Raw genomic sequence first — 71,878 nt, forward strand, 5'->3', positions numbered from 1 at the left:
TAGTTACTAATACAGAACCAACAGCCAGTGACATTACCTGAATCATAGCCTATAATAGACCTCCCTCACAAGACAGTTAATGTGATAACTTAATTAGGCATACTGCATTTTCATAATGCTGCTCAGAGCAAATCCCATAATTTAATTTGTTGCATCAAATTAAAGGCTGGTAAAGGGGAAAAAAAGCTCAGATGGACACATCAGTAATATGTAACTCTAAATGTGTCGCTGCTCTTATGTCTTTAATTGTAAGTGAGCAACTGCAGATTTAAGCAGACATTTCTACATGCCCCAAGAAAGGTTAGGGTTAAATGGCACTCGTGCAAATTAAATGTCCAGGTGATGTAAATTAAAATCACTATTTTTAAAAAATGTTTTCCTTTTATATTTAATTTCTTAATAAGCAGGACATAATCGTTTATGCTTTATGATGTGACAATGCTCATTGATGTCATTAAAAATAAGATTTTCGAGAGAAACGCTGAGATTTGGGTTAAAATTATTACTCTACCTTAGTAGACATTTGTTGTCATGGTTACATTATTACACACATGGTTAAGATGAGCAAAGGCTACGGTCATACTTTTAGAAAATATATAAAAGTTCCCTGTTGGTTTCAAGTAGGAAACAAAGAGCTGTATCTTGTGTTCAATGCTAAATCTATTAAGTCGCGTGTTAAGTTGATCCTTCTATCACCCTGGCCCCGAAATATTTGTCAAAGCATCTTTCACAAATATCGGAGGTCATGAGGACCTGAAGGCCATTCCACTCTTTCAAATTCCCACTTCATTGGGAGAAGTGCACTCCAAGCACAACACACAAATGTACGACCGAAGAAAAACTACTGATCATAGATGTAAGGTTCATTAAAATCAGATTGCCAAATTTGTCATTTTTTTGTCAGAGATCATCAGTAGTGTACGGCATGTTTTAACTTCTAAGTTAAAATTCTTTAAATTGTGCAGTGTACATAAATATAAGATTTTGAAATTTATAATAAAACGTTTTTCTTATTTTTATTTTTAAATATTTATAGCGCTGGATGCTAATATAATACTTCAGCTCACGCTTAAGCAAGAAACTAAAAAGCTGTTTATGTCAAGACTGGGTCAAGGTTAAATATTATAAATGCCAAATCAAGTCAACTGACCAAGTCTCGATGTGAAATTGGACAAAAATCCAGGCCTCAAATGTCAGAGATAAAGCTGTTATATCTGAGTCCACTATACTGACCTCCAGAACTTCACTTTCATAAATACTGCAATATTTCCTGCAATGGCACTGCATGCAAACTGTACATGGCAGGATTATCCTGAATCAACATGAAAAATTATTGATGTACGATGTCATCATCTTTTATTTTGTTTTGTTGTTAAACAATAATCTAGATGTCACTTAACTGAAAAAGGGGAATAAAGCCAGTGGTGAAGTACACTGGTAACTGATAACAGTTTTATCCTGCTAATGCAGAGTTGTCACATTAGTACCTCTCTTAAGATTTCAGTTGCTTGTTTTCTTTTTGTTGTTGTTGTTTTTTCTTGAAGATTCCCTTACTTTATTTCTACATGGTTTCTCTGAACACTGGCTGCATTTCCAGCATAAAACAACAGTATGTTAAATATGCTGCTGGACTATGTACTCGGAGCACTGAAGTGCAAAGCACATAGCTCACAAGCTGTGCTCAGACTTTAAAGGAACACAACTTTGTTACTAGTTAATTTTATGTTAAGCTAATTTGGGGCTAAAAGTATAAAAAACAATTCCATACCAGGTAAATGGTTTTAATAATAATAAAATAAAATAAAACTCACATTGATGCCAAAAAATGTCTAGACAGCAGCATAGACTGTATATAAAAGACAAAATTAGGCATCTTGGTTTTTGGATTTGCATTTTTGAATCAGTGATGACATCCTTGTTAAAACTGGATCACAAACTCATCATATATATATACAGAGTGTGCCACATGACACATTATAGGGAAGAGGTGCAGCCAGCTGTTGATACAGTTCAAGTTTCTTTTTCATCGTCATGATAATAATTGATATTAATATTAATTAATGTCATCCATGCAAAGGGAGTCAAATTTTAAAATATGTATTTTTCTAAAGCAGCAAGATCCTCATTGCTCTTTATGCTAAACTGGCTACTTACATCATTAACATATTTAAAGGTTGTGTGCAACAATAATCTTTTCTCAGATATAGGCCTTCCAATAGCTTTTTTCTTTCTTTTTTTTAAGTCTTGCAGCTTGGCCAGAGGAGGGCGTTGAGCCACTGCATAGTGAAGATGTCTAAGAAGTTTTATTCTCCACAGACACTTTCAATGGGAAAGCAAATCACATTAGCTCCATGTCTGACAGCTCTTTCTTTATCAGCACCACAAAGTGAATAACTCACTGTGTGGAGGAGTAGTCATTTCAAAAGTTATCAGGAGCAAGCCTTGTAAGTAAGGTGCATGCATAGAGTGTGTGAATGCATCACAAAGACACAGACACCTGCCACACAGAATTCCAGGAAGAAATTACTTCAAATCAGTACCAATAACCAAAACCAAAAATGTGTTAAGGTCCATTATACTTAAATGGGCAGAGATGTGATTCAATTAATTGAGAAATTAGTGTATAGGCAATGGTAAAAAGAAATCAATTACCCTCTAATCTATTTATACAAACAAGTTTAAAATGCAATTCTCTGGTGGGCAGATGGGCTAATGGGGGAAGGGAGGTCTAAGCAAATCACCTGCATTTCACCTTTACACACACACACTCACATTAAAGTGTGATTCAAGCAAAGAGGTCACCAAATAAACCTGGCACACAGAGCAAAAGATTGTGCACTTCAGCTTCTATTTGGCACAAGTAAAAAAAATAGCCAAAACATAACCAAAGCACAAACAAAATAACCCTTTTACATAGATAATGCAACAACTGAAACAGACTGGTTGTCTACAGTTAAACTCACCTCCTGTCTGGTGGTAGAACAAAAATGTAAAGAAAAAACACATTTAGCGGCTTTCAGTTTAGAACAACATAAAACCGATAAGGTCCTCTGAATAAACAGCAAGCATTTGTAACTGTGTTCCTTATTGCTAAAATATGTTTTTGTTAGTGCTTCACAAAAGTAAAAGTTCATGTCCAGGAACACAAATATGTATTAAAGCTCTTCGCAATTTAGTGAATCATAGTCTTACAGGAGCTACAGTTCACTCCTTCATTCTCTTAGATAAAGCTATTAGAATCCCTGCTATGCTGTTGCTCTCATTTCATCTCACCAGAAACTGGTATGCAGTTAAAAAATAATGTGTTCACAGAGATAATTTTTCACTTTGTAAATTAAAGGAGACTATCTTTCACCATGCTGCCCTAAAAAATGTGCATCTCCAGAATGCTGAGTTTGACCATGTTTTAAAAATAGCGTTTTGTTCATAACTTGAGTACATGTTGGCAGACTTTATTAATCCTGAGATGTGTCAGTGCAAGTCAAGCTAGAGTGTTTTCTCTTCCTGCAACACTGTTAACACCTCACTCCTCACTCCTATTTGATGGAATATGAGGGAAATTGCTTCATAGTCTCTTGAGCATCCCACCAAGGAGAAACTGGGTCAGGAGTAAATGACCCTGAGTCTTAACGGAGGGAACCTGGATCCAAGAGAAAATTGGAAATACTGTTAATTTCATCCAGTGCGTGACCTCTGCCATTGTGGGACTTTATCGCCATTAATTCGTCAAGGGTTTGAGTTGGAAGTAATTATTCTTGCCGAGCTCAGTTCTTTTCTGGCCTACAGCAGACGGGTGGGAAATCGTTATTTTGAGTAACATAATTTCATTTTCTCTGTAAACTGCAAACTCTGCTCATCTGACAGGTCAATAAGCCTAAATAGATACATGATTACTGCTGATAAGCTGCAACAGCGTCTCCGCTTCACCTGTGAGGGATTTGTGAAACAGATTTTATAATTGTCAGTACGACATGAGCGGGGACATGGTTTTGCAAGGCATGCAGGTGTGCTGAAACCCATTCTGTAATGGGAAACGCAATAGTAAGGACTGCAGCAATTCAGATAACTAAAAGACATAGTCATCGCAAATGTGATCATAAAGATATTTATTTAGATTTAGTCTTTATTATTTGTCTGATTAAAAATGCCGATCTATCGTGTTTGATGGAAGTTGCTTCATTCATTGCATCTCACACTGTATGTTTTGTGCAATTTCATGAGCAAAATTTTGATCAATTTAAATTTTTTAAGAGATATCAACTGCATTATGTGAGTGTGTCGCTGGCAACAGAGATCCTGTTTATAGCTAATTGTATCAAGAGAAAAACCACAACATAACCCATAACTGATTCCATAATTGGATAACAGAATTATTCAAATGAGAATTTAGAGGAATCAACTCATATCAAAGAACCTGACCATTTAAAAATATTCACTTGTCATTTGTCCATAAATTTGACCCCCCCCCCCCCCCCCCCCCCAAAAAAAAAAAAAAAAATCTTCATCCCTCTGTGCTGGTCAGATGAGGCTTATCTTTGAAAGCCATTTATTATAATCCCAGTGATTGAAGCCATACTCTCTGAAAGGCTTAAGACAAACTAAAAGGCAAAAGTGTCAGCTCCTCAGTGCAGCGCATTTCCTCCACCTAAATTAATCATCCTGTGGCGGGTGACAGCTACTCTGTTTTGCTGTCATGAGAGTGCCACCTGCTGATCTGGACCATGTTCAGCATCCACTGGATGTCTCTACTGTAATGGCCCCATATGTCAAAATGAAAACAAAGAGAAATCTTTATACGTAACAGCAGCTTCAGCTGGCTTTGCAGTTATTTATTATGTGGATTCCCTCAATCTACTCGCTATTTATCGTAAAGCTTTTTAATAGCTAAGAGAAGAGAGAAGGTAAGAGAAGGTAAAAAAAATGTGCAACTGCAAGAGTGTTAAAGCAACATGATTAACAACATGATTTTAAAAAGGAAATTATGCATGACTGTAGGACTTACAGCAGACAGGAATAAACTCAGGAATAAACACTTTGGCTGAAAGTGTCCTGCTTCAGCAGACAAGTTTAAAAACTTGGCTTTTGAGGAGAGTTATCTGTTACACCACCCACCCCGTGAAAGGGGAAAAAATATAAATCTTGTAATTGGAATTAAGTAAAATAACAAACACTGTTAAAGGCAGGTTTATATGCACTCTTGTGTCTTTAACTTCACGTCCAACATGGTCTTTTGCCAAAGTGTATAGCTCAATAAACATTTTCATATCCCCTACTGCAGAGCATGAAAAGGCAGTAAATGTCAACCGAGAGCTAATTGGGAGATCATATAATTGTAGCTGGGTATAATGTCTGTGCATGCTTTGTATAACTCTGCTGGTAATATAAAACAGTTATTGTCTTCTGTTTTCATAAGAGGGAGTAGCTATGGTTACATGGCAGCACATAACAATTTTTTTTTTCTTTTTGATATGATTTCTTTAAAATCATATCACTGATTATCATTCTTTCATTTTATTTAATCAACAATTTAATGTAACACCACACACACCATTTGGAAATATCGCAACATCTAGTCACACTCACAGCCTAGTGCACCATTCATTATGGAATAAATACACAAGCAAGTTTCAGGATCTTACTTAGTCTGAGCCATTAAATGTAAGCATCTGGAAAAGTCTTTTCCATGACAAACAACACGGCATTACTTATCAGTAAATTAGCATCACTGTGGACCCACTTTTGGATGGTTTCGCAGCCAGTTTGCTGCTTTGGGATTAGACCTAAAAGTTTGAAAAAATGATTCTTCACCCTCAATAAACATGAAGCAATAATTTTGAATAAAACGTAGCAGAAAAATAAAAAGTCAAAGTTTTAATTATTCAAATTATTAAGGAAAATGTGCTTTGTATAAACTGAATAGATATTAATTAAGTATATATAATTTGATTGGTTACCCCTGAATGTAACATTTTATATTTTACCAATGTATAACAAAATTACACCTCTACATGTCACAAAGTTGTCAAGTGAATATGTACAAGCTGCTCATTTGGTATCGGCGTTTATTTAGAAAGGCACAGGAGCTGCAAACATCTGTTGATTTTAAAGAAAATGAATGTGATTTTTGCCAGAACTTAAACAGTTCTGTCTTTGTTTATACTACAGCTCCCACCGGGCTCTTTCAAATTTGCCTGATTTCATAATTATGCTGAAAGAAAAACAAATAACACTGGAATAAAACATGTAAATATAACACTCTCAAACTGAAGCTTTAATATCCACCTGTGCTTGCAGAATTAATGTGGCAAATTTACTTATTCTACTCGCATCAAAGGGAAAATCACAGTAAGTGATGAAGCAGATAGGCCCATTTATTAAACTGGCAGTCAGTCAGGATTGTTCCTCCGAGGCTTGCATCAATGTGAGGTTTGGTTTATGATCTATTAGCTTGCCAGTGAAAAAGAAAAGGTCATACTTGAATTCTGCTTTTATGTGTTTTTGATATTTCTCCTCTGGTTACTGTTTCCAGTGCAACAAGGGGTATTATAGTATTCTGTGCTTTGACATCCCTGTTGAAAGTTGAAACCACGCTTTCCCTGCTACTCTGTTTAGTTTTATTATAGTTGTTTGCTATCATAACAGAATTAGCCTCTTTATATATTTTTGACCATTCTACCTCCGGCTGTTTCTCACTCAGCTGTATTGAATGCAGGACAGTAATTGTCAGCAGTAACTGCCTGAAGTATTGTCAGACTCACTTGTGCACTCACTCCCTGATTGGTAAACATATTTCCTGCTACACCAAAAGAATTATTAAGTGATGCTACAACACTTTAGCTCATCATGAAGCCAAGAACCAATTTAGATCTGTGTAGGAGGCGGCGAGCTGGAAGCAGCGTGTAACTGCTCGTATGGAAATAACTGTATGGATTTCTAGACATGGTACAGAGCGGTGCTGCAACACACGAGGCCTTACAAATTATATCCATTATGTTGGATAATTGATCTCTGAACAATATGCAACATTACATTTATGTTATGTTATGTACCTTATGGGTATGTTGTTGAGATTACATGTACGTTGCCTGCATGTGGTTGTTTGTACTGTAAATACATTTCCTGAACAGTTTTTTAGTGCAGAGGCACTTTGGGCTCACTGGAACATGTTCAAACACTGAAGCTCACAATTCCTTTAAATATATGTACCTTACAAAGAAGATAAAGTATAAGTATATGTGGCTATTTTTAATGTCTTTAATATTTTGAACAGCCAGAATAACATCATAAATGAACATACACATTCCTGTCTTCATACATGAGCAAAGCAAAGACATCCTGCTGGCCTGGCATTATCCATTTGTACTTTTTAAGATTTAAGCTCTGCCGCCAGAAGTCGAGAACTGTTGTTACGCAATCAAGTTTGGATTAAAATGCAACTCCTTGAGTCGCTCTTCTCTTCCCTAAATATCACCCTGTGATATTTAATCTGTGAACACAGGGTCGATGGAAATGGTGTCTGTTAAAGTCAGTTGATGAAAATCTTTATTATTGGCATAGACACAAACATTACTGTGATTCAGAGTTAGGTTTTCACACTTTTGGAAGCAGTTTGGCTCAGTCATTTTCCCGAAGACATCTAAACACAAGCACACAGGGTGCTTGTTACTTATCTGTTATTTTTTGTGGCCAAGTCACACATGAAACTCTTTTTAAAATATCTGATTAAAAATACAGTTTTAAGAACGACACTTGATTCATTTTTCTTTCTTCTACTCCAAACTGCACTTGGCCTTCCTCTATTTTGGATCCAGTAACTGACAAACCAGTCCAGGCCTTTTGGACTCCTGTGATCAAGTCCCTGTGAGAATGTGCCAAGCTGGGTATGAAGGAAGGGGAGTTTTGGCAGATATGTGGAGGATGTGTTAATTTTAACAGCACTGATTACCTAATTTAGTACTTAATTGTTATTTAACTGTTATTTCCTGAAGTGAGGAGAGGTACAGACTAGAAAGACAGGAGTTGCAGCTCCTCCTTCTGTTTGAGGCCATGGAGATTAATAAGCCACAGTGGCTACACTGCCAGGAGCCCCTAATATTATGATTATAGCCTGGTGCAGGATTTGGATTGTCATTTTTAAGATTGCAGATTCTAATTATTTTTCTATCTGTTTGTACTTTGCTTTTCTTCAGTTTGGCCAATTTATTCTGCGCTATGCATGTTGTGAAGGAAAGATAAAAAGAAACTGAAATGTCGAACTGTTTTGTTGCTCTTTTATTTCCACTTCCACTCCTAAACCATCCCTCACAATCATTACTTCAATATCTTTAAAAAAGTTGATTTATTCTTGTTTTGTTACTGACTTTAAACTGTTCCTCTTTTGTTGAGACATTGCTGGTCAGTTAAAAGTAGATGATGCAACACAGTGTCATAATTAAATGTTTGGACCCTAAAGAACAAACCCAGACACCTACGGCAGGTTTAAGAGGTTATTTACAGGAATTATTGCACAGACAAACAGCAGGACTTGTAAACAGGCAATTGTGCAGTGAAGTGTCTCTTTACAAGCGTGAGGCAGGGAGTTTTGCTGGAGAGGAAATGGGTTAGTTTCAGCAAGACATGAGTGTTTTTAGGACGATCTTGAACGTGGATCTTTGGTCTGAGTTAATTATATCTTACATTAAGCAGCAGGAGGGACACTGGTGAGCTGGAAGAAGGAGAGTGGGTATGCAGGTGTTTTTTTTACCCAGAGGAAGTAACCGTGAGCAGACAGAAGGCACGGTTAAACAAAGCACAGCACTAACACAAGGTAAGCACAGAAAGCACCAGTGACCACCACAGAGTCCAAAACTATCTGAGCAGGATTGGCAGCACATGGCGTTCTCTAACTACTCCTCAGGTGTGACAGCCCGGGACAAAAAGTTAGCCCACAACTCCACCTGAAAGAAAAGAGATAGTGAGAGACAAGAAAACACCCTCCAAACTGATCAGGACACACAGTTAATGAGTACAGAGTAGTGCTGCAATACAGGAGGCCTTACAAATAAAACTAGGCTAAATCTCACTGTAATTATTTAAATGTATAGATGAAACTTACTATATAAACTGCCTAAGGTACCACGATTATCAACATCTATATAGCTTTTGGAAATATTTTTTATAACACCCAAATCCTTACAAAATATATCGACTATGTTGGATAGCTGACCTCAGAACAATATGTGATATTACATTTATATTTCATGTACAGTTATGCACCTTATGGGTATGTTGTTGAGATTATATGTACGTTACCTGCATGCAGTTGTTTGTACTGTGAATACATTTCCTGAACAGTTTTTAGCGCAGAGGCACTTTGGGCTCACTGGAACATAATATTTCTTTGAAAACAAATATGTATCTTGCAAAGAAGAAAAGGTGTAAATATATGTGCTTATTATTAATGTCTTTAATATGTATAACAGCCAGAATAACATTATAAATGAACATTCGTGTTTGTGTCTTCATACACGAAGCCACATCACAAGTTAGCCAACTTCACCTGAGAGAAAAGAGATAGTGAGAGGAAAGAGGGAGAGAGGAAAACACCTCGCAGACTGACCATGACACACAGTTAATAAGAAAAAAAAAACAACTTTCTCTACGTTGGACTGTTCATTAGGTCAAAGTCAGCAATGCTGAAAGGCCAATTTAATGTTGGCCATAGGGTTGAGGGTTGGAGGCAGCAGGTCCACACATACTTATAAAACTACTAAGTGGAGGTTTTTGCAGAATTTTGTCTGTGACCATTATTCACACACTGACACATTTTAACAGCACAGCAGCTCCTCTAAACTGTACTTAAAAGCTAAATCGATATCCTCAAAAGAGACTTCCTCATTGTGTGTCTCTATATGACAGCCAGGTCTGCATTAACGTAATATAATCCTGTACCGCCCCCAATATAAGGAATGATCTTACTTTATGTTGTCCCTGTATAACAACTGTATAACTCCTATCACCAGCTAACTTATGCAAAAGTCAAAGTAAGAAAATAAGAAATCTGATGCATATAGGAGTATCTGGCCATTATTATGAAAATGGCCTTTAATAGCCTTTAATTTCACACACTTAAAGGAGTTCCTGTAGTGATAGCAAGATCTCGGGAGGTTAACTGAACAAGAAAAACATGATGCTCTCTACAGAATAAATAAATGCAAGATTATTTTTAAAACATTAGAGCACATTCTCTTTCACTGATTGTTAAAAATCACATTTACAGTATAGGTGTAACATCCATTCTCCAGCAGAGTTTGTTTTGACATAAATGGGGCAAGCCAGTGTCCGATGTATTCTTATTTAGGTGTTGGCAAGTGTGAAAATGTAAAAGCACAATACAGTGCAGGCTGGAGAGATGATCCTCGGGCTCCTCTCATGCACCTAATAGCAGCTGAGTGACTTAAAGGGAGGCTGTAATTTCAGGGATTTATCACATGATGGATGAGAGCTGATGTGTTAAGAGACCTATGAGGGTCCTAGACAGCAGTCATAAATCTTGGTTCATGCATGAAACCCCAAACATATTTGCATCTCTCATTTCACCACATGAAATTAGCTGTAAAATGTGATGGAACAGAGCAGAGACCATTCCACGGCTCACTAGAGGACGGATAGCCATTTTCAACCCAATTTATGCTATCTAATTTGAGTACCGGCTTGGTGAAGTGAAGTGGTAATATTGAAGCATTACTCATACGGAAATGCACTGTCACATCACTTTGATGCCGTGTTCCTCTGCTTGTACATGGACATGATAAGTAGGCTAAATTACATACCTGGAGGTGCAGATGATGACACATTATTTAAATATGTCTTATGTGCTGTTGTGTACACCTGCACTGATATGTGTTATGTGTTGCACTTAGTTAATTGGTATCTGGGGAAAAGCATGTGGGCTATAATTAGTAAAGTGGATGGTAACATGTGTTCTTCTGAATATAGGTAGCAACCATAATGGAGATTTTTTTCCCCCTGTCTATCTCATGCTGATTGCCTAACTGACATTTAATATTACTTAGCAACTGCAGCACAGATGCTTTCTATACGTACTGACATGCCATCTGTTCATAAGTTATCGTGAAATAAGATTTGTTGGGACATGATGCAAAGCTCTAAAACATCTGTGTTTTCAGGACTCTTAAATCCTTTGTAGATAATATGATAGTGGCTTTTGATAAAGACCCTATTTCTGTTGAAAAGATATTGGGAAAATTGTTGTTTTGTTAATTGCTACCAAAAACAAGCAATTATTCTCCAGATCTCAGTGAGTCAGACAGTGATTCGTTACTGAAGCATTAAAAACCGCTTTGCATTTTAAAAACTTAGCTTAAAAGTGTTCTACACAGAAAAAGTGATAATAAAAAAGCTGAGCAGAGGAACAATGACAAGTGGGTAGCATTTCAGAGCCGTCCATTATTAAAAAATGAAACTAGACAGGAAGCAGGATCAATATGTGCTTGATTAACACGCTGATACAAAATGAAAAACAGACCCTGAACTTTTCAGAACCTCTGAAGGAGGAATATAAAACATCCACCTTTTTCAGAACTATAGAAAAAAAAAACCTTCAGTTCTAAAGAATTTGTTTTCTAAAGAAGAGGTGATGTAACACAGTGGGGAACATGAATTTGTCACAGTTCTTTGAAATGCTTTCCTGTGATTAAATTCAACATGAGTCCATAGTTTTTTTCAAAGATATTAATCAAATAAATGAAGCTGTCAGATCTTATTTGCAACATATGATTTATCCCAGTGTAGGAAGATTGTGTTGTGTGTAACTGTCAGGGTTTTGCCTGCTTTCACAATTTTACTGAACTGAGCTCAAGAAGCAGGAATAACAAAGGATGTCTGGGGGCAAATATTCAGGCTGGGATAACACTCAGAAGAAAAGAAAAGTATTTTTGGAACTGTTTTGTAGAGTTCTTGTTACTTAGGGCTCCACTGCAGGCTTGTTTCCAATGGCACGCTGGTGGTGGGTCAGGCAGGTATTCAGGTAAGTATTTGGCATGATTTCCAATGGGTTACTAAAGGCAGACAGAAACTCAAAAAACAGGCGAGTAAATGAAGCAGTGCAAGAGGTCTGGGCTTAACTGCCACTGTCAGATGCTGCGTCTGTGACCCAGCATTTTGAGTTTATTGTGTGTTTTTTGGAGCTCTTATATTATATTGAATATATGCTTATTTATGGTGTTGCCATTATTAGTTGTGATTTAGTTGAGTTTTATTCTAGTTCAAGTTCTCTGTCTCCTTCTGTGAGTCTGTTCTTGTCTTCTGTGTTAGTTGTCATGTCTACATCTCGTCATGTTTACTGTTTATTTTGAAAGTCTTGTTTCCATGTTTTGTGTGTTTTGCTTTACGTCCCCTGTGTTGTCATGATGTTTATTTGTGTCAGCTGTTTCCTCATGTGTTTCCACTTCCCCTGATCACCTCCTGTGAATATTTAGTCTGTCTGTTTTCATTCAGTAGTTGTCAGGTCGCCTCTGTATTTTCCTTCCACGCTACGTCAGGTTAATTGATTTTCACAATTCTGTTCAGGTCATGTTCATGTTTCATGTTTTCACTTCATAGTTCCCTGCATGTACCTGTTCAGAATTATGTTAGTGTATGGTTAGCCACAGACATTACAGTTATCCTAGTTAGTTTACTCTCTCATGTTCACTTTGCTTTATTTTTACATTCTTGTTATCAGCCCTAAAAAAGGCTTGTTCTTGGTTTAAAGCTCAGGACTTCTCCCGTGGTTTGCATTTGGGTCCATTCGATTAATACACTGGCGTACCCTGCCAGGACAGCCACATGGGTAAAAGAGCAGGTTTGGGAACTGTCAGTGACTCTTGATGGAGAACAGGTGTCCCTGCAGGAGACTTTTCACCACTGGATGAGAGTGGTAACTAACATCCACGCCTACATTCACACAGAAGGGGGAGAAAAAGAGAAAGGAGGACACGGGGAACCATGGCAATAACAAAATTGCTTAAGTAAAGTAGAATTTTTTTAATAATACAATATGACAAACGATAAAATTTACACAAAACAGAGAAGTTTAGTTAAACAGAAATACCCCAATAAGTAATACAAATAAAGAAAGTAACAACAGAAAGCCATGTGAAATCTGAAGATGTCTATAGCATAAAATAGCTCAATAAATTGAACAAAGGACAATAATCTTGTCTTGTTTTCAGTTATGATTTCAATATTTTGCATATCATTGCATTTTTTCTACTTTTTTTGGAAATTGGCTTATAAATATTTTTATGTGTGAATACAAAAATGTGACTGCTAACGGAACAACAGGTTTATGCCGCATAGTTTACATATTTTAGGTACAACATGCCGTCAGCTACACCCTGAGTCAGTTTAGAAATATAATTCTCTTTCTGCTTCCTTTGCAGCATCCAAAGTGTCATATCTTCTGTTGCACAGCTGCTCTCAGACGGCTGTGGAATTTGACAGTTGTGACAATTTGACAGTTGCAAGCTTGTGAAACTTAAATTGATAAAATGATAAAAAACAAAATAAGGACCAAAAAAAATGCTGTGCAGTATTCATCTCACAGTTTGAATTAAGGGAAATGCCCATACAGATTGAATGGTCGCCATATCATAACAACCTCGTGTAGCCAGCGTGACCTGAACATTTCACATCTTTGCTTTATGCCCCAACCAACAGCGTTCCCATTCTCCTGCCTATAACCATCACCTATCTTTGGCTAGTACTGACTTTTTGTTTTAAATAACATGCCAACAGGACGCGGTGTGTTCATCTGTCTTTGCTGAAGCCAAAAGTGTAAACTCCTTCAGTAAATAAACACCTGGCTGGTAAGCTGTTGGATAATTAATGTCACACCTGCTTTCATTTTTCATGCTGTTGTTTTATTGTGTAGATGTTAATTACCATGGCATTCATGAGGATTCACCTCACAGCACCGCACTGTTCTGTGTATCTCAGGAGGAAACTTTTTAATTACCTGGCAAAATATTTTTATTTGTTTTTACATTTTTTAAACAGGATTCACTGTGTAAAGTGAGATCTTTGGTTTGGGATTGTTTTGTTTTGTTCGTGTTATTTTTAATGGTTATTATGTAACTGACGGCATTATGTGGGCTCGGAAGTGATCCAGTTTCCATGTTTGGATAGTTTGTCTGTGTCTGAGGAGATGAGTCACAGAAATTATGCAAGCGTGGTTAATTGTTTTGTTGTTTATTTTTTATTTGTGGGTTTTTAAGCTCCAGGCATCCTTTACAATACATTTTTCACTGGTTCAAGTTCATTAAAAATCACTTGATAGACCATTTCGTCATTCACCATATGTATATTTGAATGTATTAAGTTTGATTCATAGATTTTGTCCTGTAAAAGGTTTTCCCAGGTGCTCCCATTTATTTTGGTATTAACAAAAGTGAAAGTGGACAGTATATCCTTATTCTTCAACAAAAATCGTTGCTGCGACCAGCAGCAACACAAAAGTGTCCCAGCTTAAACCTCTTTTAGTTCTATCTTCCTTTTTTCCGTTGAGTTATTGGCTCCGTCACTAGTCAGTTAACATAAAATTAATGTAGGACTATTAGTGGAAATCAACCAGGAAATCTAGTGACATCATATTCTGAAATCGGACAAGATGGTGCTACATACGCACTTAAAAACTGTACTTTAAAACACTTATTTTGAACATCCAGCTTTGCAGACAATGTTAGAGCTGTGACATTTAAAGTGTGTAACTATTAGCAGAATAACGTACTTGAAAATAAATATAAAACAAATGGAAAACTCGTGTCAGTATCCTTTTTTCAGTCCTGTGAGATGTGTGGCATTTTTGGATGACTATTTCTGCTACATTTGTGTCCATTTGCATATTATTGCTGCAGACTGTTCTCGCATGCCAGTTTTTTGCAGTTTTTTGACACACTTAATATAACAGGAATCAAAGGACAGGACTATCTTAGGCCATTAGCACCCTCAAGTACCCTGCCCAGGGAGTTCAAGAAGGCTGGGTGCTCTGAACTGTCAATCAGCGCAGGCGACAGTCAGGACCTGTTCCCCAACACGAATGTGCACTGAACAAGCCCTCTCGTCCACCAGGAGAAACCCGAGCATACAGGCAGCAAGCTGAGGGGGATTCCAGAGACCAAGCCGTGCATTGAGGTGAGCCTGACTATTTCCAGCCAGTACCTGTCAAACTCCCACACTAACTCTGGCTCCTTCCCCACCAGAGAGGTGACATTCCATGTCCCAGTTGCTAGGCCCCTGTAACCCTATCCTGGGCAGGGTGAACTGTCCCCTTGATCTTATATTCATAGGGGTCTTTTGAAGCACTCTTTGTCTGTTCCCTCACCCAGGACCTATTTGCCATGGGAGAACCTATCAGGAGGCAAAAGCCCCTGGACAACATAGCCTCTGCGATCCCTGGGACACACAAGCTCCACCACCACGACCATTAAATAACCAGGAAGTGAAACTGCTGAGAATAACAATCACTTTTGCAAGCGTGTCCTGGGCAAACATAAGCAACATTAACATATGTTTTTCAGTGTAACAAAACAGTAAAACTTGTTGGTGTGTGTAGCTGGGAACTTGGACTTTGCCTCCTACTGTGGAGACCACATGGTGCTGCAGAAGTCTCAGAGAGAGCTGTGCTGTAGGGATATCGAAGGTGCACAGGTTACCGTCTCTTTGTCAGGATTATAAAAACAGCAAGCCTCACTGGTCATTGTGACAAAGGTTAAGAACAGCACGTTGTTGTCAAAGACGGGATTTATCCTGACATCTGTACTGAATTCAAACTAAGTGAACCTGGCAGCAGCAGATATAGCGGGTACCTCACTTTTTTTAGGGCTTCTGTTATGTAAATGTGGTCGCCGACCTAGTAACAGTAACAGCATGTTGTGCCTCAGATTCAGTCTCTGAATTTGTCTTGATCATGTTTCATAAATGCTACAATGTTACACATAGCTAAAAGTTTTTTGGGGTTTTTTTTGTGTACTGGTACGGTCTATTTTCTATAGTTCACGTGTCATGACTCTTTTTAAACGCATTTTAAGAGTGACCCTTGACCCCATTGCTGCCAATGGTCCATACAGTGTGACAGCTAAAGTTCAAAACAGTAGAGCTACTTTTACAGATGTGCTGTTTGGAGACATCTGGCTGTGTGGAAGGCAGAGCAACATGTGCTTTAAGGTGAGTCAGGTACGGTAAGCCAAGTGAACAACACACCATATCGATAAAGGTTTATTTTAGGCAAGCAGCATCGTGATGCAGTGGTCGATGCTGTCGCCTCAGTGGAGGTGCTAGCCCTTTCTGTATGTCATTTGTATTTTCTCTCTGTGCCAGTTTGGGTTTCCTCTCAGTGCTTTGCTTTCTTTCCACAGTAAAGACATTCTTGTTAGGTTAACCGGTCATCTACATTGGTCATAAGTGTGGGTGTGGGAGTGCATGGTTGTCTGTTCTCTGTGCTGGCATTCGGGTTGTGCCTCTTACCTGCTGTCCGCTTCCTCTTTGCCAAAGTGCAAAACCAAAATATTTTATGCTTAAAAGGTATTTATTCATGTGATGAAACATATTTATTTATTAATTTACTCGCTTTGCACCCAATTTTTAATGCATCAGAGGAGCTGGCTCTTCTCACTAAGTACTCTCATGTGAGGCATGTTACAGCAGTCTTGGCAGCGAGTTAATGCATCTGGCTGAAGTGGAGATTCCCTGGTCTGCGCCCACCACCTGTAAGATGAGGATTTTTTTTTAAATGTGTCTTTTGTCCTCTTGATATCAGTTCTAGATTAGGCACTGGAATAGACATCTGTGCTGTTTCTCAGATACAACGGCAGAATTAAATCTGCAGATTGGTGGAAAAGAGGTGAGTGATGCATAAAACCTGATTCGAGGAAAATACCTTCCTTTTTTTAAACCTGATATGTACTTTATGATGAAATTATTAGAAGAACAACCAGCGCAGATTACCGCTTTTAACTAATGACATCATAACCACTTTTGGGGAAAACATTGTGTATTTGATAATGAGGTTGGTAACTTTTAAATGTTAAATCTAGTGGATCAAAAAGCCTGCAACCTTCAGATTTAAGGCACTTGATGGCTGATCATCTGTACTCACTCACTCACTAGTAACAGACAAAAGTGTTTCTAAAGTGGTGGATGGAAATTGGGATAAAAAAAAAAATCCAAATCATGATGTGCAGCTGATTCTTGTAGATTTGTCAAGATGTAAAACTAGCTCTAAACAGATGAGTACAAATATTGGATTCTAGTTTAATGTAATACAACAATCGGGTTCTTTATATTGCTGCAAGAGTATATTTGGAGAAATGGGCTCCAGTTCTACTTGTTGAAAAGCATCTATTCTTGCATTCAAGCTTCTTCAGAGTAAAGTATTTCTGCTTTTGTTCTCATATAGTGCCAAAACACAGGCTGTCCCTGGCATAACTCTAGCATCAACAGATTTCTTAATGTACCAGAACTGAAAAGATCAACAGAGAAACCGATTTCTGGAGGCTTTTCTTCAATAAAAAGTATGCACATGTTGTGACCTGCTTTTGCTGTTAGACTTTTTTATTTTCTTCTGTTATCTTACCAACTGGCACATCACAATGAATTAATAATTAAATAAAATAACAACAGTTAGATTACATGGTTTTTCTGTTTTAGGATCCATCCCTGAGACAAACAGAGTGTAGCCTATAGACTGACACTGGATGCCTGAGCTGGTGGCTTATTAGAAAAAGGACATGGCCTTTCTTGAACCTTTCCCTAAAGAAACTGTTTCATTGTACATCAACATTACCTATGGCTAGGGGGTCTCTGTTACTCCCTCTAAAGACATTTTAGGGCCAGCACCGATATAGTGTTGATGTTAGCATTTACACTAACTGCTGGGTTGACAGTGCAGCAAGACACTGAACCTTAAATTGGCAGGCCGGTCCCCAAGGGTGTGCAGATTATCTGCATGTTAATGAGATACACTTTGTACACGCTAAGTTAAATCACTTATTTTATTATTTGCTATTATTTTTGTGGGTTGTCCAAGTTTTACATGTAACAATCTTTAGAATCTTTAACTCCTAAGACAAAGTCATCCCTTTTCTTCTCTCTTGTGTTTTTAATGAAGGCTTTTGATTAGAAATTTGGGCTCTGTGTAGCTTAAGTCTCTCTAGCACTAATCAGATTTTACCGGCACTTCCTTTTATCATCAATCACTCTTCATCGAAAGGAGGCGTCTGGAAAATCTACTAAACCTGAAAATGTCAGAAGACATTTGTCTCTACGGTCAGTTGGGATAATTGGACACGGTGTTGATTGGCGACCTCTCCAGGGTTTGTAATAGGCTCAGAGCAGCTTGTCTGTTCATTTTGTAATGCCATTTGGTGAAAACACCATGAATAAAATAATAATAACCATTTCTTTATTGTTTATTACATTGAATCTGACCTTTCACTTTAAAAATAGTTTGTGGAAATATGAGATCAGTTAGTTTGAGCAATGAAATACAAATAAATAATCCCTTCAAGGTTTGACAGTTTGAATAAAGAAGGTATATCAGCAACAGAATTTTTTGAAATTTAATTTTGCTTCCTGTGTGAAACCAAAGAAACCCAAAGTAATCATAGTGATTATGCTCTCTTCATGAGTATTTATGACAGCAGAGGAGAATGTGCAAACTGAAACTGCTAATGAAGCAAAGGGATTTTGCGCAATATAGTGTCTTTCACCTAGTCAATTCAGAAATGTAATTCCCTCTCCATTTCCTTTTAATCAGATCCAAAGGGCCGTATATTTCACAGCCTTTTTATTAGACGCAGTTTCACAGCTGTTCCAACAAGGTTGTTCTTCAATTTGACAATTACACTGATTAACAGTGGAGCTCGAATGTGATATGCAGGCCTGTTAAACTTAGAGTAAATCAATGAAAACAAAATAAAAGAAAATGTTCTCTACAGTATATGTCTCACTGTTTGGATTAAGAAAAAAGCCCAACTGAGAGATGTACAGCTGCTGGTGAAGTTTTACATTGTGGTAATTTCAGTTTTATGTACTGACACAGATCTTTAAAGCAGTTTGCAATGGTTGGACATTAATGGTGGCCTCATCATGTACAGGACGTGAACATTTCACAGTTCTTCCATTACTTTATGCCCCAACCAACAGCTTTCCTATTCTCCTGCCTATAACCATCAGCTATTTTTGGTTATTACTGACATTCAGTTTTAAATAACATGCCAACAGAACACATTGTGTTCATTTGTCTTTGCTGAAGCCAAATAGGTAAACTCCTTTGGTAAATAAGCACCTGGCTGGTAAGCTGTTGGATAATTAATGTTGCATCTGCTTTCATTTTTCTTGCTGTTGTTTCAGTCTATAGATGTTAATTACTGTGGCATTCATAAGGATTCACCTCACAGCAACACACCGTTCTGTGTATCTGAGGAGGATGTTTGAGAAACTTGTGGCACAATAACTGATGATATCTGTTTGTGGTGTGACATACTACATGACATGACTTTCACGGCGTATAGCACACCTTGTGATGGTCTTGTCTCAAGTCATTTTTTGTGCTTTCTTTGCAGAGCAGCAATCACTGTGATTTTAGGAGATTCAGCCCAATTTCTCTGACTACTGTATTTCCTTTTGTTAAAAGCATTAATGAAAAGTTATGAATCTAAAAGAAATATTGCACTTTTTTGCGTATGTATCATAATTATTTGTACTTTCCCAATGAATCGCTTTCTGTGTGTTTTTTTTTTGTTCCACAACAGGTGGAAGCAGACCAAGGCCCTATTCCTGAAAGCAGATTTAGTGAACAACTCTGAGTTGAGGTTTTCTGTTCCAGAAACATGTAGTCAATCTTTCTATGTCCAGAAACATTTATGCAGGTCATGTAAACCAGAACAACCTGCAAAAATGATCATTTCATTGCAAAGGCTCAAATTTTAAAAAAGAATGAACATAAAAGGCCAGATTTAGGGTAGACCAGGATTTGAATTCACACTCTTTGCATCAATTGTTAATTACTGGAACATCCTTTAATAACCATTGCTTCGTTAAATGAAAGCTTAAGGCACTAACTCAAAATTAGCATCTCTTTCATTTTTGCAATTACTTCTAAGAAAAGGTAATTACAAACAGCCATATATATATATATATATATATATATATATATATATATATATATATATATATATATGAAAATGTATTACTTTTACGGTTTACTGGCTTAATAACTCATCAGGGATTCAAACCAAAGCAAAATGGAGACGTTGTCAGGTCAAATGTGTGAATATTGCATTTCACAGCGGCCTCTACTGTTGCAGTAACAAAGCAATATGGCAGTAGCCCGCACGCTATGCTTTCATATTAAAATATGAAGGTTTTATGAGTGATTTTGTGAATATGGGTATTTTTAGTCTAGCATGATGAAAATTTCCCTGTCAAGAGAAAATTATTTAAATGCATAATGTAAATGTTTATACTAAAGTTTGCAGCAACTAATTTACTGCAGATTGCACTAAATCTAATGCTTAAAGGAAAAAAAGACATCTTATGCCCATTGTGGTTGTCACAGTTACTCATAGTAGTGTTTTAATTATTTTAAATAAGAGGAGACATTAATGGTATCTGTAAATTTATGTTTAATGCATGACTCCAAGGGGACACAAGTGTGTTTGAAAGAGTTCTACTACATGGAAAATTTTTCAGGGTCATATATCTGGTATTGTCTCTTAGGGCTGGTGTCCCTGCAGGTTTTAGATCTCAGCCTGGGTCAACACACCTGAATCACATGATTAGTTCATTACCAGGCCTGTGGAGAACTTCAAGACATGTTGAGAAGGTAATTTATCCATTTAAATCAGCTGTGACTGATGTCTTATAGTATCCGATAAATGTAAAAAAAAAAAAAACAACAACAACAACAACAAAAAACACAGGAAGAGATTAAATAATGTGAATTATTTATCATCATAATTGTTTATCAAGTTTGGACAAAATGTTTCGTGGAATAGAGCTCCGGACGTTTCGGAATTACTAAAAACGCGGTTGATTTTTCTGGCTTTTATTTTGAAGGATCACGAGATTTGCGCGTCAGCTGCTGGATGACGTCACGACATCGATGCACAAATCCCGATTTCCGAAACGCAAGTGACGTTTGTATCTGTTACGTGGACTGTCGCCAACAAGCGCGTGACTTTTCCCCACACAGCTTTCTGTTAAGGCGGCTCGTGCTGTGATCATGGCTGTTACACTTTGTGTTGTTTTTGCACTTTTAGCTTCTGTTCACACTTGTGGTAAGTGCATTATCCTTACGCTGCATATTGTGGCAGTTTTCGAGTTTCCAGCAAGCCTTGACCTACTTAATGTAAATCTAACTGGACCCAAAACACAGCTTCTCTCTTAGATCGTTAAAGGCATCTGCCTACTCAGGACAAAATTATCATGTGTATGTATGTTATGGGGGGTGGGGGGTTATTCATCCGCACAAGTTTTATGATTCCTTGAAACTTTAAATAACCAGGAAGTGAAATTGCTGAGACGAACACTATCTTTTGCAAGTGTCCTGGGCTGACATAGGCAGCATTAATCTTGCTTGTTTTTTTCAGTGTAATAAAACAATAAAACTTGTTGGTGTGTGTAGATGGGAAGTTGCGTTTTGCCTCCTACTATGGAGACCACATGGTGCTGCAGAAGTCTCCAGAGAGAGCTGTGCTGTGGGGATATGGCCCCGAGGGTGCACAGGTTACCGTCTCCTTGTCAGGTTTATTTAAACGACAAGCCTCACCGGTCACTGTGACAAACGGTAAGTACAGCACGTTGTTGTCAAAGACGGGATTTATCCTGATGTCTGTACTGAATTCAAACTAGGTGAAATTGACAGCAGCAGATATAGCGGGTACCTCACTTTTGTTTTGGGGCTTGTGGTCTGTAACTGTGGTCACTGACCTAGTAAAAGTAACAGCATGTTGTGCCTCAGATTCAGTCTATGAATTTGTCTTGATCATGTTTCATAGATGCTACAATGTTACACATAGCTAAAAGTTTTTTGTTTTGTTTTTCTTCAAGGCATTTGGCAAGTGACCCTTGACCCTGTTGCTGCTGGTGGTCCATATAATGTGACAGCAAAAGTTCAAAACGATTCAGCTACTCTTACAGATGTGCTGTTTGGAGACATTTGGATGTGTGGAGGGCAGAGCAACATGTGGTTTAACATGACTCAGGTAAGGTTGTCTGTCTCTGTGCTGACATTCAGGTTTTGCCTGGTGTCAGCTGGGACATGCCAAAACCCTCTGCATCTTTGCCCAATTACAAAAGAGCCATCAAACATATAAGGCAAAAAGCAGTTTCTTCTTAAAATGTATTTAGTCATTTGTTAAAGCATATCTATTTTGTTTACTCCTCACTCTTCACCAGATTTTCAATGCAACTGAGGAGCTGTCTGTTGTTGCTAAGTATCCTTATGTGAGGCCTTTTATGGTAGCCTTGAACACAAGTGACATCGAGTTAATGGATCTGATAGAAGTAGAGATTCCCTGGTCTGTGCCCACTGCCAGTAAGATACAATTTTATTTTCGTTTTAAGTATTTATTGAGATATTGGAAAATGTGTTTATACTTAAAGGTTTTGTTTTGGATTATTGAACATTCATATAATATTTTGCATCTGTCCCTAAATTCAAGCTATGGTTTTATTGTGGTTTCAACATATGACATTATAATATGGTCTCAGGTCAAATAAATATCAACCATGATACATATATACCGCTCTTAGCTTGCGTTATACTGGTTGATTAATGAACAGCTGTGTTTCCAGGTGTGGTGGAAGGGTTTTCTGCTGTGTGCTGGCTCTTTGGACGTTACATGTATGAGACCTTGAAGTACCCCATAGGACTGGTGGAGTCCTGTTGGGGTGGAACACCGGTCGAAGTGTGGTCATCTTCAAGAGCCCTGAAACAGTGTCAAGAAGTGCCAGTTGTAGACGGGTAAGGACATAAAGACACATTCTCCAGCTAGCCAGCAGTCTGAGGTTAAGACAGCAGTTGTTTCTGTGTGTTTAATACCCATCAAACATGGTCTGTACTAACTGCACTGTGCATGTTTTCTCCGTGTTGTGATCTCAGACCTAAAAAAAATTCTATTTTGTGGAATTCAATGATCCACCCATTGCTCAATATGACCATCAAAGGAGCCCTCTGGTACCAAGGTAAGACTCCTTATATCACAGGTAGGTTTGGAGTATTCAGTGACTCACATAAACTTCTGGGGTTTATCACATTTTCAGGTGAGGCCAATGCAGAGTATAACCAGGACAAGTACAACTGTTCCTTCCCAGCTATGATTGATGACTGGAGGATGGCATTTCATCAGGGCTCAGGGGGGCAAACAGCTCCTGACTTCCCCTTTGGGTTTGTCCAGGTCTGTTAGGCATTGGTTTAACACTAACAAAGAGTAAACCTGAAACATTTTTGGTGTAGGTGCACCATTACTGTAGCACTGTAGCATCCAACAACACAAGGGCTTCTCTTTTCAGTAGAAGTGTAACATAGGCCAATTTATAACATTGTTTATTGTGTTGCAATGGTGATGAGTGATTCCTCTGCATGTGCAGCTGTCCACTTACAGAAAGACCTCCAAAGATGATGGCTTTCCAAACATCCGCTGGCACCAAACAGCAGACTTTGGTTTTGTTCCTAACCTCAGGATGAAGAAAACCTTCATGGCTGTGGCTTTGGATTTACCAGATGCAACTTCGCCGTATGGCACGTAAGAACAAGTGAAAGTATAGAATTTTTGTTATATCTAGTGTATACAGTGGGGGAAATAATTACTGGATCCCATGCAGAATTATTTGGTTTGTTCACTTACAAAGAAATTAACAGTCTCCAATTTTCTTTGGTAGCTTCATTTTTGTGTAGAGAGACAGAATATCAACCAAAAATCCAGAAAAGGCAGTTTGCATAAAAGTTAGACATTTATTTGCATATTCTCAAGCTAAACATTAGTACTCTGTGGAAAAACCCTTGTTTCCAAACACACAAGTTTATTTAAATTCAGTCTTATTTATATAGCGCAAAATCACAAAAGCAGTTGCCTCAAAGCACTTTGTATTGTAAGGTAAAGACAATAATATATAGAAAACCCCACCAATCCAATGATCTGCTATGACAAAGCTCTTGGCGACAGTGGAAAGCAAAAATTCCTGTTTAAATGGAAGAAACCACCGGCAGAACCAGGCTTAGGAAGGGACAGTCATTGGGGGTAAGGGGAGGTGGACAGGAAAAAAGAGACACTGTGGAAGAGAGTCGGATATTAATAAGAATTGGACATATAATCAGATCAATCCTTATACAACAGTTGGAAGAGCTTGGTCTGCGTAGCCGGCAATAAGTCAGACTAGTCCCTGGTGGGCGTTGGACTCCGCCAGGGCTACCTTTTGTTACCGATTCTGTTCATAATTTTTATATAATTTCTAGGCCAAGGGGCAGAAGGCTTCTGCTTGGGCCGTTTCAGAATCACGTCTCTGCTTTTTATGAATGATGTGGTTCTGCTGGCTTTATGAGATAGTGACCCCCAGCTCGCACTGAAACTGTTTATAGCCAAGTGTGAAGCGGCAGAAATGAGAATCAGCGCCTCCAAGTCCGGGGCCATGGTCCTCAGCCGAAAAAGGGTGGAGTGCTCACTCTGGGTTAGGGACCAGTTCCTGCCCCAAGTGGAGGCGTTTGAGTATCTCAGGGTCTTGTTCACGAGTGAGGGGAAAGGGGAGTGGGACATCGACAGACGGTGCTGCAGCTGCAGTAATGCAGATACTCTAGCGATTTGTCATGTTGAAGAGAGAGCAGAGTGTAAAAGCGCTCTCGATTTACCAGTCGATCTACATCCCCTCCCTCACCTGTGGTCACAAACTTTCGTTAGTGACCGAAAGAACAAGATTGTGGATACAAGCAGCGGAAATGAGCTTTCTCCACTTCTTCATTATTTAACAGACATGTGATGCAGTTCTCTATCCAGTTGAGTATTAGTATGCAACCTAACCCAACAATGTAAACTGTATTTTCATACATAACCATCAACATTTCAGAGGCCGCCTTTAATAGGCAAATTTTTCTCACAGGTATGTCAGTCACATTGTACTGTCTTAAGATGGACAGACTGTACAACTCTCTTTAGCTAATACTTTTAGCATTCTACCCAACATTCAAGAGCCACAAGAAACTCTCCTCTCGTCAGATGCCAAGTGGGTTTTGGTGTCTTGGCGAAGGACTCTTCTACATGTGGACAAGAGAAGGTGGAGATTAAACCTCAAAACTCTAAATAGCCATTGGTCTACCCACTCTACAAGCTGAGGCACACCTGTCACATTTGGGGATGAAAATAGACTAGGTAAAAAAAAAAAAAGGAACCCCTCTGATGTCACTGATTGTTTGTGGATGGTGAAAATACCAAAGTCAAGGCTAGCTGTAAATGTTGCAATTTTTGGAGCCAAAAGTGGCAATTTATGGAAAAGAGGATGGAGTTGGTAAGTGGTACTTGACCCTTACCTGATGAGAGGAACATGCCAATTTTACCTCTTGTCCATAAGGTAGGTGTCTAACCTGGTAGTATCAGTTCTAGATTAGGTACTGGAATTAACATGCAGGCTGTTTTTCACTTACAGTGGCAGAATTGGTTCTGCATTGGTGGGAAAGAGATGAGTGATGCTTAAAACTCCATTTAAGAAACGTACCTCTGTTTTTTTTTTTTTTTTTTTTTTATGTCATGAGATTATTAAAAGAACAATCCAGTGCAGATTACTGAATTTATCTAATGTCATCATAATCACTTCTGAGGGAAAGAATTGTGTATTTGATGATGGCGTTGATTATTTTTCAGTGGTACGGCTAGTGTAAAGCTAACTCTAAACAGATACAAAGTATTGAGAGTACAAATATTGAATTCTAGTTTATATGACAATCGGATTGTTTATAAAAATACTGCTGCAAGAGTTTTATTGGGAAAAATCAGCTCAAGTTCTACTTGTTGAAAAGCTTCTACTCTTGCATTCAAGTTTCTTCTGAATAAAGAGTTTCTGCTTTTGTTCTGATATAGCGCCAAAACACAGCCTGTGCCTGGCATAACTTTAACATCAACAGACTTCTTTAGGTACCAGAACCAAAAAGATCAACAGGGAAGCTGATTTCTGGAGGCTTTTCTTCAATAAAAAGTACCCACATGTTGTGACCTGCTTTTCATCCCCTCCTGTTGACTTACCAACTGGCACATCTCTTAAAAGAAAAAAAAAACCACACAGTTGAATGACATGGGTTTTTTTTTTCTGTTTCAGAATCCATCCCAGAGACAAGCAGGATGTAGCCTATAGACTGACACTGGGTGCTAGGGCTGTGGCTTATGAGGAAAAGAATGTCCCCTTCCTCGGACCTTTCCCCAAAGAAATTGCATCCACTCAGATGTACGTCAACATTACCTATGACCAGGCAGTCTCTGTCACACCATCCAAAGACATCTTTGAGGTAAGGGTGGCAACTTTAGGGTTGACATTTGTATCCCTAGACCCCTTTCAAAAGTGTCCTACAGCAAGATATCCATCCATCCGTCCATCCATTTTGTTCTGCTTATCTGGGGCCAAGTCATGGGGAAAACAACCTAAACAGTTGGCCTCAAGCCACCACCTCCACCTCATCTGAGGGAACACCATTGCCTTCCCACCCCAGGATATGCCCAGCATGTCCTGGGCCTACCCCAGAATATCTGCCTGGTGGACTATATCCATAACAACTCGCCCAGGCAGCGTTCTAATCAGATGCCACCACCTCAACTGGCTCAATGTGATGTGGAGGAGTCATGGCTTTACTTTGAGTGCTTTCTGAATGACTGAACTGTCTCTCAAACTAAGCCCAGCCATACTTCACTTATTTCTGCCACGTGTATCTGCGATCTTATTCTTTCAGTCATTACTTGAAGCGACTACACTACACTCACTAGGAGTCTACATTCCTACATTCCTAGTGAGTGTAGGAATGTAGATCAGCTGGTAAATCAAAAACTTTGCTTTTATACTCAGCTCTTGGTTCACCACAACAGATTGGTACACCCATCAATGCAGAAGCTGTACCAATCTGTTTGTCATTTTCCAGCTCCCCTCTCCCTTCAATTGTTAACCAGACCCCAGGATACTTAGACTACTCTACTTGGGGCAGCAACTCATCCTAACTTAATTACAAATTACAAAGCACCTGATCTGGAGTGAGAACACCATCCCTTTATTTTCTGAGAACCATGGTCTCAGACTTGGAGGTTCCAGTCCAATTTGGAGGCTGCCACCCTATAAAGCTTACACATTTTGAAGCCAACAAATTCAAAACCAACAAACTGGGTGAAGTCCAAGAACCACCGAACTGAATTGCTCATAGCAGTGGGTCAGATACCCCATACTCCTGAACCCTCTCAAACAGGATCCTCTGAGGGACGCTTTCTCCAAATCGACAAAGCACATGTAGACTTGTTGGACCGTTGCACCCTGCATTCCAACACTGTCACTACTGGTGTGCAGGTTGTGTGTGCAGATTGTGTGTGCATATCAGTGAGAAACATTGTAGAATGTTACTTCTTAGATTATTTACTATTGTAGTTGTGGGTTGTCTAAGTTCTACTCCTATAATCATGCACTTATTTAGCTGTAGTCAATACTTGGTGTGATGACTTCTAAGTCAAAGTCACTTGTTGTTCTCTTGTCTTTTTAATCAAGGTCTGTTGCTCGGATATTTGGGCTCCATGTGGGCCTAAGTCCCTTTGGCTTCAAACTCCTATAGTGTGGTATGATCTGACCACCATCCAGCTGTCAGCTGCTGTGTGTCAGTCGTCTGAAGTCGTTGCTGTTCGATACGCTTGGAGAGACTGGCCCTGTGAGTTTAAAGCCTGTCCAGTCTACAGCGCCAGTTGGATTTTACCAGCACCTCCTTTCATCATCAATCACTCTTCATGGAAAGGAGGCGTTTGGAAAAGCTACTAACCCTGAAACTGTGACAAGACATTTGTCTCTACGGTCAGTTGGGATAACTGGGCATGGTGTTGATTGGCGACCTCTCCAGGGTTTGTAATAGGCTCAGAGCAGCTTGTCTGTTCATTTTGTAATTCCATTCGGTGAAAACACTTTGCCTTCATGAAATTTTATGAATCTTCATGAAATTTGATGAATAAAATAATAAAAATCTCCATACCATTTCTTTATTACTTTGAATATGACCTTTTACTTTAAAAATAGTTGTATTTCATTGATCAGACACATATAGAACTAATAAAAAAAAAAAACTTTATAGGTTTCACAGTACAGTACAATGTATCAGCAACAGAATGGTTTGAAACCGAATTTTACTTTCATTGTCAAACTAAGGAAACATTATGTAATAATCAGTGATCACTCTCTTCATTTCCAAATGAGCCAATGAGCCGTATATTTTACAGCCTTGTTATTAGATGCCATTTCAAAGCTGCTCCAACAAGGTTGTTCTTCAATTTGACAACTGCATCACTTAACAGTGCGGCTGGAATGTGGTATGCAAGCCTATGAAACTTGAATTAAAAACAAAATACGAGTACTACAGTATATGTCTCACTGTTTGGATTAAGAAAAAAGTCAAACTGTGAGACGTACAGCTGCTGGTGAAGTTTTACATTGTGGTAATTTGGGTAATTTCAGTTTTATGTACTGACACAGATCTTTAAAGCAGTTTGCAATGGTTGGACATTAATGGTGGCCTCGTGTACAGGACGTGAACATTTCACAGTTCTTCCATTACTTTATGCCCCAACCAACAGCTTTCCTATTCTCCTGCCTATAACCATCAGCTATCTTTGGTTATTACTGACATTCAGTTTTAAATAACATGCCAACAGAACACATTGTGTTCATTTGTCTTTGCTGAAGCCAAATAGGTAAACTCCTTTGGTAAATAAGCACCTGGCTGGTAAGCTGTTGGATAATTAATGTTGCATCTGCTTTCATTTTTCATGCTGTTGTTTCAGTCTATAGATGTTAATTACTGTGGCATTCATAAGGATTCACCTCACAGCAACACACCGTTCTGTGTATCTGAGGAGGATGTTTGCAAAACCTTATCTAGCAGCTTGTTTGGTTTCGTGATCACTCACTGTAGTGGTGTAATAACTGATGGTATCTGATTATGGTGTGGCAGACATATTGGAGTGATTGGGTTTCTAAAAAAATAAAAAGTGCTTTATAGTTTTGTTTTTCTTAGAGCTCTGGTGTTAATATGCGATCAGGCTTCCATGTTTACCTTTGTTGGAATTTGAGAAGATGAGTCACTCAAAATAAAATTGCACAAACGATGTTAATTTGCGTGGGATTTTTTATTTTTTTTAGTTTGACATGTATTTTTTTCTGAAATACATTTTTCACTGATTCCAGTTAACCTGATTTTTTTTTTTTTTTTTTTTTATTTTTTTTTTTTTATTAATTTTTTTATTTTGTTTTCCTTTTTGGGGGGGGGGGTGAAGAATCATGTTCTCATTGCTGTATTTGTATCATTTTTCTTTGTTTGTGAAGTTCTTAACTAATGTTCTGTGCCTTCCTTGCAGAGCAGCAATCACTGTGATGATTTTTAGGTGATTCAGTCAAATTTTCCTGACTACTGTAGTTTTTTTGTTGTTTATTTTTGTTACAAGCATTAATGAAAATGTATCAATAGTTATAAAATCAAAAATAAACTTTGCACTCTTTTTGTTATCGTTTATGCTTTCCCACTGAATCCTTATGTCATGTTTGTGAGTTTTACATTAACGAATAAAGCATCGTTTCCTGTTTCAGAACAGCTGATTAGGACATGATTTACATGAATCAGGAAGGAGGGAAAAGTAATTTCATCCCGGTCAATTCTGTCATCATCACTGAATAAAATACAATTTTAATTTAAAGTGTATCATTTTATAATAATTCAGCTGTAACCTGACAGGGACAAATGTAGGAGACAGAAACTGAAGAAAAAATCTTGAGAAACAGATCAGAGAAAGCAAAAGACGGATCTTCCCCCAGATTATGACCATTTCATTGTCTGAATAATTATTCCCTTAAAAATTTAGTCTATTGATGGAAAGTAGTGACCTCATTTTCTTGTGTTTTGTTTTGCTCTTTAACATTACTGAAAAAAATGCATCATGAGATTTAGAGAAAAATTCTGCTTTAATGTTCCCCAGCTGTGCCATTTATAATATCATCTAATATCAGCCTTCAGTGACAAATAATGGCTTACTTAGGCAGAGATGTTTTACTGAGTTATAGTTCAGCAATAGTTCCATATTTAACTAAAAAACTACAGAACAAGTTTTTTAAGTCTTTAATGAAAACCTGGAAAAGCTGTTCAGTCAGAAAAATAAACAAGTTAATTAATTGGTTATTACACATTTGTTTTCTATGATTCATTAAAGTACATGTTGATGTGGCACTAAATCCTTATTTTTATATGTAAGAAATTAGAGGGAATAAGAGTTTATAGCAGCTAGTTTTGGAGCTGCTTCCTCTAAACCAGGGGTCTCAAACTCGTGGTCCAGGGGCCACTAGCAGCCCACCTCACCCCTACTTGCAGCCCATATATTGACGTGAGGAAATATAATGTGATTTGGCCCTTGAAGTTACTTTTTCAGTTATGGAGGATTTGTTTGTTGTTGCGTGCAGTGTTAAAATAAGTTCTTTAAAAAGCAAAAAATGATTTAATATGAGCAGAGAGTACAAACATGTTGAGGGATTGGCTGTGTTAGTTCAGTGAGAGAGTTGTTTGTGAAAACAATTTTCACTAGCAGTCAAAAACTAATGTGTACACTTATGTCTGCATTTTTGTTTTGTCAAATATGAACAAAATCATAGCAGAAGTGCTGCCACAAAATCATAGCAGCCAGAAAGAGAGTAACAACTTGTTTATTCGGTAGTTCAATGAAAGGCTTCAGTTAAGAGTGAGAAAAAAAAACTGCGTTCATGTTTGCAGTTTTGTCTTTACACAATAATTGAAATTTATCCATCTTCTTCCGCTTTATCCGGGGCCGGGTCGCGGGGGCAGCAGCCTAAGCAGAGAAGCCCAGACCTCCCTCTCCCCAGCCACCTCCTCCAGCTTATCCGGGTGAACACCAAGGTGTCAGGCCAGCCGAGAAATATAATCTCTCCAGCATGTCCTGGGTCTGCCCCGGGGTCAATTGAAATTTAAAAAAACAAAACACTGCATTTTTGGAAATATTTGAGGGTGTTTTCTTGTTTGTTTGTTTGTTTTTTATACTACTTAAACACTAAAGAGGCCCTCCAATGAGATGACAGTGCCAGCAGTGGCCCACAGCTCATTTAAGTTTGAGACCCCTGGTCTATACCTCCCTGTATTTCCCTAAGGATAGTAGCTCATACTCTGGAAAAATATATGGGATGGATCACTGACAATTTTATAAATGTGATGAATCACATTTATCTCATATTTTGACTGGAGAGACTGATATATGTTAGATTTTGTTTTTACTGCAAGTGAGTCAAGCCAGACTGCCATCCCATATAGCAAACCTTTCAGTGCTGCATTGAAAATGAAGTCTGTTTGTTCATTTCTAACATAAAAATCAACATAAAGTTCCCATTTAAAACATGTATCTATATAGATGCCCAAATACCTATATGAGCTAACCTGCTCTGTTGTACAGCCTTAAACATCACTGGGCCATGTACCCATATACCTTTAGGGTCAAATATAATTTCTTTCATTTTGTTCACTATGGAGACCACATGGTGTTGTAGAAGTCTCCAGAGAGAGCTGTGCTCTGAGGATATGGCCCTGAGGCTGCACAGGTTACCGTCTCCTTGTCAGGATTAATGAAACAAATGAAGCAAATCTCATCATTCACTGTGACAAACGGTAAGTACAGCACGTTGTTGACATCTCTACTGATTGGAAACAGAAGTCAAACTAAGTGAACCTGACAGCAGCAGGTATGGCGGGTACCTCACTTTTGCTTTAGAGCTTCTATTATGTAACTGCTGTGAGGGCATTCAGGCAGTGATTGTAAAGCTTTGAATCAATCACTTGCATTTGGGTAAAAATTTGTATCACATTCATTTGGTAATTTTACTTGATCGCAGTTTGTGTATTGGTTTGTCTCTCTGTGTTAACCCTAAAACAGACTGGTGACCAGTCCGGGGTGGACCCTGTCTCTGGACCTATAGTAGCTGGGATAGGCTCCAGCCCCTCCCTCCACGATGTGTTCACAAACATTGAACACTTACATTTTTACCAGTTGCAGCTGTAGTTTGTAGATGCTAAATAAATGAAAACTAAAAGTTTCATGATGCTGTGGTGGGGCCAAAAGACAAGTTAAGTATGTTTGTTTGTCTGCAGCTCATTAGTAAGACACATTCTGCTTTGCTCACCTGCTCTGCACACACACTAAACATACATTGCACTTTCAGTGTCGCCATAGGGTTGGTCTAAACATCCACAGCACTGTCTGAAAAACTGAAATTGAAGTTTTACTTCCTGTTCAAATACTGTCTGTCCCACACTCAGCCTGGAGCAATTTTCTCAATCTGGTGCCAAGTATCCTGTTCGATATCCTTTCAGAGGTCCCTTCACCATGTTTTCTTTAGCCTACCTCTTTTTCTTCTCCTCACTTGTGGGCTCCATGTCAGGGTTATCTGGTGATGTTGTTGCCCGGTTTCCTCAGTGTATGTCTAATGCATCTTCTACCTTTATAGGTACTTGCTTTGCTTTTCCCCCACAGGTCGTGATTACAGATCTTTGGCCAAAAGGTCTCCAAAATTTTGCTTGGGCAGCTGTTGATGAAGTTCTGCATCTTATTGATGGCAGCTTTTGTCATCTTCCAATATTCTGTATCATAGAGCAACACTGATTTCACATTGGGGCTGTAGATTCTGGTCTTCAAGTATTCCTGACTTTACAGCATTTAACAGCACAAAAGTGTGAGAAAATCTTCATCTGCATCATGAGTAATTCGACTAATAAGACGCCTCATAATCATCATCTCATACATTTTAATATTTAAAGGTACAAAGTCTAAAACGTAGACATGCTTATTAAGGAAAATACAACTGGAAGAGGGATGAGCACACTTTTCCATTTTGCTTTGTATGCATATTTTGCCTCACCTCCAAATAAGAGCACACTGTGTTTATGCATTAGAGACTAACATCCTGACTTTACAGATGATAGCAAACACAATTTTGCACACTATTGCACATTCAATAAGCATGCATCTTGTGTTATACTGGCCAGGGAAAATAATAACGGAAATCACTAAAATACAACACCATGATCTAGATGTGTCTGCATGTGAAACCAACTCTACACTTGAAAAGTGTGGGGAAGAAGGTGTGCGCTATTTACTACAAGTACTACACACAGTTTGACTTGATTACTTTTAAGAAACTCCTGCTCAAGTATTCAGTGGGTCATTAAAGCATTTCTAATGGTTGTGGCCTGATATGCTGCCAGGACACGGTATGTCTCTGGCATGACTTTAACATCTAAGGACATTTTTTCTCTGACAAAAAGCTAAACAGGGATTTTCCATTTTCCTCTGAACTGCTTTTGGTTTACTGTTTGATGTGTTGACTTGTTCTTGTGATCTTAGCCCATCACTCTTTCAAAAACATTAAAATTTTTTTTAGTCCTGCACTGTATTTTTTTTTTTCACAATCCATCCCCGGGATGAGTAGGATGTTGCCTATAGACTGACTCTGTGTCCCAAATCCGAGGTTTATGATGCCCATCCTCGGACGTTTCCCCAAAGAAACTGCTACCATTTAAGTGTTCAGTATGTTCAGGCAGCCTCTGTCACACGCTCCAAAAAGGTCTTTGAGGTAGGACTGGCAGCGATATAGGTGTGAGTTAGCATTTCCACTAATTGCAAGTTTAGCAGTTTGAATGAGAAACACATTGCAAAACACTTCAGAGCCTGGAAATCTCTGTGCATTTGTGCAAGTAATAAATAAATGTCACAGGGTGGACTCTGAATCCCTAAGCAATAGTCTCAGTTAGTGCTATCTGGATAATATATGTACCTTGACTGCATTTAACTTCCTTTTTACTGCTGTCACAGCCAGATAGTCACATTCATTTATTCACTTAAGTGTCCCATCATTAAGTGTCTCATCCCACTGGAATATAAAGTAATGCTATTAGACTAACAATGCTATGTAATAGATTTGTTTTGGCTAGCTTGGAGTCCAATTCAGATGTCCCCATGAAGAAAATAAAGTATGTGTGCATCTACAAACGAAATGATTATATCTACTTCAAGGTTTTAATAGTAGTATAACACTGAAACTGAAATTTGCAGACAATTACTGCGCCGTGTGAATGTAGAAAAGGATGGCAAATGTTTATTTTAACACACTATGAATTGAAATTTATAAACACAAGTCATTTATAACACAAGTCAGTCAAACTAAGGGAGTCTGATGTGTTGCGTTCAAATCCAACACTTTTCCTGAAAACAAGAACAAAATACAGAAACATGTTTTGCTAAATGCGAGCACAAACTGGAAAAAAAACTTAACTGTAATGTACCAGTTAAATACCTGGGCAATATGTATCCCATAAATGGAAAAGCATAGCAACTATTTTCACATGGTTTTCTGTGCAACTTGTAATTATTAAGTAACGTTATAGCAATAAAACTGAAACATCAGCTGGAGCTCAGGCTTCAAAATAAAGCACAGCTATTTTTCACATACAGTAGAAAGCCAAGAGGTGTACTTTGAAGAAAGATTAACCTGACCTGAGCTGCAAGTCAGATTTTTCAGTGTCGCAAAACAGGCTCTTATATTTTGGCTTGATCACCATGGTAACTTGTGTTGCACAGATAAACAAAATCAGTAAATACTTAGTCGTGATTTGCTGCCAATTCTATTTTATACATTTGTATTGCGGCTGACAGAACAGACTATAAAGGTGACAGGTTTTTAGTGATAACCACAGACAATATATAAAAAAGTTCATTCAATGTGGCCAAAGTCTGCATGGATTTCACATTATTATGGTAGGCCTGTCAGTCCCAAAAGCACTGATGATCACATTGAAAAGCACCAAGTTCAAAGCTTTTCTTGATTTTCTCTAATAATGTGAACCTTTAATGCTTATTTACTTGTTGCTTTAATATTTTATTATATGTCACCAGCACACACTCAATTCTTTTTTCTTTTTTTTTTTTGGTGGGGGGGTAACACTGGTGATTAAAGGTATAATTCCACTGTATTAAAATAAAATTTCAATGTATTTTTCAATTACAACAAAGTATATTTACCTACAAATAAATAAAGTCATAAAGTAACACATAAATAAAGGTATGCACACTACCTATAAACGGGGGTTCTAATAAAAAGAAGAGAAAACAAAAAAATAATTACATTGTGAGTAATTTTCAGTATTGTGCATTTTCATGGTAATTTTACAAAAAAAAAAAAAGGTCTCCATCTCATGTAAATATTCTGTATTTTTCAGGATGCAGGCTACATCACGGACTTGTGGATTTATTTTGCCCTTTAAAAAAAAAAAAATCTTTATCTAATAATCATTATGCTGATGTGTATGATGTATTCATCTGTCCTTTTATTTTACCAATAGTAACGGTATAATAAAGTGTTCTCTCTTACCAACTTACAAGAAAAAAATAAATGTCTTCAAAATTTGCAGTTCTGTGAAACCTTGTAATGATGGAGCCAAACTCTCATTTTTTCCCTTCACAATGACATTTCAAACATAACTTTGAAAAGGAAAAAAAACACAGTGTCCTTTCCTGTAAAATATCTGGAATTTAGGTCCATGATATAACCTGCACCACAAAAAGTACAGTGTGTTTACAACGTAAGACGGTGAATTATTGCAAAACTACCAAGAAATGTCACACTAATTAAAATTACTTATGCAGTACTTCAATATTTACTGTATAATTTGTGTTGCTGTTCCTGTAAAACACCTGAAGTTATGCAGTACTTAAAAATAATTTTTGGTAATACATGAGTACATGAGTAATTTTATTTCTTAAATTTACTTACTTATGTCAAAACCTGACTTGTTCCCACCTTACCTAACTTTACACTTTAACGTTGTAAATATAATGACATTGTAAAATCAAATAAAATACTTCAAAATTCTATTTAATTACTGGGGACTTGCAACTCGTGTTGTAGTGTGCCTAATTATAAAATGTTACTTTTTTATTTGGGGGCTCAAGAGTTGGCAGTTCGTTTTGTAATCGGAAGGTTGCCGGTTCGAGCCCTGGCTTGGACAGTCTCGGTTGTTGTGTCCTTGGGCAAGACACTTCACCCATTGCCTACTGGTGGTGGTCAGAGGGCCCGGTGGTGCCAGTGTCCGGCAGCCTCACCTCTGTCAGTGCGCCCCAGGGTGGCTGTGGCTACAATATAGCTTGCCATCACCAGTGTGTGAATGTGTGTGTGAATGTGTGAATGACTGAATGTAGTGTAAAGCGCTTTGGGGTCCTTAGGGACTAAGTAAAGCGCTATACAAACACAGGCCATTTACCATTTGGCAAAACATAATCAATCAATTGAATCAAAATGAAAACACCCACTTTTATTGAAGTTTAAACAGAGCCTAACTAACAAAAAGCCACATTGGAAAGAAAGCCCAGGCCCCCTGGTGGAGTGAAAAAAATATGCTCCATCTTGTAATTTACAAGGAATATTTACAACAACTAAGCTCAGGTATGGCCTTGATTTCAGAGGTGCTCCAGCACATAGCATCAGGAGCTGAAATATGAGGTCGAAGCCTTCATGGTGGGGGAGGTGAGGTGATGCTGATGAGATGAACTAGGAGACTGTGGTGTCTGTCCTGAGGAAAGATGGAGATAGAGAAGTCATCATCATTGTCACGCTGAGTAATCATCATGTCAGCGCTGGCAAAACAAACAAAACTGCTTTGAAATCCAAAGTGTAACATCTGTGATGAATAACAAACACACTCCAGCAGAGCAAAGTACAGCTGAGTCATCTGCTTTGTTCAGACAACAGCTGTTGACACAGTTTTTGATTTGTGTCCCAACCAATGACAACCCCCCCCCCCCCCCCCCCAACCAACCTGTGACTCACTGTACAGTAAACCCATCTGTCACTTTAATGGAAAGTACATGCCTGTGATATGCTCTGTCTTGATGTTCTCAAAGCCGTGGTGCCTCTGGAACGCTTCAAAGTTGATTGAGGCGTCATCCTCTGATAGGCTGTGAGGGACCTGGCCATCGCCGGGGCGACACACCTCAAAACGAATCCATCTGTAGCTAAATAAACAATTTAAAAAAACAAAAACAAAACATAAATACTATAAAGACATTTTTAAGATGTCTAGAATGCAAGTGAGCTAAACCTAGAAAAGCTGAATACAGTGGGGCAAAAAAGTATTTAGTCAGCCACCGATTGTGCAAGTTCCCCCACTTAAAATGATGACAGAGGTCAGTAATTTGCACCAGAGGTACACTTCAACTGTGAGAGACAGAATGTGAAAAAAAAATCCATGAATTCACATGGTAGGATTTGTAAAGAATTTATTCGTAAATCAGGGTGGAAAATAAGTATTTGGTCAATAACAAAAATACAACTCAATACTTTGTAACATAACCTTTGTTGGCAATAACAGAGGTCAAACGTTTACTATAGGTCTTTACCAGGTTTGCACACACAGTAGCTGGTATTTTGGCCCATTCCTCCATGCAGATCTTCTCAAGAGCAGTGATGTTTTGGGGCTGTCGCCGAGCAACACGGACTTTCAACTCCCGCCACAGATTTTCTATGGGGTTGAGGTCTGGAGACTGGCTAGGCCACTCCAGGACTTTCAAATGCTTCTTACGGAGCCACTCCTTTGTTGCCCGGGCGGTGTGTTTTGGATCATTGTCATGTTGGAAGACCCAGCCTCGTTTCATCTTCAAAGTTCTCACTGATGGAAGGAGGTTTTGGCTCAAAATCTCACGATACTTGGCCCCATTCATTCTGTCCTTAACACGGATCAGTCGTCCTGTCCCCTTGGCAGAAAAACAGCCCCATAGCATGATGTTTCCACCCCCATGCTTCACAGTAGGTATGGTGTTCTTGGGATGCAACTCAGTATTCTTCTTCCTCCAAACACGACGAGTTGAGTTTATACCAAAAAGTTCTACTTTGGTTTCATCTGACCACATGACATTCTCCCAATCCTCTGCTGTATCATCCATGTGCTCTCTGGCAAACTTCAGACGGGCCTGGACATGCACTGGCTTCAGCAGCGGAACACGTCTGGCACTGCGGGATTTGATTCCCTGCCGTTGTAGTGTGTTACTGATGGTGACCTTTGTTACTTTGGTCCCAGCTCTCTGCAGGTCATTCACCAGGTCCCCCCGTGTGGTTCTGGGATCTTTGCTCACCGTTCTCATGATCATTTTGACCCCACGGGATGAGATCTTGCGTGGAGCCCCAGATCGAGGGAGATTATCAGTGGTCTTGTATGTCTTCCATTTTCTGATGATTGCTCCCACAGTTGATTTTTTCACACCAAGCTGCTTGCCTATTGTAGATTCACTCTTCCCAGTCTGGTGAAGGTCTACAATTCTTTTGCTGGTGTCCTTCGAAAGCTCTTTGGTCTTGGCCATGGCGGAGTTTGGAGTCTGACTGGTTGAGGCTGTGGACAGGTGTCTTTTATACAGATGATGAGGTCAAACAGGTGCCATTCATACAGGTAACGAGTGGGGGACAGAAAAGCTTCTTACAGAAGACATTACAGGTCTGTGAGAGCCAGGGATTTTCCTTGTTTGAGGTGACCAAATACTTATTTTCCACCCTGATTTACGAATAAATTCTTTACAAATCCTACCATGTGAATTCATGGATTTTCTTTTCACATTCTGTCTCTCACAGTTGAAGTGTACCTCTGGTGCAAATTACTGACCTCTGTCATCATTTTAAGTGGGGGAACTTGCACAATCGGTGGCTGACTAAATACTTTTTTGCCCCACTGTATATCAAGCTGAGAATCCGTTGTTAGGGAGCATATATGCACTTACTTGCTACACTTGCGAGCTCCGGGACAACTCTGGATGAGATTCTGGATGGTGGGATGAGAGAAGCCAAAGAAATCTGCTCCTGATGGAACAATCGACACCACGGACTTGGCACTAAGAAGAATGTGCAGAAGGATTTATTTTAACTGAAGGTGACAAAAACTAATTCAAGTTGTACAAGCAGGTTAAGTAACTGGAAGACAAAAGCTTTGTCATGTTTGTTCAGAATGTGGCGGTGAAGTTGCTCTACCTCACAGACGCGATGGCCTTCAGTAGATTGGCATGGCACGTCACGGCGGAGGAGGCCACGATCGCATTCTGAGGGTCCTCTTCAGGCACGATCTCAAACTGGAGATGGAGGGTGTTTGAAAAAAATAATTGTTTAAAGTAATAAATCTTAATCTTAGTGTCGTGTGTTCACCTAAAAGTAAACCGAATTTATATAAACATATATCAAAACTTGCATGCGAGATGAGACCTGACCTGTGGGCCTGTTCCCCCGTCCTTGATTTGGCAGGTGTAGAGGCACTGCTGCTCGGGGTTTTTCATGCTGGCAAAGATGCGTGTGCTGCAGAAGCCCACTGGGTAGATGGCACACTCGTCATGAAACAGCATTCTGTCTGTGATGATCTGGAGAGCAGACAAGAAGGATTCAGTCATTAGTGTCAGCATTTCGAGAGGCTTGATTGTGTCCTCTAAAGCTCACTTTATGCTAAAGATTGGAACTTTAAAACCTCAGCTCAGAGGTTTACTGTCACTGAGACACTGACCTCGCCCAGACTGTAGACTGTCAAACCTCCCAGTACTATGGGAAAGACAGGACGGCCAGAAGAGTCGAGAGGGATGGGGTGCACCACCTTCCGTGAGCCATCTGCGAGTTTTCTCTTCTTGGACATCTTCTTTGGAACTAAAAGCCCAATTTCAACACAATTGAGTTGTATACAGCAACACAAGGATGTTATTTTCTGTCTTAATAAATATTTGATCGTAACACTCACGTTCATCCTTTCCATTCTCCCTCCCCCGCTCCTTCCTTTCCTTTTTGGGTTTTTTAAGTGCTCCTTCTTCGCCTGTTGGCACTGTTGATGACACACTGTGAGTAGTGGACAGACCTGAAGCCCCAGAAGGACCTGAGGACAATGCCACTGGTGGTAAAGGTAGATGAGCGCTTGAGCTGGGTGTGGGCAGTAGCTCCCCCTCTGACAGAGACTGGTATTGCAACAAGGATTTTAGTAAGAACCTGAAAATAAAAAAATGAATGAATACCATGTGCCATTAGAGCAAAAGCACATCATTCCGCATGTCACACAGCAGTCACCTGTACTCACCTCCGCTCCTCCTTTGCTCTCAGAAACTTTTCTTCTATGTGAGCAACTTCATCACAGAGAGCTGCATTCTCCTGTTGGCAAAATTAGACCTCGGTGTGGTCAGATTGGATAACATACTTTTCATGTCCTAGTCTACACTTAGACACTTTTGGGGTACCTAATAAATTTGGATCCCCTTAATCTTTCAGAGCAGCATTAATTCTCCATAACAGAATCAACAAGGTACAGGAAACATTAGAGATTTTGGTTCATATTGATAAGACAGCATTACACAGTTATCCATGACGTGAATTTCCTGTTCTACCACACTGAGGACTGAGGTGACTGAGAAGGTCATCGTCTCATGACTCACCGTCATGTTCAAGAAACCAGTCTGAGATGATCTATGCTTTTTTTGACATGAAACACCATATTGCTGGAAGAAGCCATCAGAAGATGGACACACTGATCACAAGCGCCCAAAAGTGTGCCAGAAAAAAGCCCTCATCCCACATACCGCACACCTCTTACACACCAGAAGCCTGAACTGTTGAGACAAGGCAGGATGGATCCATGATTTTATGTTGTTTATGTGAAATTCTGACCGTACCATCCATAGAAAGACATCAAGACTTATCAGACCACGCAATGTTTTTCCAAACTGTAGTGCCAATTTGTTTTTCTTATTCACAGTAGTGGAATGCTCTTCTGGAGACCTTGGTTGTAACAAGGACTGCAGATTTCTTTTTTTGTTCTAACTGAGTTAGTGCCTTCCTTTCTGCTTGAAGCAGTTTGCTCATTCTCCTCTGACCTCAACAAAGCACTTTCATGTTGAGAACTGCTGCTCATACTTTTTTGCACCATTCTTTGTAAAACTCAGCAGTTTCTAAAAGACTCCAACACCAACAACTATATCAGATTCAATTAAAAATGGTTGTCTCGATCATATCTACACGCCTAAATGCACTGAGTTGTTGCTATGTGATTGGCTGATTTGCATTATTAGGTAATCAGGTGTACCTACTAAAGTGGCTGGTGAGTTTATATGCATGATGTAAGACTGTTTATTTTTATGGAAACATCATTTACTTACAAATATCATGGCACGAGCAGCTTTGCGCAGCCGGAGGTACTTGAGCCTATACTTTTCATTCTGGTTCTTTCGTGGACCCCTCTTCCCCTTGGCCTTATGCTCAGAGGAGGTAGTGGGAGAAGGGAAGGTGGGTGCTGAGACTCCTGACCCAGAACCAGAGATGGTATTCTGCTGCGGCGAGCTGAGGAAAGACTGGGCGGTGAAAGCCTGCAGGGCCTGTTGCCGCTCCTCATCAGTCTGTAAGGAGTCAGAGATGAAGGGGAGACAAACACAGAGGATTGTTCATTTGTAGCACGAGTTCCTGAGTGTTAAGTCTAATTGTTGAATGTTTGTCATTATGCTTCTTAAATTTGTAAGGTCTAAGTTCAATCTATAGGATCAAGACATTCTTTTGTCCCTGACCACCTCTCCAGCCACTCTGTGCTGGGGGAGGATTATTACACATCTCTTGTGAAGATTCTGTTTGATGTTTGGTAAGCTTCCTGCCCTTTGTATGGCTTCACTGTATTATGCATGGTGAACCATACATTGGGTGTGGGGGAGGTTACCCTCTTTATGACCAGGATGTTATTAGAAACAGCAGATGCATACAGATGTTTACACATACACACACATAGTGCCTTGTCTTAGAACCATTTGGGGGGTTTTATGGTGGGCAGTGCTTTGCTATGATGTGTATTGTGTGAACTGTTTTCCCAATAAAAGGCAGCAAGCGGAGGCCGTCGTTGGGGTCATTGCGGTAGGATTCAGAGTGCTTTCTGAGACACCGGCTGAGGCCTCGCTTGCTAGCAAGTAAAAGATGTTCGTCTTGTTTTTGTCGTTAACGAGAATAAGTTTCTGAACCAGCGGGGCTTGTGGAAACACAGACCCAACACTGAGCCTAATGCTTGTGCTTTCCTCAGAATGATGAAATGTACACAAAAAACAAAACACAGATGCAGCTTCCACTAAAAGTGCTTTTTGACAAATAACAAAAGTTCAACCAAACAAAAGATGCACAAGAAATTAAAACAGAACTGAACTCCCTGTCTCAGCTTATTCTGTATATATGATTTTTTTCAATTACTTAGAACAGTTTTGTGTATCCCTTTACACTTCTGAGTCCGGCTCTTTTGTGAAAAGAAAGGCTTCCGTATTTATCCATAACCAACAGCAGGGCATACAAAGCAATGCAAATTTGCAGCACCTTATAATATATTTAGGTTTGGTATAACAGTGCCATTAGTATCTCAGATGACTCACCAGCAGAGCAAAGACTCCATTTCTGTTTTCAATCCTCTTGAATCTCCTGCTGCCTTTTTGTGTCTGAAACATAATGCGAGACTGAGGCCAAATGCACGGGGCAGGAAAGGCTGGGTTTGATTCACACAAGCTGGGGGTCAATTTAGATGAATTCAATCATTATAAGATCACAGTTTAAAGGCCCGCACATCAGAGCGCACAGAGAACTGTCTGTTCCGATTACAGCCCAGAAATGTCTGCCTCATTAAAAAAATGATGCAAAACAAATAAAAGTCAAAGAAGCGGGATGGGAAAACAAAGGATGCTAACAGAAATGCAAATGGTGTTTGCACCAAATCCACTCAACAGGTGATGGTGTAATTTACTGCACTCAACAGCAGAGGCTGCTGTGAGGCTGAGTCTCAAACATTTCCCTTACCTCGCGGTACATGACAGCTTCCAAGCTTGATTTTGCACTGCCAAGGAGAGAACAACGAGATGAGCATAGTCTAAAGGATCATAGTGAATTACAGAAAACCATATCTCCCTCCTCCCTTGTACCCACTGAAAGACAGCATTCTTGCACACTCTTGGTTTTTATGAATTTGTTCTGATGCTGTCCAGCCAAAGCTGATCAAAACTTATGAAACTTGACTCTCAGATATGCTCTAATAACCTAGACAGTTAAAGTGAAGAGAACACTGTACTTGGATTGAACAAGTCCCCTGTCGATGATTCTCTGTTTAATTTCCTTTATGTGCATGGGACCTCCCGCTTCCTCCAAAACAATCTATGTAAGAGAAAGAAAGAAGAAAAAAAAACTTGCTACAAAACCAAACGCAAAAGACCCTCACTGCTGTGAATGTTACTGAAATGTTACAAATATATGGCCCATACCTGCGCAGCATCGAGCCACGTCAGGTTCGGTTTCTCTGCTATTTCGCTGGGTGGTTCACTGCAAACAGGAAATAAAACGTCAGTGTCCTCTGGTGTAAGTTATCTCCTTGATTTATTTGTACTTTAAAATTTTGGCATAATTTCCTGCAAGCACACCCACTTTATCTGAATACATGTTCATATTGCTTATGCAGAGGAATGACAAAAGGAAAAGTCTATTGCCCTTTAACCTTACAGTGCTGGGAAGTGATGACTTCTTAGAAGCATTTCAATAAATTCCCATAATAGTACATTTCTATGCTGACGGTGCCTCCGCTCATAGGACTCATGGGGTCACTGAGTATTATAATTATTATTATGTGAATCACATCAACTATGGTGTATGGATGGACACTAAAGGATGAAATATATTTTAGAAACATGGCACACTGAAGCTGTTCTGGCAGTATATGATGCCATAAGACCTTACTAAGACACACTTTCACTTTCCTTGAATTTGTCAGTGATCTGAGGATTCTTCTGCTCTTAGCTGTACCCTAACTGAACATGGTGGTAAATGAACTGGTTTCGTATATAGAGAGTTTCTACTCTGCTTGAGTATTCAAAACACTTGAAATTCTATAATCTATGTCAATACTAGCAGTATATTTCTTAATCCAAAATAAATGAAGTTACAGTAGACAGTAACATTTTAAAATGATGTATTATAAACCTGATCATTTTGAATCACCTCTCCAGAGTTTCAGTGGTGCCAGACAGAGTTGCAATGCTGTCCAGAGCAGGAAACAGAGAGTAGTTCCCCTGTCCATCAGCCTCCATCTCAGATTCAAACGTGTTGAGGGATTCCATGGAGGGCAGGTATGAGCATCTGCGAAGAAACGTCAATGAGAAAATATTTAGCTGCGTTTCAGTCTACAGGCGTGCCTGACTGCAGACCTTAAGCAAGGCAAACACTGACTTCTGCACAATAACATCAGGTACAGTAAGGACCAGCTACAAGCAAAACCTACCCAAATGAAACTGCAGCAAACACTTATTTCACTTCGTGCTCCTCACTATTAGTTTCCCTGTCAACCGGAACCTTCGTCCGTCCTCATTGCATTGTTTACAGTAAGAGCGGCTAAATGCTAACATCAACTAGCTAGGAGTCATTGGCTAGGAGCAGTTTCCGTGTTCAAATCCAGAGTTGAAAGAATAAATATTTCACTAGTGTGGTCTAACTCGTGAACATATTTGACGTTTGGTTAAAAAAGCGAATATCTATCACACTTTTACTGTAGCATAGTAAAGGTATATGTGGATCAAGAAGACTTGTATTGGAACCAAAGACGGATGAGCACTTTACCGGATATCCGGTGTACATGTACGGCTCGTCAAAATAAAATCCTGAAAGTTACACTGAAAAAAAAACCCTTTTCCATTATTTTATTTAAATTGTTACTTATCTGTTACTACTGTACTGCACCTCTTAAGTGTTTCGCAGTATGAGTGATGATATTCTGGTTTTAATCTTTTTTTTCTTTTTTTCTTTTTTAAATAACATTAGGCATGCTACATTTTGTTGTCCCGTTTATCATCTAGTTTAGTTGAATCTTGAAAATCTTGAAAATGACTGATTTCCAACTGTGAAAATCTTTCTTTCTGGCTTCTGTGCTTTTTTTTTTTTTTTTAATGTAGTGTCTTAGGTAAAGTGTGAGGCATTTAATATATGCTGATTTAAAACTACTACGCTGCTGCAAATAGTTACAAAATAGTTGTCAGGTGTGGAAATGGTTGTACCTTTTCAAAATGTATCCTGCTTCTTTTTTTCCCAGCATGTCAAGGAAGTAGGTGAGAAAAAACTTTACCACTATGAAATATAATTAGTGGATTTCTTGGGGGGCAGCAGCTTATTGTGATTAAAAAGTCAGAGGTGAGTGCTTTTTGACATAGATTACCAAGAAGGCTGTAACAATGATACACCTCATGTCTGACAAGGAAACATCTTGCTGTAACTCAAATTTATAGTAATTTGAATGGCATGACCTTCTATGTTAAGGTACTGTGTTTAGAGATGGCTACCATACTTGAGCTCCAGTAGCTGTTTTAGATCAAGATGTGCACAAACAGTATTTCTCTCTGCTGAGTTTTCAGATAATGTCTTTACCCATTCTTTATGATGGCTTGTGTGGTCGAGACTTAATTGATGTTTGCGTGATTGTTTTAATGTGCTGAAAATGAATCACCAATTACAAGGACATCTTGCATGTTTAAATATTCCTGACTGTTGGAAATTAGAACATCTAACATGATCAGCATTTCCTGTCCAAATTACAACAGCACTACCGCCTGTTTTTTATCAAAACGTAATTGCAATGAAATGGTCAACATTCTCTTAAATCTGTTTAGAAGCAGTTCTAATCTTTTTTTAAATAGTTTTTCTCTTTAAGACAACCAAATATTTTCTACAAATTAAAGGGTACATACACCAAGGATATCTAACCAAAGTGAAATATAGATATATTTTTTCCTTAGACATGCCTGATTCAGTGGAAGCGAATGAAATTTCCCTTGTGGGGTGTCTGCATAATTTATAGATCGTACTGTAAATTGAACAAATTTTTGACAATTATCAGAGGACAAACTGAGAGTGGGGATTTGCTGTTGTGCATAAATGAAATCGACGGTACACACTTCCACTGCACTGGAGTGTCAGAAATTTTAGTAACAGATATTTCGACTTTTGGCAGTAAAACTAAAACTCAGAGGAGAATTTTTGGTAACTAACCATTTGAAGGTCTCCTACTCTTGTGAGTTGTATCATTTGTACTGGATCACCTCTTAGGCCTGTTCTTGCTCTGTGGCTCAACCAAAACACATGAAACACTAAACTATAAAATCCTTAATTTATCCATATCCATGTTCAAAACGGTGACTCAGGCTTCTTCCGTTATTGGAGCTCGTCTTATGTGGCTTTACAAACTGTGTGGTCTTATTTCCGAAATTGCAGCATCTGAGCAAAGCATCTGAGCAAAGCATGTGAGCGTTTCACAATGTAACAGTTCAGACACAATCGAGAAAAAACACAGCAGCTTAAATTGTTTCCCAATGTTTTGCTGTGTCACTGCATGTTGATATATGCAACTCATATCAGTCCTGCTAGTTGCATGTTGTCATACCTAAAGAGGGCAGAGAAGCTGTAGAAATTGTAGAATTGTACATCCTGTTTTTGCCTTATAGAATAGAATAAATAGAATAGCCCTTTATTCTCATTGTACACGTACAATGAAATTGTGCTTCTTGTCTTTTTTGTAAAGAATAAAATATATGAAATATATATGTTTTAATCAATCACTGTACCAGTTTCCTATTTACCCTAGCAAAATATAAAGAAAAGAGTGGGGACTCAAGACTATACAATACTATATGTATCACATATTCTGAAACTTAGCGTCCTCTCTGTGACCCTGTTGACGGAAGTTGTGTGAGCCTCCGGGTCCTATGAAAGGGTGTGTGTCACCAAAGATAATCCCATAAACCAGGGGATCATTTGGCATCAACACCTTTATAACCCACTAACACCATAACAAAGATACATTCCCAAATGAATTCCTAACATCCGCCCTTGAAGAGGATTGCATGTTTGTTGTAACATTGTTTACCTGTTTCAAATTCAGTGGGAACATTTGTAGTTTGGGCAGCTGCTGTTTGTTTTCAAGTGTGCCACATTGATAAGAGTGATGTGAAGTAGAAGTTTACTGAGTGACTCTGAAGTCACTGTATTATCATTACAACGGCTTTGTCAGCTTTGCCAGTCCACGTCATATTTCTGTACAATATAAAATTCTAAGTAACTGAAATATTGATTAATGAGTGAAGATGTGAGATGAAAAAGGCGACGCGTCACATTTAAGACATCACAACAATGAGCTGAGACAATTTACACAGGAAGAAATGGAAGATGATTTTTTTATATGATTACTATAATGTCCTGTGTTTCTCCACCGTCTTTCTTTCAGTGTTTGTTACTTGGTGGAGTTTCTGTTGGGGTCAGAGGATCAGGGACCTGGATTCACAGAACCTTCCTTCTATTGGATTTTGTACATATTGGCACTTTTGAACTGAGCACTTCAAAAAGACCATAAAGCACTATCTGCACCAACACTGTAAATAAACTCACTGAACTTTCCTTCCTGAGTCCTCCATTTGAGTCCGGCCAGACTGATCATGACAGATTTATTTTATAATAAATGTATAAAACCCATTTTTACATCACATTACTTTGCTAATGTTTTTGCCTTCAAGGATAATCTTCAGGCACTATGGTAAACACTCCATGAGACAGCCCAGCAGTACTATTCAAAAACAGAGACATCTTCTTTTCTGCCTGCTATCCATTATCCTCTTAAAAGGGCAGCCACGACAGCCTGAAGTGCATATTGTTCTGATAAAACATCAATAAGAACACAAAGTAAAAAAAGAAAAGCTACCACAGTGGAGAAAAAAGAGGAGTCGAGCGGCCCCTCTGATAACACAGCAGGAGGAGCTGTTATGATCCGTTTTACCTTCCTGCTAAAAAAGGTTGTTTAGATCATGTTTTTGTGCTGATGTTGTAATTTTGAGAGAGACGCTTAAATAGTTTTATCCCAAATTTCCTCATTAGTTTGTCTATTTTTTGGGAGGGGGGTATAGGTACAGTGTGCTAAAGCTGCTGCAGGCGGGAGCATCCAATTAAATGAGGCTTATGTTTCCAAAACCATCAAATTAAAGCATAAACCACTCTATCAAGAAAAAATGATGCATTTGCCAACATTTTTGTGTTTTGATATTGAACATTCAATCAATATTTTTAATGTTTTAATTAATACAATAATGTTTAATGTAGTGTGAGTGTCACTAGTGTGCATTGAGAGGCTGTCATTTGCAAAAAATCTTAAGAGCAATTTAGAACAAAAGCCTTTCCCCTGCACTTTTTGGGGTATTTGCATATTGTTTTTGCTAATAAGAATATGTAAGATTCCAGCATTGCAATGATAGTCGTGGGGCACTTCACAAAAATTCTGTTTTATTGAGGTGAGTTTAATAACAAACATCCTGCTGAGTTCACTGGTAAGCTTTTTAGAGAGGTTTCCTGAAGGTGTAATTTAACTGGATGTACATTTTGAAAGAAGATTTGAGTACATGGGTTTGAATACGTGTAGAGTACTGAAAAAAATGTACACCTTACATTTGACTCTCACAGTATAAGTACATAGTATATTCATGCACAGATTAAGAAGTATTACTACCAATGTACAACAGGAACGAATGAGACACAGGATTAGTATAATCAGAGATAGGTTAGTATAATTTACATACAAGTACACATATGCTTAAAAAATGTAGCACAACTACTATACCGCTACATGGTTATCTTAGCTTAACATATTCAGAGGGTTTTTTGTAATTTTATAACTGAGGAATTCTCGCTGTCTTTCTCACGTCTGTTTCAATTCAGCATCCCAGCCAAGACTTTCCTGGAATTACATTCACCACTTGTTTTTGTCTGAAGTCATACTGGTAGGATTTTGTTCCACAGAGGAGAAAGATGCTACCTGTGAAAAGAAAATCATACAAAAACAGATGTATCTCAGCCCACACTATGATCCCCCCCCCGCCCTCTAAAGCATACAGAGCTTCGGTGCCAAAATCCACCCAAATGTTAAGTGAGAATGAAACAGTAAGTAAAACAGAGCGTGAGACGTGGCTCCTGTAAATCCTTTAAGTGTGAGTGAGTGGAGTGTGATTGGATGTGAGCTGGGTAAATGGTTAAGAAAATGGTTGGATGGTTGGAGTTTAACCTTTTAAATCTAAAATCTAAAATATTTCACACATGTCATTTCCACATATATGGTCTGGCATGTGCCTCTGAATAGTATTCTATTTCTACTTGTCAAATTTATATCGTTCCTGAAACTAGATGGTGTTTTAAGAATCAAAGTGTGTTTGGTGTGGTAAACTCCACCCGTCTACTACCTAAACCTAAACTCGGTTTTAAAAAAATGAAAAAATAAATTACAACTTCTATTTCAGTTGTACTCTATTTGCAGCTGGCTGCTAAGGTCCACATTTTGAAGTTCCTGAGTTTTTTTTCCTTTTTTTTTTTTTTTTTTTTACCTTGTAACTTAAATGCAGCATCAACCCTTCTGGGGACTCCAGACCAATCGTTTCGAATGAGTCTGGGGAAGCCAGGGTCCATTCTCCTATTGTGCTCATCATACCTGATCATTCAAATATATAAAGTTGAAATATATGAAAAACATTAGTACATTTTTTAGTGTGGCAATGTCAATGACATTTAAAGCAAAAACATCATTTACTTAATGCCAGAATTAACCGTTGATTATTATATGCTGATTATATTTGTTGCTTCTTTTTGCTTATATTTTAGTAAACTGAATGTAGTTCAATTTAGACTAGACAGAAGCTTAGTGATTTACGCTAGTGTGTGATATTTACAGACCAAACAACTTATCGATTAATGGCAGGAATAACAATGAGGTTGGGGTCAGTTTAGCTCCAGCTATAATCAGCCATATACAGGTCAGGTTGTCCTGTGACTTTCATCATGTTAAAATATCAATCAGAACAGAGAACAATTCTTAACTGTAAAGCGGCACTTTAAAAAGTTACCTGTAATAAAACTCTCCTACGAAGAACATTGTTTTCCCGTATTCGCTGACATGCACAGCAGCATCAACCCGCCTGACTCTGGAAGAGAAGCCGTACTCATAAATGGAGCCAGCGCGACTTTTCATCTTAAGCTGTTCAACCACCCAGTACTTATGACCTGGAAAAACACAGCCATGTCACTGGATTTAGGGACACTATGAAAAACAGCAACGTACCACAATCCCTGCCAAACTCAATGAGCCTCTTGCATGAACTGCAACACTTATGTTGCACAAGTCTGTAATTTGCGTGTTCTGCTACTGGAAATCAAGCCTTGTCATGCTGACAAGGTCTAAGTGATGCTTTGCAGGCTGCCCATTACTCTACCGGTGAATATGTACGCCACGCCTTTGGCTGGGATGTCATAAGCGGCATCAATCTGAGAACTGATGCTCGGTAAATACGTGGTAATGTGGCCTTGTGTTAAATGATTCCAATAAGTTGTCCTTGTTGTTCTCATCCACATGTGTCTGCAATGAAACAAGAAAAGTGAGTTGCTATTGAGAGGTTATTTAAGATGTTGTGCACCTTTAAGTAGCAATACATTGTACCTGTTTTTAAAGAAACAAATCTCATTTTCAATCAGTGTTACTGCATCAAAAAGTTGGGGAAACGTTGGGTCACATTTTTTTGAAGCCACCTGGGTTTCCAACTTTTTGTTGGGCCTACCTGTGAAATAGTCACATAGAAAACATTGTATATAATATATAATACGCTCTGAGAATTTTATTTCAGTGTTTAATGATTTATGAATTCAATATTTCAAATGTTTTATGTTTTGTTCTTTACCATACAGAGTTTGGATACCCATCACATCATCGTTAGAGAGCGAGTACTTGGCATTGCTCTGATGTCTGTAATTGGGGTACATGATAGCAGAGGGGTCTCTAGAGTGAGTCAAACCAAGTGAGTGGCCAAGTTCATGAGCTGCAACACTCAACAGGCTGTAACCTGAAACACAGTTGCAAATAGTTGTTATTATTTCATTACAAACTGCTGGAATGCTTCTGTCTGGCTCAGAATATGTATTTAATTCCCAATTTTTGCCTAGTGTCATCTTTGGGCTTTCAAACTGCATTCATATTTTGACTGACAAACCTTGAGTCCCTGCCGTCCATGTTTCATCCTCATCAAAGTGCACATCTCCACCCATCCCCATTCCTGGCATGAAGGCATGAGCCAACACGCCCCCAGGTCCATCGAAGGGAAAGAAATCTCCATGAGCTACAGGAAAACACAGGATCTGATTTTTATTAATCATAATTAAAAGTCACGATTAAAAGTCCTTAGACACGTTTTCAGAGTTACTTCTGCGAGAAAAAGAGAAGACAATATCAGCTTTTCGATGGTTGAGTTTGATGAACTTCAGCGGGGTTGCATCGCTCCACATCTTCAAGGCTGAACGAACAGACTTTTCCACATCCTCTTTCTTCATGTCTGGAGTGTATCTGGCAATCCTGCATGCCAGCGATTGAGAAAAACATGAGGCATCAGGAACAACATGTTTCAACATATGTTGCTACAAATACTAGCATATCCTCTGGTGGTCAAAAGAAATTTTAAGCAATTTACAAGATTATTTTCTAATTGCAAAAGTGGAATGTAAACTCTACAGTATAATAGTTTTAATCGTTGCTATTATAGCATTATTTATCGTTCCTACTATATTTCATGCTATTGCCATCAACAGTTTATTTGCTTTAGATTTATATCTATAAAAAGAAGATTCCTCGTGCTATTCAGGGCCTTCGATCTGCATATTCAAACCTTCATATCCAGAATTCACATTCTTATTCATTCTTATTACATACATATCAGTTTTACCTCTTATTACACCACACAGTTGCTGGAATTATGCTGTAAACCACATCATACATTCACAACAAGGAAGTCTAAACCCAGCAAAATGAAAAATAACCAATAAGAAAACTTCATGTTCCAATGAGTCTTTGCAGTACAGAACTATTCAGAAACTCCCTTTCTATACATGCTTCAACAAACTAAATGTGGAAGTCAAGTAACTAATAAACTTAACTTAAAATAATAGTACAATATTGTAAGATTGTACACTACACTTGTTAATATTTTCTCTCAGACTTTTTAATCTTTTATGCCATTTGACTATATTCACAAATAACGGTAGATTACTGTGAAATATGGGAAACATGGAAAATGCAATCTCACGTGTATGTGATGATGTGGTTCTTCCATTTAGGCCTATTAGGGTAAAAGCCAAAGTTGTCCACATCCGGAACTCCACACCTTGCTTCCTTCATCACATTCAGGGTGTGAGGGTCCATATTTCCTGTTTCCTTCAGACCAAAGAAGTTTTGCATTTCTCGGATCTTCTCCTCCATGGTGGATGCAGACCTCACACTTCTTACTGGAGGCCTGTGGTCTCCCAGATTCAGACTGTAAAACCTCTTGAGGTAATCCTGTTGAGATGAAGAGTTGAGATCTGGACGCTTAGGACGAGGTGTGTAAAATGTAAAGCTGGATTTTATTAATAGATTTTTACATGTAATATAAAACATATTTAATTATTTCTCTTTCTTAAACACCTAATAAAATATGTTAAATATGTCAGTCTAGCAAAGATAAGGAAGATTCCCTCCTGCTTATTATTGTAACAGCTGAAACGAGAGAGCAAGCGAGTTTAAAAAGAAACTGTATCACAGATGTTGGTTCAATTCAGTTTTTTTTTTTCAAATGCTTACACATAAACTTCAAAACAAGTGAAAGGAAAAAAAAATGCAGGATGCTTCAAATAAAAATTTAGTGAATGTATCATGTTTAATAGCAAGAAAACACACACACTGAACTGTAGCGCTTCACTACTAGTTTAAATAAACGAAATACACTCATAATTCTACCATTTTAATTGAAGCCATTGCAGTCTTCACAGTCTTACATTAAAGGTTCTACAAACATTATCTCCAACATTTCTAACTAAAACAACAATTCAAATTTATATGGTTTTTACACAAAGTTCGTAAGCCTTTCATCCATTCACAAACCTCAGCCAGCTCCACATCCTCAAGCCTCTGCTGATCTTTGTCAATGGGTAGAGTCCACAAGATTTCCACCAACATCAGAGAGCCCAAAACGGGTATCCACAACAAATCCATGTTTTAAATGCACATTTCAACCACGCTTCACATTTTTTATATGGGAGTATTCCTGAGCTTGTTTTGCAATCACATGGCCCCAAAGTGCTCTGTGATGGCTGTTAAAGCTGGGTATATTTGCCCCGAGAGGTTTTGTGGTTATAACCTCACAATGAAATGTCTACATATGTCTGGCTTTTCTGTCTATAATGGCGATAATCATATGTACGGTTTGTTCCATAGCATAGAAAACTGCATTTTTTTCTTGCTCAGTCAGGTAGGAGAAAAACTTAATGTACACTGTCTCATGTTTATATGCGTCTATACCTCATGTTGATTTCTTTACATCTATAAATCAAACAAACTTCATAAGATGATCAGCAAAGGCATGATTAGAAAATATGATTTGACATAGAAAAACTACAAAAATCTAATAGCAAGTTTTCAATTGTAATTCTTTATTTTGACATGACATGACTACTGATAAATATAGTTCCACTAAAAACTGAGAAGTACAATGTGTTTCCATTGCCCTCTTTAATTTAGCTAATATCATTGTTGCATGGATTTCAGACAGTATTTTAACAACCAAGCCAGGAATTTGCTTTCTCAACTCCTACAACAAGTTTCTGCGTGTAGTCGTATTTGTAGACTTGTGGTCCCACAAAGAAGTAGATGAAGCCTAAGATGAGAAAAAAACAAAAACAACAAAAACAAAATAAGATTTTTAATATGCAAATGAAATAATTTACATACTGCATTTCTACTTTTTCATGTTAGATTTTCTAGATTTACACAATGAGTGTCTCATATATATCATACAGAAAAATTGTAGTATATCGTACCAAGCATTTTAAGTGGTAAATTATAGCATTTAAATCTAAGTGGGGAACCACATGCTCTGCTCAGACTGAACTCCACAGAGCTGGTATTGAATTTAAATGAGCATTCCTTTGCTACCAATGATAATGCAACTTGCAAAAGCCATTAAAACACAGCCAAACCTACATCCTAAACAATCAGACAAGATTATCACCTAGTTTGAGGACTGTTGATATGTATGTTAAGTAGTTACAGCATAAAGAAAGATTTAATCAAACAAAAAGTATGCACTTGGTAGGGTGTAATATTTTCCTCACCATCTTTATGAAGAGCTGCATTTATTGTGCTGTTGAGTCCAGGAAAGCCCTCGCTGATGAACCTTGGGTAACCAAAATCCATAACCTTTCTGTTTTCGTTGTAACTGCAAGTAATGTAACCCTGTTAGAACTCGTGACTCACAATCATCTGTTTGTCGTTCAAAGATTGGACTAAACATGTAACTTGTGTACTGTGAACCTTTTCCTCTCTCTCTGTGAGGTCCAAATGACAGAGGGAATCCTTTAGTCATATCTGAGCCCAACTTTTTAAAAGTCCATATTGACATCTGCTTTGTCATTTGTCTCTGCATTAATACCGCACAGTCTTTAAACAGCACTTTACTGTGGCTAAAATAGGAGAACAAGAGTATAATTTGATTTCATTTAATTTGCTGTTCCCGCATACATGCATTCATCAAATCTCTTCTTCCCCAAACTCATAAAAGAAAAACAAAGAAATGGCCCAAGGCATGATAATATAATCCTGTGGAGCAAAAGCAGTTGAGTTAAATCACATCAAATAATCAAGCTCAGCAAAGTAAAATGCCCTAATGTGTGAAGCTGCATGCAAATAAAAGTTTTAATTGTACTCGGGGAAACATTTACTTGATCTTTATCAGATACGTGCCATCCATTTATTGTCTTACCTCCAGTAAATATCATGCATAAAGAAGAGAGTTCGTCCTGTTTTGGCAATGTGCACTGCTGCATCTACATCCTGAACCCAGACTGGAAACCCAAAGTGACTTAGTGCTCTGGGCTTTCCCTTCACAAGAGAACCTTTCACTGTCCAGAACATGGAGTCTGTCCAAGAAAAGAGTATTCTTATAAATATGCATTATTTGTTTATTAATATACATATGCTTTACACATAAAGATGCAAATAAAAACCTGAATTTTTTTTGTTTGACAATAATAAAATTATTGTCAAAATGATTCAATCATCAGAATTTTTGGTGGGATATGTGCACTTTCTTTATGTATGTTTTTGTGCACAAAGTACTTTTTAAGTGTGATTTAAAGTTATTATTATTATTATTATTATTAATAATAAGTGTGATTTAAAGTTATTATTATTATTATTATTATTAATAATAATAATAATAATAATAATAATAATAATAACTTTAAATCACATTTAAAAAGTACTTTGTGCACAAAAACATACATAAAGAAAGTGCACATATCCCACCATCCAAGCACACAGTCAAGCTTACATTCTTACATTTGTTCATACATGCACAGACTGCGAGAAAGAATGTGAGAAAGGTTATGGAAACATCTAGAAAAACGAGTTTATAACAGTTTAAGAAAACCTCAGTCAAACTGAAAAGGTGCTACAACCTCAAAAGTGTGGTCACTTCTGGATTTAAAGTAAGAATGTCAAAATGCCCAGATCAGATAAGGTCTCATAGCATCTGCTGCATAAGCAGGAGCTGCACTGTAGGGCTTTTTAAGTAATTATTCAAATTTCTGAAATGTATTCAGAAATTCCCAGAAAAGCAATCGAAGTTTAGCAAGCATGTTAGGCTTAACAGAGATTTACAGTGCACTCAGGAAAGGAATGGTAGGAGCCAGAGGTAACATATATAATGAATTCAGAAGTGTCTCAAGGATTGAACCTTGAGGGACTCCACATAGGAAGGAGCATATAAAGGTGTATAGTTATTACTATCAATTCTAAGGTTTCTGCAGGAGGAAAGCTATTTGGGAGCACTACATAGAATTATGGGGTAGGGCACAACAGAGCCCAAGATATATTGAAAACTGTGACACTGTGTGGTTACCATGAATAAGGTAAGCAGTGGATCTGCGAGGTACCCAGAAGGCAGCATCAATGCTGGTTTCAATCTTGGGCATAAAGTTTGAGATGGGACCCTCCTTGATGTCATCCTCATGATTATGCTTAATCCAGAGATACCTGGCATGAGGAAATATTGTTAGTTAATTTATTTTAAAAAATACAATGTTTCATGTTTTAAATGGTATTTTTAAATCTTCTAATGGTGCTGTGATGATTTGACTAAAGAGTACGGACAGCTTCAAGCAAATTAGTCATCAACATGCCTATCTCTAAAGAAGAAGGTGGAATCCCCGAGAGTGGAAACTGCATCAAAGGTCAAGTCTGCTGCACATTTGTCCCGCATGAGTCGAGGGAATAGTACGCTAGACAACCAGTTGTTACGATGAAAGTTTGTCAGAAGATTATTTAGATGACCTCTGATAGGACCTAACACAGGCAAATATAGATATGTTAATTGGGAAAATTATTTCACACAAAAACTGCATTTGAATTTGAGGATTACTCAGGAATATGTCAAAAGTGTTTACTGTAAAGTGCTTTGATGCTGGCTACATCTTCACTGGATAACAGGTTTTCTGAGCGGAAGGGTTTGTAGTTTGGAAACATCAGTGACTCTCGGTTTCTGGAATGCTTCAGACCCAAAGCATGACCAAACTCGTGAGCTGCCACTACAAACAGATTAAAACCTGAAACAGCAAAAAGAGAAGCGCCTTCGTAAAGATGTGATTGATTTCCATCATTCTTTTTTCCTATTTTATTTCTAGTTTGATTGGTTCAGCACCTGTTTCTCCTGCTGTCCAGTGCTCAGCATCATCAAAGTGTGTGTCCCCTCCGATTCCTGACCCCGGACCAAAAGCATGAGCCAGTGTCCTTCCAGGCCCGTCAAATGGAAACAAGTCACCGTGTGCTAAATGATACAATCCAGGCCAAACACGAAACAGAAACCAAAGAGAAAACCATTTTCTTTCATGCCAAAAGAAAATTATAGGCTTCTCTTCACCTCATTTGAATGAGTCAGTTGAGTTTAGCAGCCAGTGCATGATGACGCTACCTTGGTTAACAATGAAATTACTACTGCAGTTTCCTATGTGTACAATTGCTGCTCTGTTATATTTGCATAAGACAATAGGATGAGAGCTGCTGAGAATTTCTTTTCTTTCTGTTATATTCCATGACTGCACCGTGTAGAACAAAATACAAACCCACCATAGCTTGCAAACTCCACCATGATGTCAGCAGTGCGAGTGTTTGACCTGACAAACGTCAGACTGCTGGCTCTGGCCCAGACGCTGAAAGCTGACTCTATCAAAGAGTCCACAGTGCTGCGAGGCAAATCTCTGGTGTACCTGCCAATGCTACAAGAGCAACACACGCTGATTAATATCAAACTGCACACGCAATACAAATGTATTGTAGAGAGCACCATCTTTCTAGGCCAATTCTCTATTTCATAACTTTTGAATGTGATCCAGATCTGCAGCAAAAATGAATGGTCTCCCTTTTTCTCCATCCAACTCCTCACCAAGTTTCATACATTGTGTAGTTATTGTGTAAACTTCCTGTTAAAGAGTCAAGAGAAGGGCACTCAGGGGGTGCAGTCATCCACTAAAGCCAATGCCCTGTCTCACTGTTTTAAAGAGAGAGCCATGCTACAGTTAGGTTATTCCTGCAAGGTTTTGTGAAATAAACATTTCTGTGGTACCAAAACATGATACTAACTTGAATAAAGTCTCTTTTTTAATAACAACAAAAACAATTGTCTTTCTTTGTTACTCTTTAATTATACATTTACTCAGTATGTAATCCAGCAGGCATGCCTCAAAATGAATCTGCACAGGAATGTATAAGGATGTCTCAGACAGTGTTACATAAGTTAAAGCATGTATGGTCAGCTTGGCACTATAACAAGCCCACAGTAACTCTCAAAGCCAGAAGTCCCAAACCAAAAGCCATAAGGATTTGTGACAGTGGCTATTCTCCGTTTCTGCCAAAGGGTTTATTGTCTTCTTAAAATGATCCTCACATATTTCTGAGGTTTGGTGAAGACAGCCAGACAGTTTTGTTTTTTTTATTTCCCCCCTGAGTTCATTCAAGGTTAGACATGCCCACTATATAACATTCATTTCCAGATAGTTTTCATTACGCATGATCATTAAGCATCAGTGAAGACCACAGTAAATACCTGTAGGTGATGACATTCTTATTCCAGCGCGTCCTCTGGGTGTGGCTGTACTCCTCCACGTCTGGAACGCCACATCGAGGACTCCTCATCACCTCCAGGGTATCCGAGTCCAGTCTTCCCGACACATTCAGCCCAAAGAAAATTTGCATGTCTTTCACCTTGGAGGTAAAAGAGGGGCCGCTTCGTTTCATGCGCCCCAGAGGATCATTTTGTAGGTGGTAATAGTGCTGGAGATAGTCCTTAAAGTAGATTTAAGATCAGATCACATCAGATAGCATTTTGCACAGAAGAGGGTTTGATTCACTCAACAAAAAAACAGATTCTGCACCTTTAATAAACAGAAAGCAATCATTTTAAATAAAATGCAACAGAAATATATAAAATCAAACGTTTATTAATTCCAATAATTAAACATTAAGAAAAATGTGGTTGGCGTAAACTGACTGAATAGTGGAGTGATTTAATTAGCTAAAGTCAGAATTTTGGATGTAGAATTCTTAATTTTAACCTAGTTACTGCAAAACGTTATTCTTGTATCACAACACGCATTACAGATTATGAACTGCTATAAAAAGTCTGACTGATCTATCATGGCTTCAACATAAATGCCCTTATTTTCAGCATCAACTATCAATTACACTTGCATAAAAAGCCGGCACAAGATGGAACAAAGACAAGCAACTTGCTTCAAAGGAAAAGAGAAAAAAATAGATGTAAGGAATTAAATTGGGATGAAGAATGTGAAAATGGGGATACCAAGCAAATCTTTTAAAGGATATAATATAACAGCATCAAGGGCTGAGAGGGCAGTGCAGTTGTGTACCTCCACCCTCCACCCACATAAAAACAAATGTAATAAAAGAAAATATCCTAAAATACGCACAGGAAATAATGCATCCTTCCAAATTCTTTAACCCTGCAGTAAAATCACTGACAATTTAGCATGACTTTGCATCGTACAAGACATCAATTCACATGCAGTCCACTCTGAAAACATTTGTAAAAGGAGCTTGTGCAATTATACACTTACTGTGGCCAGCTTCAAGTCAGCCTGTGGTTCTGGTGTAGGAGTACTTTCTTCCTTCGGTGTAAATGTGGGTGCCGTAAAACCTGGACCGGGCACAAGCAAGACCAGAACACAGCAGGAGAGCAGCATGACATGCATTTCACAGAATTAACGCTGCAGTGAATTGCAGTGGCCTAGTTTAAGCATGTGGAGATGGAAGTTCTGGTTAATGAGAAAGCCTTTTAAATGGTTATTGTGACTCATACCACTTGCAAATCCCAGGGAAGCCTCTGACAGCACTACAGAATTAGGGAGGAGTTTGGAAAGGGCCAAGGACAGAAAAAATGACATTTGGACATTTTTGTCACATGACACGTTTGCACCAATGATGGTTTAAATCAAATAAAGAGCAGTGCACATTTCCAATTTCAAAATCTTGTTTCAGTTCAGCACATATGTGAAACCAGAGTTTCACAGAAACCGGAGTTTTTAACTTGCAACACGCTGGTTCACAGATAATCCTGAATCAATGGTGAAACTACAACATGAGGCAACATAGAGTAGAACATTCCTCACTATGTGCTCATTGCCATCACTATGAATGGGCATGGCATAAACATGTTTATATTTACAGCATTAATAACTAAGCAGTGATAGAGTAATAGTGATGGAGCTTCTGTAGAGAAATCTCAGCTTAAACTCCTTCCAGAGTGATGCAACACGTCCCACGCGTTTTAGGACTCCTAAAATAACCCCATCGAGGCCAGCTCTCGTCCCCATTTTAGCAAATGCATGTCACAACTCTGAATGAGAGAGTTCACAGAACAGGAGCCTAAATTGAGAGGGAGGGGATTAAGGCCTCATTGGGAATCACCCAGGGTGCTTAAACTGGCAAAGGTGGTGCTGTGGTACTTTCAGGCTACAATTAAGGTTGATTGGTCATTGTGGAGCGTTATGGGGCCAACTTCAGCGGATCTTTACAGCGTAGCACACACTGTTTTGCGGAAAGAAAGGAAGATTTTTGTTTTAAAACATTTATTTTGGGGGTTTTCTGTCTATATTTGACAGTTCAGCAGTCAAGAGTAGATAAGAAAGAGAGGAGGAGGAGACACACAGCAAAGGGCCCCAGATTGAATTCAAAACCAGGCTGCTGCACATCATCAATATGCACACATAACCCCAATCCTAACCAGTGAGATAAACTGGAATCCAAAAGAAAGGAAGATTTTGTGATCCAAGCAGAAAAGAGGAGGCACTAACATCATTTTAAAGCAGCCACGATGAAAGAGGTCACAGGCAGCAGCTGCAAGGTTACAAGCTGATTGGGATCACAAGTAGGATCAATCCAGTTTGTTATGGGTTTAAGAATTATCTTCTCCTTCCCCTCTACCCCAAATGGTTGCTTCAGATAGCTGTCCCTCCCTGAGAGGGGCTCTGCTGAGTTTTCTTCCTGTTAAATGGCAGTTTTTCCTTCCCACTCTCACAAAGTGCTTGCTTGCTTGCCAAGGATACAGCAGGGTTTTTACCTTGAGGTGACTTGATGTGATTTGGTGCTATTTAAATGTTTTATTGTTTTATTAAAAATAATAATAATCTAATTTTATTTCCCCTCTGTCTTGTTATTTTGCTTTGAGTTCAGCATTAAAGCTGATTTTCTTTAGATGTTTGGGTCCACATCCTGCTTGCTACACAGCCAGATGTGACAAAACCTGAAAACTGAGTTAAAAAGTATAAAACCTGAAAGTTACAAAACTTTGAACACCTGACAGATGAGTTTACAGTAAGGCACTGTCAATAACAAGGGTTGTTACAATATCACAGATTATCAATACACAACTTCAATGACCAAATGAATTCAAAATAATATTTTTACCATAATTTAAAGGAAAATGTTTATTGTGTTGCTTGTCAATCACAAACTTCAAACGAATGATTAAAATTGTTATTGTAACTGAATCATGTCCGTATTTATTATATATTTTTTTCAATAAAAAGGCTTCAGTGTTTCAGTTTTAAAAATGAGAAAATACAGAATTGAGACCACACTGCAACAAACTGCCCCTTTGAAGTCAGTCAATGTAAAATTGGAGGCAAAGAGCTCCTACTTTGGCTCCCCCTAGTGGTGGTATAACAATGTAATGGAATGCGCTGCATCCTTCCACACATGTAAGATGTTCGATGAGAGAGATGAAGATAGCAAATGTTGTTAATAAATGTCTGTTTTCAACAAAGATAACACTGTAGAAAGATCAGATCAGTACAAATTTTAACAAACAAAGCGTTCAAGCTCCTGATTATAGTTTCTGCTGCCCCCCTGTGGTGTCCTGCAGTACATTCATCCATGTTTTCAGTCGGTCACAGAGTTCAGATTCTATACTTGAGCAGAGCACCATGATTTATGAAGTGTCATCATTAATCTGAATAAATGTTCATGGCAGCTAAATGACTGACACTTTCTGCAGTTAACTGCATTAACAAAACAAATCACACTTTTCCCAGTTTTGCACACACTTTAAAACAGTCTTTATTTTAATTAATTTTACTTTTATTTATTTATCCATCCGTCTGTTCTCATCTCATATCAGGGTTATCTTTGCTGATCCGGAACGTAAACGCCTTTATCTAGATAGAACTTTGGTTTGGACTCTTCTAGTTAACACAAAAGGGTTGTTGTTATATTTAGACACCTTTGTACTTCATGTTTGAGGTACTTTTTTTTTCAGTTCCACTCCAACAATTCACTGAACACATTTCAGTGGGCTGTCATATATTTATAGATTTCACTGTCTGAATATAATCTGTAGGTAATCAAAGTGCTAAAGTAACAACGATGACTAACAATTTAATTAATGGTGATTAATGCTAAACATCCAGCATGAGTCATACATGAGCTACCCCTACCCGGATATCCTTAGGACAGAATTGGGTCTGTCACTTCTCACTTAGTTTGTTTTGTTGCTTGTCGTGTGTGCGCGCGTGTGTGTGTGTGTGTGTGTGTGTGTGTGTGTGTGGACGGGTATTACCGTCATTGTGATGAGTTTGAAGGCATTTTTGAGACTTGAAATGTGGTTTAGTGTCAGGGTTACAATGAGGTTATGGTTAGGTTTAGGGTCAGGGTTAGGCATTCCGATCATGGTATGACAGTGTGAACAGCACAAATCCGATATTAACAAATCCGATCTGGGTCACTTTCGTATGTGGTACTGAATTCGATACATATCTGATGTTTTAGAAAGCGACTGCTGTTTAAATGGTGGTGTCGCATTAAATCCGTCTTTTACGTCACCGACACAAGACAAACGCAAATTATCAGCGCCAGAGAAGCCCCGTGAAGACTGTCCTGTCCATCCCGTGTAGATGTTAGTGAAACTGTTGGTAAGACAACGTGAACATTTTATTTGTACTGTATAATCTGCAGATTCTGACCGAAATCTGCAACTATCCTTTGAAGCACCGCTCTTCTAAAACAGCAATAAGGATCATTATTAGAACGTAATGTCCGAAACAAGTCTTTATATTAAGGGCCATCAGTCAAACAATACTGTTTGGTCTGGGTCTGAACAGAGCGTGTTGTGTGTGACGTCTTCTTTTGCGCATGCTAGCTGCTTTGAGGGTTCACACAGGAGCACGTTTGCTGTCACATTTTATTTAGTGTGAACAAGCAGACAAAAAAATCGAATTTGATCAAAAAATCGGAATTGAGCATTAAGACCTGCAGTGTGAACGTAGCCCAAGATGTGCACAAGGATATAAAAACACATATATGTATGGGTGGAGTGGGGTGCTTTTCCTTGTATCATTTTATGTGTTTATATGTTTACATAAATTTTCCTGCCACACAAATGATTTTTGCTTGATTTCCATTTCCACAGGATGCAGCCTCTCACTCCAGCCTACGTTTAATTTTGTCTCAAAGGGTTACAAATAAGTGTGACATGATGCACAACTATAAACTAACATCTACGCATTCGTGCAACGATTTCTGCTATTGAGTACTCACGACTGCGTACTCACTTTGAACACATGTCAAGGTAAAAAACTATTTTATAAGTACTTCTTGTTCACCTGCAGAACATTAAACACACGTGTCAGATAGAGCGCATCATATCTGTACACAGGGTTTTGTGACTGTTCATGCTGCCGGCTTCGCATAGATCCACACATGCAAGATGCAAGCGCTAATAGAAAAGCGGAACTAGACCTTTTTCTGTGTTCATGTTCTTTGTTTGTTATGGGGTTAGTTTTTTTTGTTTGTTTGTTTTTTTACTTTTTTTGCCTAAATTCACACGTCTTCTTACACAACTCTGTGGCTCATCCTCTGTAGGGAGTATGTGCTAACTAACCTCTTGTATATTTTGTAAATGGATGTAATGTGTGATGAAAGCATCTCACACTTGAACACTGATGTCCAATTTGCTATTCTCTGATAACATCAGATTAACATTACTGTGAATCTGGAACTATTTTGCCTTCTGAAAACATTTTTTTTCACTAACAGCTAACATAAGGCCAGATAATTAGCTCATATACGTAGCTTTCAGTGACTGGTCCTAACAACACAGCAGTTACCATATGAGTACAAATAGAATAACACAAAGGTGCTCTTCAGCCTTAGGCTGCTACATCCCCTCTCGCTGCCAGTATGCATACTTGTTGGTTTATCCTTTCCTTGAAATTCCACCAAAACACATAAAACCCACACTGGTTAGCCTAGAAATGGCCAAGAAAAGGATCAAGAAAATCTGTAGGCATTAACAATTGGGTAAATATTTCCTCATTCCACATGCCAGTGACCTGTTTGTGAAAGCTGGACTTCATTTATCATAAATCTGACTCTTAAAGTGAACATTTGTACAAAAGTTATTTCTCATTCCTGACTTTTTCTTTCTTCTTTTCTTTAAATCTCTTTTCTTTTTTCTTTTTTTACAAACTCGCATATGTAACATTTATTTGTTACTATTTTTATTATCATTTCTACCTCACACTTAGCCCTGTGTCAGACAGTTTAACTTTGTAATGCTCAAAGTTTATAACATTAAGTTAAAAATGAGGGTTTTGAATTGTGGTCTAAAAGAAGGCCATCACTAAACCCTCCACAGGAATGAACTGTTTTTCAGACCACGTAAAGCTCCACTCCTATAAAAGAGACACCTTCAAATCAGACTGAAGTATGATAAAGACAACCTGGAGAAAGATTATGCATACATTGTAGTATGCATGAGATAAAACTAGATGTCTTTGGCCACAGAAACACTGATTACATTTGAAGAAAGAAAGGGTGAGGTGTACAACCCAAAGAACAGCATCCCCACAGTGAAGCACGGCGGTGGGAGTATTACGCTGCCGGATACTTCAGAGTGTCTGGAACTGAGAATCTTGTCAAGGTGGAAAGAATCATGAGGAAAGAACAATATATGAAGGTTTTTGAAAGAAACCCTCAAGCAGACAGCAGAAAAACTGGGTCTGGGTCATTGCTTTGTCTTCCAACACAGCGATCCAAAACATACAGCACTCCTGGTGAGTTCTAGAAACTAAAGCAAATGTGAATGACTGTCCTGCACAAAGCACTGACTTGAATCAAAAAATTGTGGGGTGAATTGATGCCCAAGGTCCTTGGCAGAAGACCATCAAATCTGGAAGACCTTAAGAGATTCAAGAAGAAGAATGGCTGGGATTGCTTAGAAGACATTGCAACAAATAACTGCAGGGTGTTGTCCTTCCAACTGGTCTGGAAGGTAGAAGGCCTTCATCAAGAAAATGCAGACATTCTTCAGGCTGGAGGTGACTACATACAGTAAATAATTATGGATATGTTTGCTTTAAAATATTACAAGTAATTCACAAGCAAAAATACATATTAATTAAATAAAGGTTTACTAAAACATTTACGAAAACTCCAATAGCATCACAGAATTTGGCTTCTTCCAGCTAACTTTGACAGTACATGGAAATTCTTGCCTCTTTTGTTGTCCACTGGAGTCTGGGCCTGTTTGAGGGATTTCTCTCCTCCTCAGTTTGTTTTGCTGCTCAGGAAGCAAATAAAACAAATTTGCATCAGTAGAGCATTTCCTTCCAACACAATTGTTTTTTTTGTACTGTTTTTATTTTTAATGTAGTCTTTCTGACTCCAGACTACACTGAACTCAAAACGGTGATATGACTCACAAGTTCTACCTATGTGGTTTCTGAGTACTCATTAAAGTATGCCCTTTAATCTACACACAAATACAGAGCAGATTGAAAACATGTAAAACTATTTTATAAAGGCCTGTCCAAAAGTATTTGTGACATCCATCTCGCTTACTTGCAGAATGTGCGATACATAGATTACGTCATATTTCGACCTGGGGTTTAACCGGTTTACAGATCCACAAATGCAGGCTGCGTTCAAGTGCTACTGGAAAAGTGGGACATCAGACCTTCCTCTTGTTCCATGTTGTTGACCCCTTTTTTCCCTAAACAGAACGCACATTTTTAGATTACAGATGTTACAGAGCAGCCTGTGGAAATTAATAGATGATTTAAAAAAGCTGCTGCTACATGCTCTGCTGGGAAAACAGTTAGTCAGTGTGCAGCTGCAGACGGACCAACCCCGTTGGTCATCCTCCTTAATTATTATGCGCTAACTAATCTCTTGTATATTTCTGAATGTGGATGAAAACTATGTAATATTGTGTGATGAATATATCACACGATTTGATGTTCATTTTGCAATTCTCTTATAACAGCAGACTATCATTAATGTGAATCCTGAACTGTAAGCATTTCCCCCACTACCTTACTCTTAAGCTGTGAACAACCTTGCATTCAATAACGACTCAAGCACACACACATATAAACATAAAAAGTTTAATAAAATAGTTAGATTATTTACTTTGCACTGAATTGGACTGCATGTGATCTTGTTGTGCTTTTGGCATAATGACAACAAAGTTTCTGACTCTAACCTCAGGCTGGATAAATCCCGGAGGACAATCCTGGTAATCAAATGGCCCTATGGTACTGATAAGGCATACAGTATATCTATGGCTGTTCTCTCTTCAAATAAGTGAAGTGTGACCTCACATGTGAGTTGGTTAAAATCGTTGAGTAACAGATCATGCCATGCACAAGTTTATAACACTAATTAAAACGTGTTTAGTGGCTCATGTACACTGGCAACAATAGTTCTATGGTTTTTACCACTGTAAACCATTAAAAGTCCTCCCTTAATGCTTCTGACTCCATCAAAACACACACAAAAAAGTTCACACATTTCGGTGTGAACTACTGTTTATATGCTGGGATTTATTTTGCATGAAGTTTCATCACACTTCTCCTTTCTTCACAGGTTTTGTAGAAACACATCATGGAGACACGGCTGCTCGTCAGCACACATGCTGCTGGATATTTGCCATCTTGAGTTTGAATGTCGTAACAAATGTTTTTGAGCTCCTTCACACTTCAAATGTCACATTGCTCACAGTGTGTTGCAAGGAGGAGGTTCTGAAATATTCACAAGTAGGGCTTGAGACATATTCTGCAATTCTCTGGAAACAAGTCAGACAGAATTTCTGACGTTCAGCCTAAGCGAGAAGCACGTGTACGGTATATGAACAATGTATTAGTTAATAAATCTTAAGCCATTTCAGGCAGTTAGTCATTTTTACACTGCATCTTTTAGACACAAAGGTAATGGACTTCACACAAAAAAATGAAAGACATGATTAAACAGTTCTTCCTTGACTTTTTGCAGAGTTTCGCTGTAAGTTTAAACACACTGGATGATCCCATATTTAATATTAATACTGGAGTTTCTACCCCAGATTGTTTTCTGTCACTTCGCACTGGCTCCCAGAGCATTTTACAATCACTTTAATTGATTTTTGTATTTTCTTTGCTTGAGTCAACCTAATAAAAATCATGTTTTGAGTTTACCCATTTTGACTGAAGTGTCTGGCCTTGTGTTCTCAACATTCCTCCACTACACAGCTCATGACACTTCTGTCATGGACCCATGTGAGGAAGGCAGAGTGTGGACCCAGATCCAGGACTCAGGAGACAGAAATAAATTCATTAGCTGAGTTTTATTAACAGCAGGTCAGGAGCTAAAAAGAATGAAAACTAGGACTAAAGGACAACAGGCCAACAAACAAGCACACAGCATAAAGCATGAAGGAGACTCAGATATAATCCAGGTAATTAGTGAGGTGGGAAACACCAAAGAACAGAGCTGAACTCAATCTAATTAATCAAATTAATGAGATAAGGGGAAACAAAAGTGAATATAATGCACATGAGCTGAGAGACTAAATAAAACAGGAAGTAAAACTGGAACTTTCATTGTTCACAATTTTCATTGCACATGTAAAATGACAATAAAGGGCCATCCTATTGTATTCCATTCATTTCTGTCTTATTGTAACTATCACTGAGACCTGGACTAAAACAAACACACGTAACTAAACAGAGTCCTGGGAGAACCTGACAGACAGGCACAGGAACAGGACATAGAAAGGGATCACAAACAAAACTAGAATTTAAACATAATACAAAACAGGGCATAATAGTGACAAACTCTCACTAATACTACAAAAGAACCAAACTGAAACACAAACTCAAAACACTGGGTCGAAGCTTCTTTTAGACTTGATGGTTTTCTGACTTGATTTTGATTCGCTGCTTTTGTGAAAAACTGAGTGATTTATTATATTAATATTTTTTATTAAGACAAATCATCTTGATTTCAATATTTGTCAAATCTTTTTTTTAATACCGCAATTTATGGCTCATTCACAATTAGTTACATTTTCTATTTTTTACTGTATAAGTACAAACAGCCCAGCTCTCCAACACAGATGACTATCTCCACTCTTGTTGCTTAAGATAAAACAGAGGCGCTACTCGGGTAGCAACACCCCCTCTCTCTGCCAATACACATACTTGGTGGTTTATCCTTACTTGAACTTCCACCATAACACATGAAACCCACACTCGTTATCTTAGCAACTGCCAAGAAAAGCATCATACACAACTAGAAATGGAAGCAATCGTTATGCATCAGTCCCTGGGTAAATCTTTCCCCAGAACACATGGGAATGACCAAAATGACTGTTTTTGACAAAAACTCGGGAAGTCTAGACGCACTTATCACTCTTAAGGCAAGGCAAGTTTATTTGTATAGCACAATTAAACAACAAGGTGATTCAAAGTGCTTTACAGAGACATTAGAAACAAAAACAAATAAAAAGCATGATTTAAAATTGATTAAAACAAGCAAACTAACTAACTAACAAACAAACAAACAAACAAACAAAACAGTATATAAAATCAAAAATCAAAACTGATAAAATCAGAACAGTAGATAAAATCAGTAGTTAAAATGTAAGTTTTGAAATTTAAGCTTAAAGCTTAAAGTGAACAATGAGACAAAAAGGTCATTTCTCCTTTCTTTCTGAAGTGCTTTCTCTTTTTTTCTCATTTTCTCTAACATTTCCTCAATGTTTTTGCTAACTCTCATATGTAACATTTGTTTTTATTATTACTAATAATGCCACACTGCAAATAAAAAATATATAAAAGTGTAGTGGAAATGGTATCAAAAATAGCTTACTGTGCAGTAAACTGGCTGCAGCAATGTTCTTTACATTAGCTCATAATGATGAGCTAATTATTCCCGGTACTGTATCCTGTTGTTTACTTTAAGAAGTGTGCCCTTTTATTTATTTATTTCATTTTTTTTTTTTCATTTTACAAAGGGGGCAAAGTAATAACGTATGATGTCATCGTTTCACGGTTTCTCCATAATTTGAAAGTGGCTTGCCAGGAAAAGACTGCTGACCTGTACTGTGTACTCCACCTCCCCCCTTAAGACAGCCGGGTTAGGCTCCACTACCTGAAAATGTCTAAAAGGGTCATAGAGTAGGTCTACAGTGTGCTTTAAGAGTCCAGTAAATACATCTCCTGTTTTGCTGAAATCTGGGTGAAAGGACAATATGATAGGAATAACATTATATCATTTAATGAGCTGTCTATTTGGATTTAACAGATTTACATCTTAGACCAGGACCATTTTTTTGTCTTAAAAAAATGGGTCACAGCACTGACCAGTGATGTCTACCTTAAGTGTGTGTCAGTGTATGTTTTGTGTTTGTTCATAACTTTTTTAAAATACACTAAAAATCCCCCTAACTGCCTACTTCCCTAAAATGAGTCAGGAGCACTCAACCGCTGTCTAAAAGCCATGATGCTACTCCAAATATGGATGTTGGTGTGTGGTTGCAAGATATCACTAATGAAATACAGATGGCCTGTAGTATGTATGTAGTCCAGGCAACAATTCCTGTTTGTTTGTGTGTTTTTGTTCTTTTAAGACAAAGGTGGGAGATTATACAAGAAAAAAAAATCAGGAGGTACACAAACTATTACCACAATGATCATTTAAAACCTGAACTTCTTACAGTAAAACAGTCTCTAAGACTTGGTTTTGTTCAACAGTGCAGCAGTTTAAATGCAAAACTCGATGCGTCTACCGAAACATTGTTACTAGAAATTAATAGAAGACCATTTCTAAAAGTATGTTTGCTAATAACTGGAGTTACAACATTGCTTAATGATCTTGTTAAAACTAGCAGCAATTTTATTTGAACACAATTCTTAATGCTTAAGTCTAAAATAAACTTTTTATGCCCATACGGACTGATCCATCTAAATTTTTATTCATTTCTTTTTGGATAGTGCAGCTGTTTCTCAGTTTGGAGTTGTCTGTTTTCATTGCCTAAAGAATTCCACTGTTGCACAAGAAGCAAATAATTACAAAAGCTTTGTTACCCCTCATAGACAATAGCGGGATGTAATAGTAATAGTAGGCTAATAGCCAGCACGTCTGTACTTTCTTTGAGGACCTTTAAAGGTACAGTCTGTAATGTTTATATGTTATTTAACAGAAAAAGCCATGCTATTCTAAATAAAAAATATACATGCTATTCTATGTATATAAATATACATAGAATAGCATGTAATTGCATCTTCCAACAAACTTATGCATCCACATCAACTTATGCCGTTTGTGGAAGTGGCCATGTTCCCCGACCGTATTTGAACATAGTGGGTGGGAAGGACATCTCCCTTCTGTCTAATCAAGTTTTACATATGCCGCTAGAGACCGCTTACACAGTTACACAGAGTAACTTTAAATGTTTAGAAAGTTCCCATAGAGACCAACTCCTATTGGTTCCATTATACTGAAATTTGCTACGTTTGCTGATGTATAAATTAACCTCTATGCATTACTAAGAGTGTAAATAATGAAATTATTTATGAAAATACCAATGAAGTGGAACAGAATAAAATCCAAAATAAAAAAAAAAAGAATACATACACGCCTTGGCATGACTGGTCCATATATAGCTAAAGTAAAGCACTGTCATAACTGGAGATGGGGAACAGAGCTGCATGTGATCCCAGAGCAATCCTAGAGCAATGGTTAAAAATCTCAATTTACAATAAATGTTGTATTAATGATAAAAAGAATAATAAAACCTTGGTAATCTTGACTCTTTAATTATATGATTCTATTTATTTATATATCATAACAATAAAATATTCTCATTTTAATGTGCAACGTTTTTACCTCAGCTATGAAAAAATCCTCTACGCAGTTCCTGAGAATTTTTTTGTCCAGTTCTTGGACCTCACCATTTTCAGAGGAATATCTTTAACGACATAACACTGATCTATGAATCATAAAAGCATAGAAGCATAAAACATTTACCTTACTCAGCACAAAAGACAACTTAGCAAAAGAACAGTTTTGTCACAAAGGCACATCATTTGTTGCCATTTCTTTTGTTCAATACATGAAAAATTCCTAAGATAACAGAGTTTGACGGGCATTAAATAGCATTTTTTTTTTTGGACCAGCTAACTTAGTAATAGCCCAAAACCTGGCATATCTCAATATGGTGTCGGGTGTGTCCTCAAAGGAAACTGGACATGCAGAGGACAGAAAAAGATGAATTATTAGTCTAAAAAACAAAACAAAAATAATTGACAGCAGATGAATAGTATTTGAAAGAACGTGAGTGATGAATCTAAGTATGAAAGATTCAGATTTTGGTCCAATTATTGTCAATATGTATGGAGGAGGTCAAGAAAGAGGTCCAACAGTGAGTGTCTACAGCCATCTATAAAACCCGTTGGAGGCTTTATCATGGTTTGTTGCTACATTTCAGGCGGGTCATGGGAGATCCTGTCAAACTTGATGGAATTATGAATACAGACAGTCTGATTTTGATCCACACAATGGCATGCAATCATTAAGAAAGTGTCTGGTTGGCATGGTTTCATTTATTAAGCACCACAATGATCCTATTCACACTGTCAATAC

The 71,878-nt window shown here is 38.2% G+C and overlaps 4 protein-coding genes across 4 annotated transcripts; 1 reads left to right on the forward strand and 3 right to left on the reverse strand.

Moving 5' to 3' along the window:
• Positions 1-21,159: 21,159 nt before the first annotated feature.
• Positions 21,160-29,457, forward strand: siae (sialic acid acetylesterase). Its single transcript, XM_006804657.3, has 10 exons — positions 21,160-21,320; positions 21,668-21,829; positions 22,093-22,247; positions 22,441-22,579; positions 22,840-23,008; positions 23,147-23,229; positions 23,308-23,441; positions 23,635-23,789; positions 26,347-26,533; positions 27,769-29,457. The coding sequence occupies exons 1-10, from the start codon at positions 21,266-21,268 to the stop codon at positions 28,030-28,032; spliced, it is 1,503 nt and encodes a 500-aa protein (XP_006804720.2). The 5' UTR covers positions 21,160-21,265; the 3' UTR covers positions 28,033-29,457.
• A 4,923-nt stretch (positions 29,458-34,380) lies between these two features.
• Positions 34,381-44,922, reverse strand: tbrg1 (transforming growth factor beta regulator 1). Its single transcript, XM_006804658.2, has 15 exons — positions 44,594-44,922; positions 44,314-44,451; positions 43,584-43,641; positions 43,394-43,476; positions 43,126-43,162; positions 42,708-42,770; positions 41,466-41,702; positions 40,394-40,464; positions 40,064-40,305; positions 39,836-39,972; positions 39,549-39,695; positions 39,316-39,413; positions 39,069-39,179; positions 37,174-37,316; positions 34,381-36,874 (listed from the first exon to the last, which is right to left on the reverse strand). Exons 2-15 carry the CDS (start codon positions 44,430-44,432, stop codon positions 36,786-36,788), a joined length of 1,635 nt encoding a protein of 544 aa, XP_006804721.2. The 5' UTR covers positions 44,433-44,451; positions 44,594-44,922; the 3' UTR covers positions 34,381-36,785.
• Positions 44,923-49,055: 4,133 nt separating this feature from the next.
• On the reverse strand, positions 49,056-53,401 carry mmp20a (matrix metallopeptidase 20a (enamelysin)). The gene is made up of 10 exons (XM_087850914.1): positions 53,291-53,401; positions 52,458-52,708; positions 51,582-51,730; positions 51,372-51,497; positions 51,063-51,224; positions 50,825-50,942; positions 50,601-50,743; positions 50,235-50,391; positions 49,719-49,822; positions 49,056-49,156 (listed from the first exon to the last, which is right to left on the reverse strand). The coding sequence occupies exons 1-10, from the start codon at positions 53,399-53,401 to the stop codon at positions 49,056-49,058; spliced, it is 1,422 nt and encodes a 473-aa protein (XP_087707040.1).
• Positions 53,402-53,961: 560 nt separating this feature from the next.
• Positions 53,962-59,670, reverse strand: mmp20b (matrix metallopeptidase 20b (enamelysin)). Its single transcript, XM_087850913.1, has 10 exons — positions 59,536-59,670; positions 58,506-58,744; positions 57,530-57,678; positions 57,105-57,230; positions 56,851-57,009; positions 56,587-56,749; positions 56,307-56,440; positions 55,167-55,323; positions 54,520-54,623; positions 53,962-54,062 (listed from the first exon to the last, which is right to left on the reverse strand). Exons 1-10 carry the CDS (start codon positions 59,668-59,670, stop codon positions 53,962-53,964), a joined length of 1,467 nt encoding a protein of 488 aa, XP_087707039.1.
• Positions 59,671-71,878: the final 12,208 nt, after the last annotated feature.

Source organism: Neolamprologus brichardi, chromosome 14 (genome assembly GCF_056152115.1).
Source record: "Neolamprologus brichardi isolate AB-2024 chromosome 14, ASM5615211v1, whole genome shotgun sequence".
In the NCBI taxonomy this organism is placed as follows: Eukaryota; Metazoa; Chordata; class Actinopteri; order Cichliformes; family Cichlidae; genus Neolamprologus; species Neolamprologus brichardi.

What these genes read in the sequence shown, in the direction of transcription:
- siae (XM_006804657.3), top strand. Translation starts at nt 21,266, where the DNA reads ATGGCTGTTACACTTTGTGTTGTTTTTGCACTTTTAGCTTCTGTTCAC. An exon ending in AGCTTCTGTTCACACTTGTG is followed by an intron (nt 21,321 to 21,667) that starts GTAAGTGCATTA and finishes TGGTGTGTGTAG; the next exon opens with ATGGGAAGTTGCGTTTTGCC. An exon ending in GCAACTTCGCCGTATGGCAC is followed by an intron (nt 23,790 to 26,346) that starts GTAAGAACAAGT and finishes TTTCTGTTTCAG; the next exon opens with AATCCATCCCAGAGACAAGC.
- tbrg1 (XM_006804658.2), bottom strand. Translation starts at nt 44,432, where the DNA reads ATGGAATCCCTCAACACGTTTGAATCTGAGATGGAGGCTGATGGACAG. An exon ending in AAGGCCATCGCGTCTGTGAG is followed by an intron (nt 39,180 to 39,315) that starts GTAGAGCAACTT and finishes CATTCTTCTTAG; the next exon opens with TGCCAAGTCCGTGGTGTCGA. An exon ending in CAAGACAGAGCATATCACAG is followed by an intron (nt 36,875 to 37,173) that starts GCATGTACTTTC and finishes ATCTTTCCTCAG; the next exon opens with GACAGACACCACAGTCTCCT.
- mmp20a (XM_087850914.1), bottom strand. Translation starts at nt 53,401, where the DNA reads ATGGATTTGTTGTGGATACCCGTTTTGGGCTCTCTGATGTTGGTGGAA. An exon ending in AACCACATCATCACATACAC is followed by an intron (nt 51,731 to 52,457) that starts GTGAGATTGCAT and finishes GCTGGCATGCAG; the next exon opens with GATTGCCAGATACACTCCAG. An exon ending in GGGTATCCAAACTCTGTATG is followed by an intron (nt 50,943 to 51,062) that starts GTAAAGAACAAA and finishes ACTATTTCACAG; the next exon opens with GTAGGCCCAACAAAAAGTTG.
- mmp20b (XM_087850913.1), bottom strand. Translation starts at nt 59,670, where the DNA reads ATGCATGTCATGCTGCTCTCCTGCTGTGTTCTGGTCTTGCTTGTGCCC. An exon ending in ACCTTCTTCTTTAGAGATAG is followed by an intron (nt 56,441 to 56,586) that starts GCATGTTGATGA and finishes TCCTCATGCCAG; the next exon opens with GTATCTCTGGATTAAGCATA. An exon ending in CACTGCTTACCTTATTCATG is followed by an intron (nt 55,324 to 56,306) that starts GTAACCACACAG and finishes TTTCTTGGACAG; the next exon opens with ACTCCATGTTCTGGACAGTG.